General features: G+C 45.5%; 1 protein-coding gene across 3 annotated transcripts; it reads right to left on the bottom strand.

Annotated features, from left to right (window-relative positions):
- Window positions 1–912: 912 nt before the first annotated feature.
- Window positions 913–55,648, bottom strand: LOC121272483 (inositol-tetrakisphosphate 1-kinase-like). Of its 3 annotated transcripts, none has more exons than XM_041179081.1 (11): window positions 55,229–55,648; window positions 51,419–51,536; window positions 39,515–39,539; window positions 23,896–24,021; window positions 20,939–21,056; window positions 18,110–18,208; window positions 15,804–15,844; window positions 11,629–11,794; window positions 9,054–9,121; window positions 7,111–7,273; window positions 913–2,922 (listed from the first exon to the last, which is right to left on the bottom strand). In XM_041179081.1, the coding sequence occupies exons 4-11, from the start codon at window positions 23,977–23,979 to the stop codon at window positions 2,621–2,623; spliced, it is 1,041 nt and encodes a 346-aa protein (XP_041035015.1). In that variant the 5' UTR covers window positions 23,980–24,021; window positions 39,515–39,539; window positions 51,419–51,536; window positions 55,229–55,648; the 3' UTR covers window positions 913–2,620. The 3 variants fall into 3 exon arrangements, with proteins under 3 accessions (XP_041035015.1, XP_041035016.1, XP_041035014.1); XM_041179082.1 differs by lacking the exon at window positions 51,419–51,536 and adding an exon at window positions 24,296–24,348 and having other exon boundaries at window positions 55,229–55,329; XM_041179080.1 differs by lacking the exon at window positions 51,419–51,536.
- Between the last annotated feature and the right edge of the window lie 4,070 nt (window positions 55,649–59,718).

The following is a 59,718-nucleotide window of genomic DNA, read 5'->3' as shown; positions in this document are numbered from 1 at the left end:
GGGCAGGTTGTCTTATGAGGAAAGGCTGGACAGACTAGGTTTGTATCCACTGGAGTTTAGAAGAGTGAGGCGACTTGATTGAAACATATAAGATCCTGAGGATTCTTGACAAGGTGGATGTGGAGTGGATGTTTCCTCTTGAGGGAGAATCTGGAACTCGGGGTCACTGTTTAAAGATAAGGGGTCGCCCATTTAAGACATGAGGAGAATTTTTTTTCCCTCAAAGAGGGTTGTGAGTCTTTGGAACTCTCTTCCTCAAAAGCCAGTAGAAACAGAGTCTTTGAGTATTTTTAAGGAGGAGGTAGATAGATTCTTGATAAACAAGGGGTTGAAAGGTTATCAGGGGTAGGTGAGAGGTCACAATCAGGTCAGCCATGAATGGTGGAGCAGGCTCGAGGGGCCAAGTGGCCTACTCCTGCTCCTTGTTGGTATGTATCCCCAAAGGATCATCAGGCCTGGAAATGGGGCGAGGGGGAGAAAATCATCCTCTACATTAAAAGGAATAAAACAGATGTTTTATCTTGCTGCCTTACATTTTAGAAGGTTCTGGACAGCCTTTTCCAAAATGGGCCACCACTCGTCCGACTAACCTAGTTTACACAGTCAACGTGTTGTCATGGAAACCCAACAGAGCCTACAAGTTCTAAGCATCACCAAGGATTGATCCAGAGCTGGTTTTGGCAATTGTACAAAAGAGGGTAACAGCGTAAAACCGTACTAGCAAGATATCTTTCGTGAGTCGTGGACTTAAAGGAGGCCAGAAATGGTAGCCTCAATCCAAACCACCAAAAGCAACCCAGATTTCATTGCGTGAGTGACATTGCCATTCTCTGACTGTTAAATTAATATTCTCTTTCCTGATAACCCTTCCTGTCCTATTAATTATTACGGTGTTTATTTCTGTTTTTGGAACTTTAAGGTTTTTTTTTTAGCCATAATGATGGAAGTAGTTTGTATTCCCAAAGGTGCCTGAGGCGAGTTTCTCGCAGTCACTGGTACAGTTTGGTTCATCATCATCATTGCACAATGTGTTTACATAAACGTGTGAGGTAATAAATCCAGTTCGACAACTACCACGTGTCTCCATAAAGTTTTTGTGATTCAAACCGTTGCTCGGTAGTTCAGAACTCGAATATTGCTGAAAAGAGAGACCTGTTGCTGAAGCATTTTGGCTCGAACTCATCAGGACAAACACAAGAATTCCAAATTTCAAATGATCACAACAATTTATACTACAGGGGAAAGGGGTGCTGATTGGTTGGCATGTCGTCTCTTGATTGGCTGAGGTGTTGCCATGAAGAAAGCAATGGAGAACAATAAGCTTCCCAAGCTCCCAGGTAATTCAGTAGAGGTGCTAGACTTGAACATATTCCTTCTGTTTGCAGAGAACAGGTCTCTGCATATGAATGCGTGTCATTTCTAGCAAGTGTATATGAGCCACATTATGAACTTGACTGATTATCTTAAATTGGTTGTTGGTGTCGCTATTCATGCACTCAGGATTGTTCAAGTGCTGTCCAATCACGGAATCACATCTAACAGTAGACTTTTTGTTTTGGGTTTTGCAACTGCAGGCTGGTTGAGTACGGTCTGTACTCTGCCTATTACAAACAACCAAAGGAACATGCTGTTTGATTCAATCAGCCAATTGGTGGATCGCACAGCCTACCTACATGGTATCACGCTGGCACTGAAATTCATACACAATGTTGCTCAATTGTGTGGTAGGCAGAACGTTCTTGGACTAACAGCAGTATTCTGTTAGTAGGAAATACCACTCGCATAGCCACTGTATTGTAGCAGCATGAAACAGCTGGCTTAACCTGTTTTTTAAGCTTAGGAAGCATGGGCCCAGGCGCTTTAACATTAAGGTGACACTACCACAGAGGTATTTGCCCAAATTATCAGGTCCAAGACAACAGGTGCACTATCCAAATCTCTTTTGAAGTTAGGGTTGCCAAATCGGGTTGGGCGTAACCCTGGAGCAGCTGTCATGTGACCTCATATAGCTCCAGCTGCCCACCTCCACACTCCTGCCATTGGTCGTAGGTTTGAAAGGTGCTGTCGAAGGAGCCTTGACGAGTCGCTGCAGTGCATCTTGTAGATGGTACACACACCGCTGCTGCTACTGTGCATCGGTGGTGGAGGGAGTGAATGTTTAAGGAGGGGGATGGGGACTCTGCTGCAGGATAAAGCAAAAGACTTTACAGGAACCCTCACTGGAAGGGGGGCATTTACTGCAAACCACAGCCAATACCAGTACGTCTAAATTACCTCCATGATGGGCAATGACTCATTGACATGAAGAGGGAGAATTTCCTCTCTCAGTCTTTGGTAATTCTCTCCGTTAACCTGGTTGAAAAGGATGCCAGTACAATCAGCTAAATGGAACCGTAAATGTTACAACCAAGACTTTTTTTTGAAAAAGAACTTGAATTCCATTAATTCCAGTGCATGTGTATATAAAATGGGGTTAAAAACTGTCCAGTCACTTCACAAAACCATTAATTCTAGATTAAATATAATAAAATCTCTTTGAATAACTAATCTCTTAATTTCTTGAAAGTTCCGGTTTGAGTTTCCTTTCCTCCATTTGGGTTTTCTTATCGCAGGCGGGGGTTTATTCACAGTTGGACTGGTACAGGGTGGGGGATGGGACGGCAAAATCCCGGAAGCAATCAGAGTCCGATATCCGTTTCCCCACTGGAGGCTCCTCCGCTGTCCAGGCTTCTCTTGCTAGGCTGTTGCCGTGGTTGGAGGCGGAGGAGGGTGCACAGGCCTCCTGTGTGCCCGGGCGCCAGAAGTGAGGTCCTGGTGGCTTGGCCACCCAGCTCCTTCCGTCCGGATTTTTCTCCCGCTCGCGCAGGAGCGTCTCAATGTGGTTTAAGAGGGCGCTGAAGAATTCCGGAACGCCTTCATATCCTGTGGGAAGGACAGAGAGAGAGAGAGAGCAAGTTACCCCGAGAAACTGTTTGGCAAATAAAACAAGTGAGGGAGGAGGAGGCGGGGCTTAAGTTGGCCTCAGCGCCCCAGATTTGATGGTGGGTAGCGAGGGGTGGGGGATCAGCCCAACAACCAGATTTCGATTGCGGCACCATGACCCCTTGTGAGAAAGTGCATGTGTGGAGGTCAGGGGTCAAGCGAGGACAACATTGGACCTGGGTGTGATGCTCCTTATGGTGGAACAGCCTGACATACATTCAAGGCCCAGGCTCCTGAAGGGTTAATGAGCAATATTTGCATTCACATTGCGCCTCAAAGTCTTTCACACGGTGACTGATCTGAGATGCCATGGTTGCCAAATCTGCTCATAAGAACCTAAGAAATAGGAGGAAGAGGCTATTCAGCCCATCGAGCCTGCTCCACCATTCAATAAGATCACTGCTGATCTGAGTGTGGCCTTAACTCCACTTTCCTGCCCTACCCCCCCATTACCTTGACTCCCTTATCAATCAAAAATCTGTCTAACTCAATGACCCAGCCTCCACTGCTCCACGGGGAAGAGAATTCAAAAGACAGATGATCTTGGAGAAGAAATTCCTCCACATCCCCATCTTAATTGGGACACCCCTTATCTTTAAGCTGTACTCCCTGGTTCTAGATTCCCACCACAAGGGGAAGCAACCTCTCAGCATCAACCTTGTCAAGCCCCCCTCAGGATCTTATATGTTTCAATAAGGTCGCCTCTCATTCTTCCAAACTCCAATGAATATCAGCCTAACTTGCTCAACCTTTCCTCCATGAGACAAGCCCCTCCGGCAAATTCCTGGAGGTTTGGTCACATGACTTCCAATCCTCCCCCAACACTCCTTCCATTGGGTCATCCAACATGTCCATCCTCATGGAGCCCCACCTACTCATGGCCAATTGGAAAGCAAAGCCAATCCTCGCTATCTGGTTGGACGGTTCTTGAACGACCCTTTTCCGACAAAAAGAGAGAAAGAAAAACACACTTCGCTTTTAATGCTCCCGTCAGCTCTCTCACGAGTTGCTCAAAGAAACATCCAGGAGACTCCAGGTCAATCCTGGAGGGTTGGCAACCGCTATCCCATGAGGAGGCAGCATCAACGATCATCAACCTCCCCCCCCCACAATCATAAAATGGTTCGGACCATGGTCAATTCCTGACCTGGAGCAAGGACGGTGGTTGTGGGGTGGGCCGGAGGACTGTGTAAAACCTTTAGGAATAAGAAGAGGGAAGGAAAAGCTTGAGGTCGGAACAGGGCAGGGTTGGGCTGGAATGTGATTGCCCCCACAGTTCAACATCCACCATCGCCAACAAGACTCTCGCTGGTGCAGAACATTCACTGTGGCCGGACACTGGACCATATAGGGCTCACAGGAAGTAACTGTTGATGTGGCATCTTCAACATAATAAAACATCCCAAGGTGCCTCACTGGAGTCTTAACAAAGAAAGGTTAACGAGTTACAATGAGATATTAGGGCAGATCAAAAGCTTGATCAAAGAGTAGATTTTAAGTACCATCTTCAAGGAGGTGAGAGAGGTAGAGAGGTTTAGGGAGGGAATTCCAGAGCTTAGGGCCCAGGCAGCTGAAGACACGGACACCAATAGTTTTCTTTTTACCTTTTCACAGGGTGTGGGCATCGCTGGCTAGGCCAGCATTTATTTCCCATCCCTAATTGCCCCTTGAGAAGGTGGTGGTGAGCTGCCTTCTTGAGCCGCTGCAGTCCCTGTGGTGTAGGTACACCCACAGTGCTGTTAGGGAGGGAGTTCCAGGATTTTGACCCAGCGACACTGAAGGAACGGCCAATATATTTCCAAGTCAGGATGGTGAGTGACTCGGAGGGGATCTTGCAGGTGCTGGTGTTCATGTGCATCTGCTGCCCTTGTCCTTCTAGGTGATGGAGGTCGTGGGTTTGGAAGGTGCTGTCAAAGGAGCCTTGGTGAGCTGCTGCAATACATCTTGTAGATGGTACACACACTGCTGCTACTGTGCGTCGGTGGCGGAGGGAGTGAATGTTTAATGGGTGGAACGATTAAAGTCGGGGTGCACCAGAGGCCAGAATTGGAAGAGCGCCGAGATCTCGGAGGGCTCGGGGGCAGGAGGAGGTTACAGAGATAGGGAGGGAGGCTCTGGAGGGATTCGGAAACAAGGATGAGAATTTGAAAAATCACGGCATTGCTTAACCAGGGGCCAATGTGGATCAGCGAGCACAGGAGGGGGGTGATCGACTCGGTGCAAGTTAGGACACAAGCAGCAGAGTTTTGGATGAAGTCAAGTTTAAGAGGATGGAATGTGGGAGGTCAGCCAGGAGACCTGGGAGAAAGGGCAAAACCCGAGGACAGGATGAATTATGTCACTGTAAAGAAAATGTGACTCATGCTGTAAGGGGCGGGTTGGTTCCAAGTTTGCAATGAAGAATTAAATATTAAACCTTAAAAGGAAATAATTAATTCAACCGACCCCCTTAGATAAACACACACTTGCGGGCCAGCAGAAACTCTGTCATTCAGTTCATCTTTACCTCACCCTAAACTGATCGGTAAAAGCAGGGGTCGTAATGAAGACCCAAGGCTTCTTTAAACCAACCCCCCAAACACCTCGGAGGACAAGGTCAGTGGAGGCATCGCAACACCAGAATCTCCAAATCACACACCATCCTGACTTGGACACGTAGATCTGGAACGCGCTGCCTGAAAGGGCGGCGGAAGCAGATGCAATAGTAACTTTCACAAGGGGAACTGGATAAGTATTTGAAGGGGCAAAATTCTGTGGACGATGGGGAAAGAGCAGGCCGCGTGGGATTAATTGGTTTGCTCTTTCAAAGAGCCAACACAGGCATGATGGACCGAATGGTCGTCTTCTGTGCTGTATCATTGTGTGATGTCACCGTTCCTTTATCGCCGCTGAGCCAAATTCCTGGAAGTCCCACACCACAGGGACTGCAGCGGTTCAAGAAGGTGGCTCACCACCACCTTCTCAAGGGCAATTAGGGATGGGCAATAAATGCTGACCTTGCCAGTGATGATCACATCCTAGGAGTTATTTTTTTTTTATAAAGAACACTAGTTACAGGAAGTGACGGCTTACTTAGCTGGGCTAGGCTCTGGTACTGACTGGTACAGAAGACCTTTGACCTCATGTAATGAGAGTGGGAAGCCATTTTGTGTCAAGGATGTTTGACCTCAGATCCTGGAAATTACACCATTGTTTAAGTATTATTATCAATGTTACACTCACAGGTTACCTCGTTCAAACAGCAACAGACCTTAAAAGGGATAAAAGACAAGCCATAACCAATCCACAGGATGTGTCAAGTGTTTTAGCAATGAATTACTTTTGATGCTCAGATGAGGGCATAACGAGGTTCTACAAACAAGACGTGGCCAGTTTAATCCGAATTCGTTGAGGGATAGATACTGGACTGGATGACATCAAGAAGTTTCTCCCCCCCTGTTCTTCTGGAATAGATGCACCTGGAGATCTGTATCTATCCAGCAGAGCGTGTGCATGGGGCCTCTGTTTAATGTTCCATTTCAAGAGCAGTAGCGTGGTCTGAGTCAAAAAGTCGTGGGTTTAAGCCCCACCCTTCAAACTCAAAATCCAGGCTGACACTCTTAGTGAGGTACTGAGGGAGTTCTGCGCTGTCGGAGGTGCTATTTTTCAGATGAGGTATTAACCCGGGGCCCTATCTGCCTCCCAGGTGTTCGTAAAAGTTTCCTGGGCCACTATTTCAGGAGAGTTCTCCCTGGGGCCAGTTTTTACCCCTCAACAAACATCATTAAAACTGATTATTTAGTCATTATTGCACTGCTGTTTGTGGGATCTTGCTGTGTGCCAACTGGCTGCAACATTTTCTACATTACAACAGAGACTACACCTCAACAAAGTGTTTCATTGGCTGTAAAGTGCTTTGGGATGACCTGAGGTCATGAGAGGTGCTATATAAATGAAAAGTATCTTTTAAAATGTAGCGATCCCAAATCTTGCTCTGAGAAAGAGAGAGATCGTAAAACAACTTACATTTATATAGTGCCTTTAATTTAGTAAACCATTCCAAGAAGCATTATCAAACAAAATTCGATATCAAGCCACACATTAGGACAAACATACATCTCACAAACCATAACTCTACCACGCACCAACCTGGAAAGGCATTGACGTCAATCACTGCGAGCTTGCCAGTTTTATTGTCAACAATCACGTCCACCCCAAACAGCGACATTCCCAGAGACGCCTGAAGGCCTCGACTGATGAGCTTGATGATTCTGTCTGAAGGTCCACTCGGAAGGCTGACCCCCTCGTCCCTCTGTGGCAACAGAGCGAAACAAAGCAGAGAATGAGATCCAGCCCAGTACATCTCTCCACGTACTCATACTCATGTACACCAGTCACCTCCTGGACGCCACTTTCTATCTAACCTCCTTTTCTCTGTTTCACATTTCCCTTCTCCCTCTCTGGCTCACACTCATTCTCAGTTCTATACCTCAGCCTCTGTTTTTTCCCATATCTTGCCCATCCCTTCCATGTATATCAAATGTTCTCATTCCAACACATTTTTTTCATGTGCCCAAGACCCATGAGTGGGAGTTGAACCCATGACCTTCTGGCTCAAGGGTGGGGGTGGGGGTGCAGGAAGTGTTACTCATTAGGTCAACACCACCAGCAGAATGCAGCCTCCATCTATGAATCATTATCAGGAGGATTATTATTTCAGGATCATACAGCAGAGGAGGCCATTCTGCCCATTATGCCTTTGCTGGCTCTATGAAGGAGCTATCCAATTAGTCTCACTCCCCCTGTTCTTTCCCCATAGTCCTGCAAATACTTCCTTTTCAAAGTACTTATCCAATCCCCTCATGTGATTGAAAATTGCTATTGAATTTGCTTCCACCGCCCTTATAGGCAGCACATTCCAGACAATCATGGGAGTACCCTCAGTGCAAAGACTGAAATGGTTCAATGAGGAGGTTCACAGAATCCCAGAATGATTACAGCACAGAAGGAGGCCATTCAGCTTATCGTGTCTGTGCTGACCTTCTGAAGGAGCAATGCACCTAGTGCCCTCCCCCACCTTCTCCCCGTATTCTTCCTTTTAAGAAAATAGTCTAATTCCCTCTTGAAGCTTTGATTGAATCTGCCTCCATCACACTTTCAAGCAGCGCATTCCAGATCCTATCCACTTGCTGCATAAAAAGGTTTTCTCTCATATCTGCACTGCTTCTTTTGTCAATCACCTTCAATCTGTGGCTTTGGTTCTTGATCCTTCCACCAATGGGAACACTTTCTCCCTATCTACCCTGTCCAGACCCCTCATGATTTTGAACACCTCTATCAAATCTCCTTTCAACCTTCACTTCTCCGAGGAAAACAGTCCCAATTTCTCCAATCTGTCCATGAAACTGATGTTCCTCATCCCTGGAACCGTACTCGGACTCTTTTCTGCACTGTCTCTAAAGCATTCACATCCTTCCTAAAGTGTGGTGCCCACAATCCTCCAGTTGAGGCCAAACAAACATCTCAGGTTATTCAATATCTCCATAGCAAACAAATTTCTCCTCAAGTCTTCTCTGGCTCTTTTGCCAATTATCTTAGAGAGGGTAATAAAAATAGTCTGGCTGCCATCGTCCCTTACCAGAAAAACAATTTAAAGCAATGAAAATGGGGTGATTATAGTCGGAGATACAAAAGGGCATAATTGGAGGAATGCATAGATATTACAGATTTGTAGATGAGGAGAAATTTCTTCACCCAGAGAGTGGTGAGCCTGTGGAATTCACCGCCACAGAAAGTAGTTGAGGCCAAAACATTGTATGTTTTCGAGAAGGAGTTACATATAGCTCTTGGGGTGAAAGGGATCAAATGATGTGGGGAGAAAGCAGGAGCGGGCTATTGAGTTGGATGATCAGCCATGATCATAATGAATGGTGGAGCAGGTTCGAAGGGCTGAATGGCCTACTCCTGCTCCTAGTTTTTATGTTTCTATGTGTCTGTGTAATTGGTTGAAAGGGATTAGAGAGACAGGGAGGGGTCAAGCCATGGAGGGATTTGAAAACAAGAATGAGCACGGATCAAACGTGGGAACTTACCGCTGTTAAATGTGAGCAGGATTCTGGCTTTGAAACCTCGTGACTGTTAAAGAATATCGTTTTCCTGTCTGAAATACAAAGGCAGAATCCATCAAACTGTGGCACTCTCTCCCTCCCCCAGTATTTGTTTCTCCTCCTCTCTCCTGCACTTGCATTCATTTAGCCCCTTTAACATTCCAAGGTGCTTCACGGGAGTGTCAGACAGAACTCAAATACCGAGGAACATAAGAAAATATTAGAACGGGTGACCAAGTGCTTGGTCAAAGAGTCAGGTTTTAATGGGTGTCTGAATGGAGGAGTGGTAGAGAAGCAGATGGGTTTGAGGAGGGAATTCCAGAGTTTAGGGTCTAAACAGGCTGGTGTTCTCAGCTCCTTTCCAGAGCGAGGCATGGACAACTTATGCAAGGCAAGGAAAGTGGCTGAACAGCTTCCACCTTTACTGTCTCAGACAAAAATTGGGCATCTCCTGTCAGGACAGAGAGCCGAAACATGGAAGTAAACCAGTGTGTCGGGATCCCCAGCATGTGTCACTTCTTCAGTCAGCAGCGACTCCATTGGCTGGGTCATGTGAGCTGAATGAATGACGGTCACATTAATCCCATAGACATGGTCTCTGCTGAGCTTACTATCGGCACGAGACCAACAGGGTCGCCCACAGCTACAAGATAGGGACGTCTGGGAGACCTCAAGTTGACCAGGATCAGAACCGATGTGTGGGGAAGTCCTCGCTGCTGACTGGAGACAAGCAGTCAGGAAGGGCGTGAAAAAAACCAGAGAGGGAAAGAAATAACCAGGTGGCGGAAAAGAGAGCCCACTGGAAAGAAAATACATCAGTCGAGTTCGGGACAATGCTACTGATCTGTGCCAGCTGTGGAAGGGAATGCCACTCACAAATCACCCTCTAAAGCCACAACAGGCAAAGTGACACACACCCCGGGCACAGTCTATCGTCTCCCGACTTGGATATTGGTGCCTGCCTAGAGTCTAGACAGCTGAAGGTATGACCGCCAACGGCACAGCAATAGGGGGCCTATAATTAGCCAAAAAATGTGAGGCAGGAAAACAGTGAGAGGAAAAGTAACAAAACCCAAGCTCATTCAAATCATGGAATGATATAGGTGGATCATTTCAGTCCATCACGCCAAAGTGTTGGCTTTGAAAGAGCTACACAGTTAGTCTCATTCCCTTACTCATTCCACATCACTATACAATCTTTCCTTTTCAAGTATTTATCCAACTCTCTTTTGAAAGTTATTAGTTATTATTGAATCTACTTCCTCCGCCCTTTCAGGCACTGTGTTCCAGATCACAACTCTGTTTTAGAAAATGTTTCCCCATTTCAACTCTCGCTCTTTCTCCAATCTCGCTCTTTCTTAAATTGCCTTAAAGCTGTGTCCCTCTGCCACAGGGAACACTTCCTCCCTATTTACTCTATCAAGATCCTTCACGATTTTGAATACCTGTATCAAATTTCCTCTTAATCCTCTCTGCTCTAAGAAGAACATTCCCAGCTTCTTTCAGTCCCTCATCCCTGGAATTAAGGAGCTGGTTTAACATTGATACCCAACTCCCTCCTAACTCTTTTGACCTCTGCCTCTTCAGATCACCCTGGCGCAGTCCAAGGCAAACGGATGCATCAGAGTTTAGGAGCATAGGAAACAGGAGCAGGAGTAGGCCATTCGGCCCCTCAAGCCTGTTCTGCCGTTCAATTGGATCATCTAGATCTTCTACATCAATGCCATTTTCCCACACTATCCCCATATCCCTGGAAATCTTTAATTTCTAAGAATCTATCAATCTCTGTCTTGAACAAACTCATGACTGAGCTGCCACAGCCCTCCTGGGGTAGAGAATTCCAAAGATTCACCAGCCTCTTGGATGAAGAAGTTCCTCCTCACCTCAGTCCTAAATGGCCTGCCTTTTATTCTGAGGCTGGGTCCCCTGGTTCCAGACTAGCCAGGAGAAACATCCTTCCTACATCTACCCAGTCAACCCCAGTAAGAATTTTGTATGTCTCAACGAGTTCACCTCTCATCCTTCTAACCTCCAAAGAAGACAGGCCCAATCTTCTCAAGCTCAATATAACAATGCCTAACCAACTAACTAACTATTAGAATTGTGACCAAGTTCAACACTTAGAGGTGAGACAGTGGCATAGCAGTGACATCACTATACTAGAAATCCAGAGGCCAAGGCTCTGGGGACCTGGGTTCAAATCCCACCACGGCAGCTGTTGGAATTTAAATTCAATTAATAAAACCTGGAATTGAAAAACTCAGTAACATTGACCATGAAACTATCATTGATTGGGTTGTAAAAACCCATCTGGCTCACTAATGTCCTTTAGGGAAGGAAATCTGCTGGCTTACACGTGATTCCAGGCCCACTCTTAAGTGCCCTCTGAAATAGCCAAACAAGTCACTCAGTTCAAGAGCAATCAGGAGTGGGCAACAAATGCTGGCCTTGCCAGTGACGCCCACATGCCAGGAAGGAATAAATAAAAAGACACTTATCAAGGAATGCCAATAAGGCAGTATAATGCTGGACTGGTATTGAACCCAACAAACACACTAACCTGACTGGCCAACAGCAAAGTTTTTCAAAGATGGCCTCTTTACAACAAAATATGACTGGCCAACAACAAAGGCTTTATAAAGGACAGCGTTGTGGTTGATGAAGCTTTGCAGCACACAGGGAAGACTCACATCCCTCAGGCCATCTTCACTGAAGATAAGAGCCATCTGTGAAGAGAAGGAACAGGGTTACAAAATGAAGAACAGGCTTGACATTTCTATAGCACCTTCCAAGACCTCCCACCATGCTTTACAGTCAACAAAGTTCTTTTTGAAGTGCAGACACTCTTGTAACGTAGATAACGTAGCAGTCAATTTGTGCACAGCAAGATCCCACAAACAATAATGACTGGATTTTTTTTTTTAAAAAGTTGAAGGATAAATATTGGCCCAGGATGCTTCGAAAAACTCTTCTAAATAGTGGACACAGGATCTTTTAGATTCACCCAAGTATGCCCACGCAAATATGCAAGTGGGATTTCGGGTTTAACGTTTCATTCAAAAGACGGTTTCTCCGACAGTGCAGCACTCCCTCAGTACTGTACTGGGAGCATTAGTCTAGATTATGGGCTCATGGCCCTGGAGTGAAACTTGAACCCACAATTTCCCAACCCAGAGCTGGCAATGCTGCCCACTGAGCCACAGTTGACACTCTGGACATATAGCACAGAAGCAGGCCATTCGGCCCAACCACTCCATGCTAGTGTTTATGTTCCAATCTTCCCATCTTTCCTCATCTAAATCTACCATTGTAACCCTTAATTCCCTTCTCCCTCATCTCCTTGTCTAGTTTCCCCTTAAATGCATCTATACTATATCAACCACTCCCTGTGGGAGCAAGTTCCACATTTTCACCACTCTCTGGGTAAAGAAGTTTCTTCTGAATTCCCTATTGGATTTCTTGGGGACTATTTTATATTGACGGCCTCTAGTTCTGCTCTTCCCGACAAGAGGAATCATTCTCTCTGTATCCACGCTATCAAAACCTTTCTGGAGTTTAAAGACCGTGATTAGGTCACCCCTCAGCCTTCAGAGAAAAGAGACCCAGCCCGTTGATCCTTTCCTGATAATGCATACCCCTCATTTCTGGTATCGTCCTGTAAATTTTCTCTGCCCCCTCTCTAGTGTCTCCATATCCTTTTTATATTATGGCGACCAGAACAGCACACAATACTCTATAAGTGTGGTCTAATCAAGGTTCGATACAGGTTCAGCGTAACTTCCCTACTTTTCAAAGCTGTTACACCTCCACCATAAGTAACTACAACTGGGCACTGGGTATAGGCTGAAAGGGAGGACTCGTGGCGCAGTGGGTAGTATCCTTGCCTCTGGGCCAGAAGCTCTGGGTTCAAGTCCCACCTCAGGACTTGATGGATATGGAAAGTGTGTTCATAACATGGCCAAACAAGTTGATCATCAGCCTGTAAATCCTTCCAATACACCTGATGGAAGGTGGTAAGAGAGGGTGAGTTTCCTAGTCAACCATACTGCACAAGGCAATGGCAAACCACCGCAGTATTTTATCAAGCATAATCATGGACCAACCCAAAGGAAGTCCATGGTCACCAACGCCCTCTTAGGTCATGGTATCTGGAGGAGGAGGATAGACAGAAAAGGGGATGACAGCATCTTTTGTCATTGTAAGGATATTAGGAGTAAAATTGACAGGTTTTAGTGCCAACAAGCATTGTGTATTGTCACACAGACCCAGTTTAAATACAACTGCTGGTGCATCAAGGGAACTCAAAGACTATTAGAACTTGCAAAAGTAGCTCAGGTCAGATAAAGAAGTGCAAGAACCTGAAATGATGGGACAAGCAGAACTGGTAAAGAGATGGACTCTAATACGTACGGACATACAAATTAGGAGCATTAGGCCATTCGGCCCCTCGAGCCTGCTCTGCCATTCAAGAAGGTCATGGCTGATCTGGCTGTGACCTCATTGCCACTATCCTGCCTACCCCCGACACCCTTTGTTTCCCTCGTTAGTCGAGAATTTATCTACCCCGGCCTTAAAGATGTTCAATGACCCTGCCTCTACCGCTCGCTGGGGAACAGAGTTCCACACACTCATGACCATCCATCACTTTAACCGCCTGAGCTGTGAGCAAGAATGCTCATGTTCTGCCAATATGTCTAAACCTGATCAAGCAGAGTCAGAAAAGCAGACAGTATACGCAGTGCCAAGATGGGAAGGTGAAACTGGGAGAGTGCCAACACTGACAAGCTATAAATAAAAACAAGAAATTGCTGGAAATACTCAGCAGGCCAGGTCAGCATCTGCAGTAAGAAACAGGGTTAATGGTTCAGGTAGGGGATGCGCTTTCATCTGTTTATTTGTGCTGATCAAGGGTCACTCTGACTTGAAACAATAACTCCGTTTCTCTCCACAGGAGCTGCCCGGCCTGCTGCGTGCTTCCAGTAATTCCTGCTCTCACTTCAGATTTCCAGCGTCCATAAGTATTTTGCTTTTGAATGACTAAGTTTTGATGATTTGACTAAAAAAGGGGTTTAAGGACATGACGGCTTTGAGTTTTAGAGGTTGAGATGCCACGCTGGACGCTGGTGGGGGTAATGGGACAACTCTCTCTAGCGCCCTCCCACCCCCCACCCCGGGAAAGACGGGATTATTTTCTCTGTAAACCACTGAACTGGAACAATATTCATTTCGGTGTGACATGAAGAACTGTTGGATCCAGTCAGAATCTATTACACCACTCCTTCCCCCCGTGTGGATCTCTGTTCAGTCACGTCTCTGTGAAACTGGTGACTGAAAGCGTGTGTGACAATGTTAGAAACACAGGTCCCTTTAAGAGTAAACCAGGGCTAGCCTCAGAGCGAATTGAGAGCAGGTGATGCTCATTGAAGCCTGGAATTAAAGAGCTGGGTTTCCCCCTAAGTTGGGCTTGGCCTAAATAGCCAAGTGGTTATGGTACTGGGTTTGTAACCCTAAGATTAAGAGTTCAAATCTCACTATGAAACAATGTAACTTCATCTGAATAGGAACAGATGGAAATGGGTTTGTACTCGAAAGAGTTACACTGTTTAAAAGATTATCAAGAGTTCAAATCTCACAATGGCAAACTATGAAACATTGTCCCTAACATCAGAGAGTATTACACTCATCAGATGTTTCATCTTGATGATAAAACTGGTATTGGGGAATGAAACATATTCCCCCCAAGTTGGGGGTTGGTTCTGGGACCGGACCGGACCCGACCCAGAAGGGAAGAGTGGAAACTGGCATTTGTTCTGAACTATAGATTAACAATAAAACAGTTGTGATTCACAGAATGTCTTCAGCTGCCTGATTCGGTAAATAGATATCCACCTATTAAACAGTGTGCACAAATATGCCAATACTGCCCATTGGCATGGAGAGCAATGTTTCCTATGCCAAGCGAGGTTCCATGTGTGGGAAACACCTGTAACTGTATGTTTTCAGGCCTGTGTGCATTTCACCCCTGTCCCTTCTAAATCCCCGATTAGGCCTCAATCACGTTGAGGCCTGCGTCCAGTTCTGGGCAGCACGTTTTAGGGAGGCCTTAACGGCTGAGAGAGAGCAGGTGATGACTTACCGGAAGTGGGGGTAGTAGGGATGAGGCACTAGAGAAGTTGGGATTGTTCCCCTTATCAGAGAAGATTCAGGGGAGATTTAATAGAGATGTTCAAAATAGTGAAAGGACACAGTTTTAGGATAATAGACCTAAAAGTGCCAGGGGGAGATGAGGAGAATATGTTTTTTACACAGCGAGTTGTTGTAATCTGGAATGTACTGCCTGAAAGGGCGGTGGAAGCAGATTCGATACTAACTTTCAAAAGGAAATTGGATAAGTATTTGAAAGGGAAACATTTGAAAGGGAGAAAAATACTGGGGAAGAGCAGGGGTGGCAGTGGGACTAATTGGATTAGCTCCTTCAAAGTGCTGGCTCAGGCATGATGGGCTGAATGGCCTCAGCCTGTGTGTGTGTGTGTGATTTACTTTTGGACTTCCTCATTAAGCAGTGGACAGGGATATTATTGGGTTTAACCCTTAAATCACAAACAATTATCATTGATAAGATGCCAAAGGCACTCAGCTCTATTCTGCGCCATGCAAGATTAGAAATAATTCCACAACAAGTGCTTACTGCATCTAAACATGAATATAAATATGATATTTAAGATTGCTACTCACATCATGGGAGCTTGACCCCTGTGCAACCCTGGTTTTACAAACTGAAAAAGGAAGAAATCAAAAATTAAATTAAATTAAACCCATTCTCCAAGTAACGGGTCAAAATGGTTCAGAGTCCCTGGGGAAGGTAAGTCTGGAAGTCCAACAATGTGACGATGACTAATTTTTAGTGATGTTGGTTGAGGGATAAATATTGGCTCTCTGTACACAAAGGAGAATTACCCCCTGCTCTTCTTTGAATGGTGGCTGTGGGATCTTTTACCTCCACCTGAGGCCTTGTTTTAATGCCTCAACTGAAAGATGGCACCTCCAAGCACACACACTGGACTGGCATTCGCCTCACATCCCCATTCTGACACTTCGCTGTGTGCCCGCACTTTCCAGCAATGGTCACAGGGCAGCAATCAGGAGCAGGGATCCTGAATAGACACCACCCCCCACCCCAACCCAAACCACACCCGCCCCCTAGCCAGTGATACTGAGGCCAACTGGAGTAGCCCTTACTGTCTCATTGGCTGGAATCAGTTAGTTCAGGACAAGGTGGGACCATCCATGTGTATTTGGCTCAGGTAAACACTTGTCAAATGAGGTTTTATTAAACGTCCCTTTATTAAATGTCAATATTAATCAGCATTTTCTTTCCTTTCCTCCAGTGACCTACACCCTCAGCATGCAGACTGCAGCATGTTACACACGGGCTAACACAGAGCGTGTTACACACAGCCAGAACACATTCCACATACAGATAGAACACCGTCTGTGGCGCCTTCTCAGACAAGAACACAACAGTAGTTTCATAACATGAAAACTGAGAGAACAGCAGGCAGGGGTGATGAGAAAGAGAGAGAGGAAAGTGGGGGGGAGAGAGAGAAAGAGAGAGGGTGAGAGAGAAAAGAGGGAGGGAGAAAGAATGAAAAACATGCATTTCTATGACACCTTTCACAACCACCAGATGTTCGAAAGCACTACAGCCAATGAAGTACTTTTGTAGTGTAGTCACAGTTGCAGTGTAGGAAATGGACAGCAAATTTGTACACAGTAAGCTCCCACAAACAACTGATAATGACCAAATAATTGCTTTATCTTGATTGAAGGATAAATATTGACCAGAGCACCAGGGAGAACTCCCCTGTTCTTCAAAATAGTTTTCTGTCTACCTGAGAGGACTATTGTTTGACATCTAATCTGAATGACAGAACCTCTGGCAGTGCGACACTCCCTCGGTACTGCACTGGGAGTATCAGCCTAGATTTTGTGCTCAAGTCCTGCATGGGGCTTGAACCCATAGAGGCAGCAAGGCATCAGAGAGAGAGTGGGAGAGGGAAGGGTGAAAACAAGAGGGAGCAAGAGATGTTGAGAGAGAGGACAAGCAAGAGAGTGTGAGAGAGAGCAAGAGAGGGAGGGTGAGTGAGAGTGAGAGTGAGAGAGAGCAAGAGAAGGTTGACAAGAGAGGGAGGCAGAGAGCGAGTAACAGAATGAGAAAACAAGCAGAGTGAGAGAGAATGAGAAGGGCAGGATAAAGAGTGAAAAGGCAAAAAAAGACACACACTAGGTAATGAGAGCCACTGAAAGGCACAGACACAGATACACACGCACACACAGATGCTGACACACACACAGACACACACTGACACACACACACAGATGCTGACACAGACACTCACACTCACACTCACACTCACACTCACACTCACACTCACACTCACACACAGACAGACACTGACACTGACACACAGACACACACAGACACTGACACACAGACACACACAGACACTGACACACACAGACATTGATACTGACACAGACACTGACACACTGACACACAGACACTGACACACAGACACTGACACACAGACACTGACACACAGACACACACACTGACACACACACTGACACACACACTGACACACACACTGACACACACACTGACACACACACACACACTGACACACACACACACACACTGACACACACACACACACACAGACAGACACTGACACTGACACACAGACAGACACTGACACTGACACACAGACACTGACACTGACACACAGACACTGACACTGACACAGACACAGACATTGACACACACACAGACACAGACAAAGACACACACACAGACACAGACAAAGACACACACACAGACACAGACAATGACACACACACAGACACAGACATTGACACACACAGAGATTGATACTGACACAGACACAGGCACTGACACACAGACACTGACACACAGACACTGACACACAGACACTGACACACAGACACTGACACACAGACACTGACACACAGATACTCACTGAGTGGAAAGGTCAATTTTTGTTCTTTAATCAGGTGCAGGATCTCGCTCTGGTTTCCTGTCGCCAGTTCCAGATATGGAGGATTGCAGAACTGATTATCTAGGGTATAGAAAGTACTTTTTTTTTAAAAAAGGGAAATGAGAGAGAGAAATAAGGATCCTAACAGGAATGGCCGTACCAGAACTCCATTCACACCACTGTGAGCAACAACAGACAAACGGTCTTACCTGTAGCAGATGTCTGTGGGGAGGAGGGGAATAGTCTTTATTTAAGTATCTATAGTATTGGACTGCTTCATGAAGAGCATCACAGGCAGTTAAAGCAAAGATAACAAACAGGTTTCCAAAATGCCATGAGGTGGGAATACTGTTCTGGGGCAACTTGCTACTAAGAGGAATACATTACTCATTAACAGGTATTTCTGAGGCCAATAATATTCAGAAAAACATGATTCCATGCCAGAATTTAAGAACACAGAAATAGAGGCAGTAGATCATATGACCCATCGAGTCCGCTGCGCCATTCAGTACGATCTTGGCTGATCTTGGGCTTCAACCCCAATTTCCCACGTGCTCCCCATTTGCTTTAATTCCCTGAGCGAATAAAAATCTGTCTCTCCCAGCCTTGATTGTTCGACAATTGAGCATCTACAACCCTCTGGGGCAGAGAATTCCAAAGATTCTCAACCCTTTGAGTGAAGTAATTTCTCTTCATCTCAGTCCGAAATGATTGACCCCTTATCCTGACACGGTACCCCTGTGCTCTCTGACCCCCCCAGCCAGGGGGAAACAACCTCTCAGGATCTACCCTGTCAAACCCCTTCAGAATTTGGACGGCTCTAATCTGCCAGTTTGACTTTGCTTGGTCATTACTTTAAATTAAACGGAGTTATTAAAAGACACCTGGATCGATTTCCATTGCTTTGCCTCTGTATGGATGATGACTGCCTGAAGATAGGATTGGCAGCCTCAACGTTGGCATCGCCAACTCGGGTCAGGTGTATTCCTGGGAGGCTTCATTACATGAACCAGTACCTCCCAACTGCCCCCACCATTGGCTGCCCGTCCCCTCTATCCAAGCCTTCCCATGGTCCCTTTGGAAATCTTCATTGCCTGATTGGACGATTCTTGACAGTAGGTCAAAGAACCTTTTTTCCCAGCATTGCTAATATTTTCCTTAAATGAACATAAGAGTTCAAAGAAAACGGAATTTCTTGTTTACTGCGCCCAATGATATTTTTTCATCACAGCAGAGTCCTGGGGATTCACATTCAGTTCCTGAAGACTCCTGCAGCCAAGCCTGTGAGGATGGCAACCCCGTCTTCATGCCCCTTGAGCAGTGGCGATGCGGAGGGTGCCATTTTGAAAGCGGCCTAACGCTGGGTGTCCACCGCTCGGGCCCGCACTCAATCCCAGACTGCCTGCAGCTCCTGCAAGCTCCAGTTCACAGAATGGTTACAGCACAGAAGGAGGCTATTCAGCCCATCGTGCCCATGCTGGCTCTCTGCAAGAGCAACTCACCTAGTCCCTCTTACTCACCCCTCCCTCCCCCAACCCACCCCCAATCCCTGCAAATCTTTCTCTTCAGGGGCTGGTTTTATATTTCACTTTTGGTTGTCAGAAAACATTACAAAAATGATTTTAAATAATAATTTGCTAGCTGCCAAACTGCCCACAACTCTCGTCGAGGAATGGGTAAGCACTGTTGTCATGGGAGCAACAAGTCACGGCAGCCATTTTGTACTGGCACTACCACGCAAAGCAATTAATATGGGGAAGTGATGACTTAGTGATATTGTTGCTAGGCAATGCTCTGGGGACCTGGGTTTGAATCCCGCCACAGCAGATGGTGGAATTTTAATTCAATAAAAATCTGGAATTGTGACAAACCCATTTGGTTCACTAATGCCCTTTAGGGAAGGAAATCTGTCTGGCCTACATGTGACTCCAGACCCGCAGCAATGTGGTTGACTCTGAAGTGCCCTCTCAGTTGTACCAAACCGCTGCAAAGTCACAAGAAAGGAATGAAACTGGACGGACCACCCGGCATCGACCCAGGCACTGTGGGCGTACCTACACCAAATGGACTGCAGTGGTTCAGGAAGGCATCTCACCACCACTAGGGATGGGCAATAAATGCTGGCCCAACCAGCAAAGCCCACAACCCATGGATGAATAAAAAAAAATGCTTTTATGTTAGCCATGAACCATAAAGTATCTCATAGAAAATAGGAGCAGGAGCCCTCTTTGAGCCTACTCCACTACTCAATATGATCATGGCTGATCCTCTATCTCAACGCCATAGTCCTGCTCTCTCCCCATACTCTTGGGCTCCTTTAGTGTCTAGAAATCTATGTATTTCCTTCTTAAATATATTCAGTGACTTGGCCACCACAGCCTTCTGGGGGTATAGAGAACTGCAAGGGTTCACCACCCTCCAAGTGAAGAAATGTCTCCTCATCTCAGTCCTAAATTGCCTACCCCATATCCTGAGATTGTGACCCCTTGTTCTGGAACCCCCCAAGTCAGAGGAAACATCATCCCTGCATCTAGTCTATCCAGCACTGTCAGAATTTTATACATTTCAAGAGGGCCCTGAATACAGGCCTAGTCAACTCAATCTCTCCTCATATGACAATCCTGCCATCCCAGGAATCTCATCTCCTAGATGGAACAACAAACTCACCACTGCAGGAAGGCAAGGTCTCGGTTTAATGCCTCAATTTAACACTGGGACTTCTGACAAAGCTGCATTCCATTTAACGCTGCACCAGGGCCTTGAGCTCTGGAACCCACAACACAACAGTGCCCAAAATCAGAGGGAACCAACCTTGGTCCAAGGCCTGCAACTCCTGAATAAGTTTGTAGGATTGAAAACGATCAGAAAGTCTTCGCATCGCAGGCAAGGGATCCAAAATGATAGTCTGAGGGTGTGCTTCAACATAATCCTGGAATTAAAGGGTTAAAAATAAAACCAACAGTCACAAGAAAGAGCATTTCTATAGCACCTTTTGCAACCTCAGGACCTCCCTAAGTGCTTTACATTCAAAGTAGTGATTAAGTGTAGTCACTGTTGTAATGTAGGAAAAGCGGCAGCCAATTTGCGCACAGCAAGCTCCCACACACAGCAATAACCAGATCATCCCTTTTTAAAAAAATACTGTTTGTTGAGGGATAAATGGTGGCCCCAGGAAGAATTCCCCTGGTCATCTATGAGGAAATGTCATTGTTGAGCTGAATTCCACTCTCAGCGCCATGTCTTAAACCGGTGCGTACAGACGAGTGACAGAACAGATGAATCGGATGAAGGTAAAATGGGTTTAGAAATTATTGGTCCAGCTCCTCGAGGCACCATTTAACTGCCCACAATTCATAGGATATACAGGATAGAAACAGGCCATTTGGCCCAACTGATCCATGCTGGTGTTGATGCTCCACATGAGTCTCTGCCCATCTCACTTCATCTCACCCTATCAACATATCCTTCTATCCCTCTCGCCCTCATCTACTTATCCAGATTCCCCCTAAATGTGTCAACGTTATTTGCCTCACCCACTCCCTTGAGGTACAAATTTCACATTCTCACCGCTCTCTGGGTAAAGAGGTTTCTCCTTTTAATTAATGGCTCTCTGGGATTGCATGAGGCAAGGTGGATGTGGGTCTGGGGTAGTAACTGGAAGAGACCTAGAATCCTTTAAGTGGAAGGAGAGATTTAATGTAATAGTTTACAGGTTAACCTCCCCACTCAACCCTACCAGACTAACCACAATGATGGTCAGTGGTGGACATCGCAATTAAGGAAATTAATCGAAACCATGTGACAGCTAAACTGAGATCCCTTGTTGCCAAGAATGGGAACCATTCCACACCTTTCCCATTCCTTACCCTGATGGTTTTTCTTCTTGATTCATGGGACGTGGGCATCGCTAGCAAGGTCAGCATTTATTGCCCTTCCCTAATTGCCCTTGAGAAGGTGGTGATCAGCCACCATCTTGAAGCTGAGAGGCAAGTTAAGCCACTGCAGAGTCAACCACATTGCTGTGGGGTTGCCAACTGTGATTAAATGTATTCCTGGAAGTTTCGTCACACAACTTGCCCCATGCTCCAACCGATAGGCGGTCAACACGTCCATCCTTCCTACCGCCTTCCTACGCCAATTGGAAAGCAAAAAGACTCATTACCCAACTGGATAATGCTTGAACGTCAGCCCAACACCCCTCCACCCCTCCACCCCCCCAACCCCCCACCCCCCACTTCATTTTCAATATCTGGTAAAAGGAAATTTTCAAAGAAAATGAAAATAATAAACAAACATTTTTCAATGTCCCGATGATTTTTCTCCAGTGTCCTGGAGATTGATCTTCAATTCCTGGAGACTTCAGCCTGAAGGCCTAGCTGTGTAAAGACCCAGCAGTCACATGTAGGCCAGACCAGATATGGGTGGCAGATTTCATTCCCTAAAAGGCATTCGAGAACATGATGGGTTTTTAGAACAATCCAGTTGCTTGTATGGTCAATTACTGGCACCAGCATTTTATCGCAGGTTGACTTCATTAATTGGATTTAAATCCCACCCCCCCGCCCCCCCCACCTCCCCCCACCAGCTGCCATGGTGGGATTTGAACTCACGTAACACAAAGACTGTTCTACCTTACACCCACTCAGAAATATAGAGGGGGAACTTTAGCTATTGTGGAGGGGCTGGAGAAGCTGGGATTGTTCTCCCTAGAACAGAGAAGGTGAAGCGAAATTTGATAGGGGGTGTTTAAAATCACAGGCGGACTTGATAGAGTGAATGAGGTGAAACTGGGTTCCGTTGGCAGAAGGGTCGGTAATGAGGTGTACACAGATTTACAGTGACTAGCAGAAGAACCAGAGATGACATGAGGATTTTTTTTTTTGGTTTTTATGCAGTGAGCTGTTAGGATCTGGAATGTGCTGTCTGAAAGGGTGACAAAAGCAAATTCACCTTTCAAAGGAGAACTCAATAAATAACTTATATTTATATAACACCTTTAATGTAATGAAACGTCCCAAGGCACTTCACAGGAGCACTATAAAACAAAGTATGACACCGAGCCACATGAGGAGATATCAGGTCAGATGACCAAAAGCTTAGTCAAAGAGATAGACTTTAACAAGTGTCCTAAAGGAGGTAAGTGAGGTAGAGAGATGAAGAGGTTTAGGGAGGGGATTCCAGAGCTTGGGGCCCAGGCAGCTGAAGGCACTGCCACCAATGGTGAAGCGATTAAAACCAGGTCTGCTCGAGAAGCCAGAATTAAAGGAACACAGAGATCTCGGAAGGCTGTGGGGCTGGAGAAGATTACAGAGATAGGGAGGGGCAAGGCCATGGAAGGATTTGAAAACAAAGGTGAGAATTTTAAAATCAAGACTTTGCTTGACCAGGAGCCTGTAGGTCAGCGAGCACAGGGGTGAGAGGGGAACGGCACTTGGTGCAAATTAAGAGAGAGAGGCAGCAGATTTTTGAATGACCTCATGTTTACAGCAGGTAGAATGTGGGAGACCAGCCAGGCGTAAGTTGGTATAGTCGAGCCAAGAGGTAATGAAAGCATGAGTGAGGGTTTCAGCAGCAGATGAGCTGAGGCAGGGGCAAAGTTGTGGAGGTGGAAATAGGGGGTCTTAGTGATGGGGGGAATATCTTAACAGTGCTGTGGCAAAAGAGCAGGGGTGAGTGAGTCTGGCTCTTTCCAAGAGCCGGCAGAGTAGTGAAGGACCAAATGTACTCCTCCTGTCCTGTATGATTCTTGGTGTCAATGACTTGCTTACCTGAAATTTCTGGATGAGCTGCTGCGACTGTGCGTCCTTCTGATCTGCCTCCAGCATCAAATCTGAAAGTTTGTGAATGATCATATCAAAGGGTCCCTGATCTTCGATCGATTTGGTAAGATCGATCTACAAAACAACAGCCAGGAATAATTAACAATTTTATAAGCAAATCCAGAGCAAAGTTGCATTGACTGCATCAAATCCTATAATGGAATGCTGTCACCAAAAGAGTTCAGATTTGTGCTCAATACGCTTTCCCTTAACAATTCTTAACTCTGTTTACAGCCCAAGTCTGTGCAGAACTAAATCCCACTCCCATATGTGGGGAAACTCTCCCAGGACCTCTAACACAGCACCTGCAAGAGAATACAAGCCTATAACCAAACAGGACTATCCTTACCTCCAGCTCCTAATCTCCCTGTCGTGCCTTCAACTGCAGCAATTTCATCAACACTTGAAGCAAAGGAGATTGAGAAGAGAGTTGGTAGAGCTGTGCAAGATTATGACAGATTTATAGACAAAGAAAAGTTGTTCCCATTTGCTGATGGTACAAAGGTTACGGGGCACAGTTCTAGTGCTGGGGCCTCAACTATTTACAATCTATAATAATGACTTGGTTGATTTAGGGGGAGAAGGTGACATAGTGCTAATGTCATTGGACTAGTAATCCAGAGGCCCAGCCTAATGCTCTGGGTACATGGGTTCAAATCCCATTACAGTGACTGTGAAACTATTATCAATTGTAAAAACTGGCTCACTAATGTCCTTTGAGGAAGGAAATCTGCTACCCTTACCTGCTCTGGCCTACATGTGAGTCCAGACACACAGCAATGTAGTTGACTCTTAACTGCCCTTGAAATGGCCTAGTAGGACACAAAGGCAATTAGGGAACAAATGCTAGTCTTGCCAGCAACACTACATCCCATGAAAGAATCATCCTTTTTAAAAATGAAGGGACCAATTATATGGTTGCGAAACTTACTCTACAAAAGACTAGGTTGTAAAGAGGATATCAGGAGTCTGCAAAAGCATATAGAAGGGTTAAGTGACTGGGCAAAAATTTGGTAGATGGGGTATAATGTGGGAAAATGTGAGCTTGTCAACTTTGGCAGGAAGAATAGAGAAGCAGCATATTATCTAAATGGAGAGAGATCACAGAATCAAGGGTACAGAGGGATCTGGGTGTCCTGGCACATGGATCATTAGAAGTTAGTATGCAGGTACAGCAAGTGATTAGAAAGGCAAATGGAATGTTATCGTTTATTGCTGAGGGTTCGGAAAAGTAGGGAAATATTGCTACAGTTGTATAGGGTGTTGGTAGACCACATCTGGAGTACTGTGCACAGTATTGGTCTCTTTACTTAAGGAAATATATTATTGCATGAGAAATAGTTCAAAGAAGACCATAAGACCATAAGTCATAGGAGCAGAAATTAGGCCTTTCAGCCCATCGAGTCTGCTCCGCCATTCAATCATGGCTGATAAGTTTCTCAACCCCATTCTCCCGCCTTCTGCCCGTAACCTTTGATCGCCTTGCCAGTCAAGAACCTATCTATCTCGGTCTTAAATACACTCAATGACCTGGCCTCCACAGCCTTCTGTGGCAATGAATTCCATAGATTCACCACTCTTTGGCTAAAGAAGTTTCTCCTCATCTCTGTTCTAAAAGGTCTTCCCTTTACTCTGAGGATGTGCCCTTGGGTCCTAGTCTCTCCTACTAATGGAAACATCTTCCCCACGTCCACTCTATCCAGGCTTTTCAGTATTCTGTAAGTTTCAATCAGATCCCCCCTCATCCTTCTAAACTCCATCGAGTATAGACCCAGAGTCCTCAAACGTTCCTCATATGTTAGCCTTTCATTCCTGGGATCATTCTCGTGAACCTCCTCTGGACCCTCCCCAGGGCCAGCACATCCTTCCTGAGATACGGGACCCAAAATTGCTCACAATATTCTAAATGTGGTCTGACCAGAGCCTTATAAAGCCTCAGCAGCACATCCTTGCTTTTACATTCCAGTCCTCTTGAAATAAATGCCAACATTGCATTTGCCTTCCTAACTACCAACTCAACCTGCAAGTTGACCTTAAGAGAATCCTGGACTAGGACTTCCAAGTCCCTTTGCACTCCAGATTTCTGAATTCTCTCCTCATTTAGAAAATAGTCTATGCCTCTATTCTTCCTACCAAAGTGCATGACCTCAACTTCCCCACATTGTATTCCATCTTCCACTTCTTTGCCCATTCTCCTAACCTGTCCAAATCCTTCTGCAGCCTCCCCGCCTCCTCAATACTACCTGTCCCTCCACCTATCTTTGTATCATCTGCAAACTTAGCCAGGATGTCCTCAGTTCCTTCATCTAGATCATTAATGTATAAAGTGAAATGTTGTGGTTCCAACACTGACCCTGCAGAACTCCACTAGTCACTGGCCGCCATCCTGAGAAGGACTCCCTTATCCCCACTCTCTGCCTCCTGCCAGACAGCCAATCTTCTATCCATGCTAATACCTTGCCTCTAACACCATGGGCTCTTATCTTACTGAGCAGCCTCCTATGCGGCACCTTGTCAAAGGCCTTCTGGAAGTCCAAGTAGATAACATCCATTGGCTCTCCTTTGTCTAACCTACTTGTTACCTCCTCAAAGAATTCTAACAGATTTGTCAGGCATGACCTCCCTTTGATGAAACCATGCTGACTTTGCCCTATTTTACCATGCACTTCCAAGTATTCTGAAATCTCATCCTTAATAATGGACTCTAAAATCTTATCAACGACCGAGGTCAGGCTAATCGGCCTGTAATTTCCCGTCTTTTGCCTCACTCCCTTCTTAAACAGGGGGGTTACATTAGCGATTTTCCAGTCCTCTGAGACCCTCCCTGACTCCAGTGATTCCTGAAAGATCACCACTAACGCCTCCACTATCTCTTCAGCTATCTCCTTCAGAACTCTGGGGTGTAATCTATCTGGTCCAGGTGATTTATCCACCTTCAGACCTTTCAGTTTTCCTAGCACCTTCTCCTTGGTAATGGCCACCATACTCACCTCTGCCCCCCGACTCTCTTGAACTTTGGGGATGTTACTCATGTCTTCCACCGTGAAGACTGATGCAAAGTACCTATCCAGTTCCTCTGCCATTTCTTTGTTCCCCACTACTACTTCTCCAGCGTCATTTTCCAGCGGCCCAATGTCCATTTTCACCTCTCTTTTACCCTTTGTATATCTAAAAAAACTCTTGCAATCTTCTTTTATATTACTGGTTAGTTTACCCTCATATTTAATCTTCTCCCTCCTTATTTCTTTTTTAGTTGTCCTCTGTTGGTCTTTGTAGGCTTCCCAATCCCCTGGTTTCCCACTGCTCTTCGCCGCATTGTATGCTTTCTCTTTAGCTTTTATGCTGTCCGAGTCCCCTTGTCAGCCATGGTTGCCTCGTCCTCCCTTTAGTATGCTTCTTCTTCCTAGGGATGAATTTTTGCTGTGTTTCCCAAATTACTCCCAGAAACTCCTGCCATTGCTGTTCCACTGTCTTTCCTGCTAGGCTCATCTCCCAGTCAATCCTGGCCAGCTCCTCCCTCATTCAACTGTAATACCGTTACATCTGATTCCAGCTTTTTCCTCTCAAATTGCAGGGTAAATTCTATCATATTATGGTCACTTCCTCCTAAGGGCTCCTTCACCTTAAGCTCCCTTATCAAATCTGCCTCATTACACATCACTAAATCTAGAATGGCCTGTTCCCTAGTGGGCCCCACCACAAGCTGCTCCAAAAAGCCATCTCGTAGACATTCCACAAATTCCCTTTCTTGGGATCCACTACCAACCTGATTTTCCCAGGCTACCTGCACATTGAAATCCCCCATGATCACTGTAACCTTGCCTTTCTTACACGCCTTTTCTATCTCCTGGTGTATCTTGTGCCCCACATCCTGACTACTGTTCGGAGGCCTGTACATAACTCCCATTATGGTTTTTTTACCTTTGCGGTTCCTCAGCTCTACCCACACAGATTCTACATCATCTGACCCCACGTCATTTCTTGCTATCGATTTAATTTCAGTTTTTACTAACAAAGCAACCCCACCCCCTCTGCCAACCTGCCTATCGATAGGATGTATATCCTTGGATATTTAGCTCCCAGTCCTGATCCCCTTGCAGCCATGTCTCCGTGATGCCCACCACATCATACCTGCCAATTTCAATCTGCGCCACAAGCTCATTTACCTTATTTTGTATACTGCGTGCATTCAGATACAACACCTCAGTCCTGTATTTCCTGTCCCCTTTCTCATTGTTGTCCCTTTATCTGATGTGCTTGAAGTTAGATTCCTAGCCCTTTCCAAACACTCTGTCCTATTTTGTGTTCTGGGGACTTTAATAGCCTCTCCTTGGCTCTCCTTTTCAGTCTTTTCATAATTTTCCATGAAGTTGAATCCACCCCCCCACACGCTAACCTGCTGCTTTGTTTCCCATTAGTCATACTTCTTGAAGTTTTACCCTTCCCTCCCCTCACTTTCTAGTTTAAAGTCCTGTTGACCACCCTATTCACCCTTCTCGCTAGAACATTGGTCCCAGATTGGTTCAGGTGGAGACCATCCCAACGGTACAGATCCCTCCTGTTCCAATACTGATGCCAGTGCCCCACGAAATGGAACTCCTCTTTCCTGCACCACTCCTTTAGCCACGTGTTTACTTCCCTTATTCTCGCGTCCCTATGCCAATTTGCACATGGCTCAGGCAGTAATCCGGAGATTATAAACCTTGAGGACCTGTTCTTTAATTTAGTTCCTAGTTCCTGATAATCCCCAAACAGGTCCTCTTTCCTAGCCTTACCTATGTTATTTGTCCCGACGTGGACAACAACAACTGGATCCACCCCCTACCTCTCCAATATCCTTTCAAACCAGTCAGAGATGTCCCTCACCCTGGCACTGGGCAGGCAACATACCATGCGGGACTCTCGATCCTGCTTACAAAGGAAGCTATCAATTCCCCCAATTATAGAATCCCCTACAACTACCACTTGTCTTTTTGCTCCCCCTCATGAATGGCCTCCTGTGCCACGGTGCTGTGGTCAGCTGGCTCATCCTCCCTACAGCCCTGTTCCTCATCCACACAGGGAGCAAGTACCTCGTACCTGTTGGATAAGGTCAAGAGCTGAGGCTCCTCTGTTTCTGAACACAGGATCCCTCTACCTGCCTCACTTGCAGTCACACCCTGCTGACCCTGACCACTGACCGGACTGAGGTACTTAATCTACCGATGTGACCGCATCCTGATACAAAGTGTCCAGGTAGCTCCCCTCCTCCCGGATGTGCCACAGTGTCCGGAGCTCGGACTCCAGCTCATCAATTCTGAGCCGGAATTCCTCCAGCAACCAACACTTGCTGCAGATGTGGTCACTGCGGCTCGCAATGGGATCTGCCAGCTCCCACATCATACAGCTACAGTACATCACCTACCCAGCCATCTCGTCTTAGATAATTAGTTTATTAATTAGTTTTGCAGTGTTTTTTATTCAAATTTGGTGCACATTTCCTACCAACCAATCAGGTCACAGCTTTTCTGTGATGTCACTTTTTCAGTTTTGGGCTGAACAGCAACGAGAAGGTTGTACTCAACTAATTCCAGGGAATTTCCTTGTAAAAACTGCTTCTGGAACCAGTCCAAAGTTAACAACTCCAGACTTGGCCAAGTGCTTCATAAAATACAAACAGAAATCAATCTATCCAAACAATTGGTTAACAAAAATCATTCATGAGGTTAGCGTTATCATTGGTATTGATTATATCCGCTACAGGTTTATTCAGGAGTAAAGGCAGGGTATGCAGTAGCACAGTGGTTATGTTGCTGGACTATTAATTTGGACAGCTGTGTTATCTAGAGACTTTAGTTCAAATCCCACCACGGCAGCTGAGGGAATTTAAATTTAATTCACTAAATAAATCTGGAATGAAAAGCTTGTCTCAGTAATGGTGACTGCATAATTATTGGTTGGTGCAAAAACCCATCTGGTTCACTAATGCCTCTTTAGGGGACGAAATCTGCTGCACTTACCCAGTCTGACCTACATGTGACTCCAGACCCAAAGCGATGTGGTTGACTCTTAACTGCCCTCTGAAATAGCACTCTCTTGCCCTCCTGGGGCGAGAGGGGTTTTTATGAGGAAAGGTTGGGCCTATACTCATGGTCATTTAGAAGGATGAGAGGTCAGCTTATTGAAACATATAAGACCCTGCGGGTCTTTGACAGTGTGGGTGCCAAGAGAATATTTTGTTTTATGGGAGAGACTATAACCAGGGGGCACAATTTAAAAATAAGGAACCTCTCATTTAAGATGGACTCATAGACATTCTGCCCATCATGTCCATGCCAGTCAACAAAGATCTGATTACACTAATCCCATTTTCCCAGCGTTTGGCCCACAGCCCACAGAGATGAGGAGAATTTTTTTCTCCCAGTGGGTCATTAACCTGTGGAATTCTCTTCCCCAGAGAGCAGTGGAGGCTGGGTCACTGAATATTTTTAAGGCCGAGGTAGAGAGATTCTTGATCGACGAGTGGGTCACAGGTTATAGGGGGTGAAGAGGAAAGTGGCGTTGAGGCCACAATCAGATCAGCCATGATCTAATCAAATGGCGGAGCAGGCTCAAGAAGCCAAATGTTTTATTCCTGCTCCTAATTCGTATATTCGTATTTTCATGTGTATGTTGAAGGTTTTGGGCAAAAGATGCAAGAGGAATAGTAATAAGCTGGAATTCGCTGCCTATGAGAGTGGTGGAGGTGGAGACGATGAATGATTTCAAAATAAAATTGGATGGGTGCTGAAGGGGAATAAACTTGCAGAGCTATGGGGGATAGAGCGGCTGGATTGCTCAACAGAGAGCCGGCATGGACTTGATGGGCCGAATGGCCTCCTTCCATGCTGTAATGACTCTATGACTTATTGATGTGGCTATTGAGATGATTGTGTGCCCCACATTGTGTTGTACATTGTTTGATCGCTTTTATTTTACATAGATTGGGCTCAACAAAAGCAAAACTGAAATTCTAGTTTTCAACACAAACTGGGCTTGGGAAAGCAGAGACCCCAAAGCTGCAGCTTCTCGGTTTCTGACTGAGGTCTGGCTCTTTACACCTACACATATGTACAAATCCTCGGTGCAAGGCACTGAATAACAGAAGGACAAAATCATCCAGCATAAAGTTAGGAGAAAAGGAAGGCAAGAGGGTGCCCATGAGCAAGAAAGAGGGAGGGTGAGAGAGCACGGAAGGGTGTGAGAGAGAGATCGATCAGGAGGGCGAGAGAGTGCTATTTCAGAGGACAGTTAAGAGTCAACCACGTTGCTTTGGGTCTGGAGTCACATGTAGGTCAGACTGGGTAAGTACAGCAGATTTCCCTCCCTAAAGAGGCATTAGTGAACCAGATGGGTTTTTACACCAACCAATAATTATGCAGTCACCATTACTGAGATGAGCTTTTCATTCCAGATTTATTTAGTGAATTAAATTTAAATTCCCTCAGCTGCTGTAGTGGGATTTGAACTCAAGTATCTAGATAACACAGCTGTCAAGATTACTAGTCCAGTAACATAACCACTGTGCCACAGTTTCCCCACCTTTATACCTGAATAAACCTGTAGCTGATGTAATCAATACCAATGATAACGCTAACCTCATGAATAACTTTTGTTAACCAATTGTTTGGATAGATCAATTTCTGTTTGTATTTTATGAATCACTCGGCCAAGTCTGGAGTTGTTAACTTTGGACTGGTTCCAGAAGCAGTTTGTTCAAAGCTCAGAATCATCACTTTGATATCAATCAGCTCACTTAGCCATTGCCGAATTAGTTCATAGTGCATTAAACCGCACCCAGGGCAAAAGAAGGATCACTAAGAAATGTTCTTGTGAAGATTTGTCCTGTAATAACCCTGTGATCCAACTCGTTAACAGCACCGTCTCTTTCTTTTCCCCATCCCAGCACAGGCACAATGGGCTGAATGGCCTCCTTCTGAGCTGTGTCATTCTAGAATTCTGAAGACCACATTGTGTGCTGGGATACAGCAGAGGCAGGAACCTTCACAAAAAGTACCTGGATATGCAGTTGAAGTGCTGTGACCTACAAGGCTACACGCCAACAGCTGGAAAGTGGGATTAGGCCAAGTGTCCTGCATGAGCACGATGGGCTGAATGGCCTCCCTCCAAGTTGTAAACTTCTGACTTCAATGCATCTCAGTTGAGAAGAGAAGGTTGAGAGGGGATTTGACCTAGGTATTCAAAATCACGAGGGGTCTGGACAGTGTAGATAAGGAGAAACTGGTCCCATTGGTTGAAGGATCAAGAACCAGAGGGCCCAGATTTAAGGTGATTGAAAAAAGCAGCATCAGCGACATGAGGAAAAACCATTTTCACGCAGCGAGTGGTTAGGGTCTGGAATGCGCTGCCTCACAGTGTGGTGGAGGCAGGTTCGATGGAGACTTTCAAAAGGGAATTGGATCAGTGCCTGAAGGGAAAATATTTGCAGGGCTATGGATAAATGGTGCGGGAGTGGATCCAGCTGATTTGGTCTTGCAGAGAGCTAGCACAGAAACAATGCACTGAGCGGCCTCCTTCTGTGCTGCAGTCATACTGTGGTTCTGAGAGGCCAGGCAGTCTCTGATGTCTAGGCCGATCTTCACGGCCTCTCCTGCGGTTTCCACACCCCGGCAGGGCTAACTGGACAGAAACCAGGCCTGAGGAACGTCAAACCTTATCTCAAGGGGACTATGGCTTGTTGTACAACTCCATCTTAGACTATTGTTACAATCCTTGGCCAGATCCCAGGATGCCAGGGGGAGAGCCAGTTAGGGAACAATAACATTTTGTTTAAAGTAGATAAAAATAAGGAACCTCTCATTTAAGATGGACTCATAGACATTCTGCCCATCATGTCCATGCCAGTCAACAAAGATCTGATTACACTAATCCCATTTTCCCAGCGTTTGGCCCACAGCCCACAGAGATGAGGAGAATTTTTTTCTCCCAGTGGGTCATTAGTCTGTGGAATTCTCTTCCCCAGGGAGCAGTGGAGGCTGGGTCACTGAATATTTTTAAAGCCGAGGTAGAGAGATTCTTGATCGACGAGGGGTTCACAGGTTATCGGGGGTGAAGAGGAAAGTGGAGTTGAGGCCACAATCAGATCAGCCGTGATCTTATCAAATGGCGGAGATTCAAGGTACCTGCTTTTGGAATAAAGCCACAAGATTCAATGGGCTTTGAACAAATGAAAATGAACTTTACTATACAAGTTCAGAAAGATAAAACAATTTACAATATGTATCTTATGCTCTGATATTCAGATTAAGTAGGAGATACGTGAGCCAAGCACACCACACAACAGGGTAAATGACAGGTGCAACCCCAGAGTCCATGGATTTCTCAAGAACCTACCCTGACGTCAGTCATATAATCTCGTTGAAACTCTGCCTCACAAGGGATTCCCAGCTTCACCTTCAAAGACCTCTCCTTGGAATTCTCTCCAAAACTTGCTCCCACTCGGATGGGCTTTAACAATGACCCACCTCGCAGGGTTTCAATCTCGCCTGCTGAGATCCCTCCTCCCTGGATTCCTGACTACACTCAACACTAACTCACACGCACACTTTCAGATCTATAGCCATGCCAAGCAGAACACCACCGGCTCCAAAAGGGTACCTTTGCCCCAACGGCCCTCTTTACTTAGTATGTCCCCCGCAGCTCTTTCTTTAACTTAACTTAACTGGGCCCTGTTCCTGTTCCTGTCCCTGTGACACTTGCAGTCTGACTTCCCGAAACTGACTGCTCAAGGAGCACTGTCCACTGGCACTTGAACTGTTCTGGTGACCCATCAAAACACTCCCAGAGGGCCCCACCCTTGTTACTAGGTAGCAGCCAATGTAACAAGCATTGATACATCCTGTGCCTGAAATATTACAATCTCCGCAGACTGTTAATTTAGCACCCAGGGACACAATGGTCAATGATTTCATGACACTATCTAATCCCATCCTTAAGGGGGAATTGAACTTGGATCATTTCTGTTAGAGGTGCCATCATTTGGGTGACATTAAGCCAAGGGCCTCCCAAGTAGTTGTAAAAGATCTATTTTAGACGCTCGTTCAAAGAAGAGCAAGTTCTCCCTGCTGCCCTGCCAATATTTATCCCACAACCAACACCTAAGGACAGGTTATCTAGTCATTTACCTCATTCCTGTTTATGGGATCTTGCAGTGCACAAATTAGCAGGGTTTTTTTTATTGTTCAAGTAAGATTGGGCATTCTGCATCATTACTGGCATAAATTCTTAACAAAGCCTCACCCACAGGTTCCCCAAAAGTGGTCAGTTATGTGGAAAGAGGGAATAAATTCTCACTTTCCATAGACGATGCTTCTCCGGGGTTGAAGCACTATTAACAGGATAGAATACAGGGAGATCTGATCTCTGCTGAATGTCATGAAGAACTAACAGGACACTAGTGGGATTCGCAGCTCACCCAAGTCAAATAGCCAGAAATCGTAAATTATAGTTACATGAATTTTTCTGTTTAGTCAGTTTCATTATTCTGACCCACACTAATGTTCTTCCTGTTGTGTATCTCCGGTTTTTAAAAAATTAATTCACGAGATGTGGACCTTGCTGTCAAGGCCAGCATTTGTTGCCCATCCCTAATTGCCCCTTGAGAAGGTAGTGGCGAGCTGCCTGCTTGAACCACTGCAGTCCGTGTGGTGTAGGTACACCCACAGTGCTGTTGGGGAGGGAATTCCAGGATTTTGACCCAGCGACAGTGAAGGTACGGTGATATATTTCCAAGTCAGAATGATCTATGGCTTGGAGGGCAACTTGTAGGTGGTGGTGTTCTCATGCATCTTCTAACCTTGTGCTTCTAAGTGGTAGAGATCGCAGGTTTGGAAGGTGCTGTTGAAGGAGCCTTGGTGAGTTGCTGCAGTGCATCTTGTAGATGGTACACACACTGCTGCCACTGTGCGTCGGTGGTGGAGGGAGTGAATGTTTGTGGATAGGTTGCCGATCAAACGGCTGCTTTGCCCTGGATGGTGTTGAGCTTCTTGAGTGTTGTGGGAGCTGCACTCATCCAGGGAAGCGGAGAGTATGCCATCACACGCTTGACTTGTGCCTAATGGATGGTGGACAGGCTTTGGGGAGTTAGGAGGTGAGTTATTCACTGCAGAATTCTCAGCCTCTGACTTGCTCTTATAGCCACAGTATTTATATGGCTAGTCCAGTTCAGTTTCTGGTCAATGGTAACTCCCCCAGGATGTTGATAGTGGGGGATTTAGTGATCGTAATGCTATTGAATGTCAAAGGTTAGATTACCACTTGTTGGAGATGGTCCTTGACTGGCACTTGTGTGGCGCAAATGTTACTTGCCACTTATCAGCCCAAACCTGAATATTGTCCAGGTCTTGTTGCATTTGGACATGGGCTGCTTCAGCATCTGAGGAGCTGTGAATGGTGCTGAACATGGCGCAATCATCAGCGAACCTCTCCACTTCTGACCTTATGATGGAAGGAAGGTCATTGATGAAGCAGCTGAAGATGGTTGGGCTGAGGACACTACCCTGAGGAACTCCTGCAGTGAAGTTCTGGAGCTGAGATGATTGAGCTCCAACCATCTTCCTTTGTGCTCGGTATGACTGTAACCAGCGGAGATTTTCCCCCGTGATTCCCATTGGCTTCAGTTTTGCCAGGGCTCCTTGATGCCACACTCGGTCAAATGCTGCCTTGATGTCAAGGGCAGTCACTCTCACCTCAAGGAGTTCAGCTCTTTTTCCATGTTTGAACCAAGGCTGTAATGAGATCAGGAGCTGAGAGGTCCTGCCAGAACCCAAACTGAGCGTCAGTGAGCAGGTTATAGCTAAGCAAGCTGACCTGAAAGTGCTTGTGGCTGAGATAAGAAAAGCACCTTTCACACCTTCAGATGCCAAGTGGCACCGTGATCCTCTACTCCACTGGTCTTCCAGGACAATGGTCCAAGCAAGATGCCTAGTCACACAGAGGCCGTGTGGAACTTAATCCCTCACCATCACCCCCCCACCCCCACCCACCAAACTGTGACCCACTGCCATATTCAGCCTTAAGCCCTTGATGGATCAACCACCCTCTTCACCTCCACCCATCCACCCTCACAAGCTGCTTTGCACTTACCACTAAAAGCTGCCAAGTGACCTGGTCTAGATCACTTCCTCACTCACCATAGAAGGGAAAGAGAGCAAAAGAGACAGCCAGAGAGAGAGCAAGAGCAGGCGAGGGGGAGCAAGAGCGAGAGCGGGGGCGAGGGTGAGGGCGAGGGAGACCGCGGGCAAGAGTGTGAGAGAGAGCCAGAGAGAGAGAACAAGCAAAACGAGAGAGTGTGCAAGAGAGCGACAGTCAGAGAGAGTGTGAGGGAGAGAGAATGAGCAAGAGAGCAAGTGAGCAATAGAGAGAGAGAACCAGCAAAACGAGAGAGAGCGAGAGAATGAGAAAGCAAGGACGAGAGAGAGAAAGAGAGAGAGAATGAAAGAAACAAGAACAAAGAGAGAGAAGCTGAATAGAGAAGGAAGACAAGGGAGGGTCACAACAGGAAGCAGAAAAGGAGATAAAGAGAGAGAGCAGTGACAACAGAACATTGTAATAGTTTACACTTCAATTGACGTCATTCACTGTGAAACAGTTTGGAACACCCAAGGCTCACAAAAATTGCATTAGAAATGAAAGCTCTTCCTTTAAATCACCTCAGCACCCTGTCAGACCTCAAACGTCAGGAGACAAAAGGAGCCAACCTGAGCTGCAGGTGTGGGGGACGTGAAGAGAATTCGGCAGCAGCTTGTCATGGCAGGGACAAATAAACCCGAATGACACCTTCCACCCTCTTGCCTGGTGGAGCAGTGAACCAGCTGATACTGTGTCCTCTGTGCCTGACACCAGCACAATGCCTGGATGAAGGGAGGCACTGCAGCACAGAAAATATCAACAATTTTTAAAAATGGCAGAAATACCAGCTCCTTCAGCATCAGATTCTGAGGGAGCTCAGCAGGGCAGATGCCGAGGATGTTTCCCCTTGTGGAGAAACCTAAAACTAGGGGGCACAGTTTAAAAATAAGGGCTCTCCCGTTTAAGACAGAGATGAGGAGGAATGTCTTCGCTCGGAGGGTCATTAGTCTGTGGAATTCTCTTCCCCAGAGAGCAGTGGAGCATTGAATGTATTCAAGGCTCAGTTAGGCAGAGTTTTTATTAGCAAGGGGGCCAAGAGTTATGGGGAACAGGCAGGAAAATGGAGTTGAGGCCACAGTCATAGGAACGGCCTACTCCTGTTCCCATTTCTCACGATCTGGTAAAGAGGCTTCATTATAGCATCCAGAGATAAGCGTTCAGCACCCAATTTGCCTGGCATAGCCCAGTTCCATTTATTTGGTGAGCCTGTGACTTTAAAAGGGACAAGCCAAAATTAACAGCTTAAAAGATGGGTGGTTAAACCAAAGCCTAGTCAGCCCTCTCAAGTGGATGTAAAAGCTCCCTTAGCTTTTACTCAAAGTTCTCCCACAGTGTCCTAGCTCAATAGTCATCCCTCAACCAATGTTACTCAAAAAAAAGCAGATCACCTGGTCATTTATCTCATTGCTGTCGGTGGGAGTTTGCTGTGCGCAAATTGGCTGTTGCGTTCCCAGCGATTACGCTTGGGGGGAAAAAAAAACATTTTGGGACTTCCTGAAATTGTGAAAGGTGCTACCTAAATGCAGGTTGTTTCCCTAACATCGACAGTCTCGCCCAGATTCCAGAATGACCTGGAACAATGCCACCAGAGTCTGCTGCCAGCCAGTCTGATCCAAAACATTATCCCCTCTTTTCAGAAGCCGATTCGCCTGTTGCACAAGTCAGTGTTTAACCTTTGCACAAAAATTGTACATCGAGAAGGATAAATTGTGAATGTTAACTTAAAGTAAGGCAGGATAACAAGGCCAGGGGTTACAAATAAGAACTAAACAATCCAGCACATGGCAAGCCACATATTGGAGTAATATAAAATCTACCACACAGAAACAGGCTCAACTGGTTGATGCTTCCCACTAGTCTCCTCCCACTCCTCTTTATCTTACCCCATCAGCGTATTCACCCATTCCCTTTTCACAATCAGTTGCACTCACTTTCAACCACCTACAGTTAAAAAACATGTTTGATTTTGATATTGTGCATTATTGAACCAGTGAAAAGATTTATGAGGATAATACCCAAACTGAGAGGTTAGGCCTATCAGGAAAGGCTGAACAGGCTAGGGCTCTTTTCTCCAGAAAAGAGAAGGCTGAGGGGTGATCTGATAGAAGTCTTTAAGGTTAAGAAAGGGCTTGATAGAGTCGGCATAGAGATGAAGGCTCTACTTGTGGGGGGGACCAAAACCAGGGGCAATAAATGCAAAATGATGGTGTGTGTTATAGTTGAATCGGGGAGTCCAAGTTGCTGTGGTAACATGCACTTTTACATGCATGTTGCAGCCTGGAGCTATGGATAGTGATGGTAGAGGCTCCAACTTTCTTTCCATCACCCAGCTGACCAGGAATCTCTCCCACTCTTTCAACTTGCCATTGGCGTGTGTTGGAAGGATTTGCAGGTTGATATTCAACCTGTTTGGCTGCGTTGTGAATACACCTTCCTTGACCAACAGGAACTGGGGTTTGAACCTGGAGCTCCTGGCTCAGGCAGGTACACTACCCACTGCAGCGCAAGATCTCCTACAAATGCAAGATAATCAGCAATAAATCCAATCGGGAATTCAGGAGAAACTTCTTTATCCAGAGAGTGGTGAGAACTCATTCCCACAAATAGTGTAGATGCATTTATGGGGAAGCTAGGGATAACGGAATGAAAGGCTATGCTGATGGGATGAGATTAAGGGGAATGGAAGGAGATTTGTGTGGAGAATGAACACTAATATTGACCAAATGGACCAAATGGTCTGAAATACTTCATAATTTTCCAAATACCCTTTCCTGTATTAGTGAGAAACGTACACATCCCATTGTCAAATATCTTGTCAAATTAGAGTAGACCATATCTGTCAAGCCACATTCTGCATTAACCCTGAGACAGTTGAGTCCTGAGTTGCTATCAATGCCAGGAACTCCAATTGGCCAAAAGGTAAAATGCAAAAAAAAAACACTCAGCAGGTCAGGCAGCATCTAAGGGGCGATGGAAGGTACAGTTAATGTTCTGGGTCGATAACCTTTAGCCAGGAACTAAACAACAATGAAAGGTCATTAGCCTGTAACATTAACATGACCTTTCATTCCCACTCTCCCTCCCTCCCCCTGCCCCGTGCCACACACACACACACACACACACACCACCAGCCCCCCCTGGAGATCCCTTCCTAACAGCATGGTGGGTGGACCCAGACTAGATAGATTGCAGCAGTTCAGAAAGGCAGCTCACCACCACCTTCTCAAGGGCAATTAGGGATGGGCAACAAATGTTAGCCATGCCAGTGATACCCAAAGCCCATGAATTAATAAAAAAATTACAGCAGAGTAAATCTTCACCATGGAAACTAGCTACAGCCTTTGGGAAAGAGAAGCAGTTTCACCAGGGATAAAAGGTACAAGAAACAGCCGTCACTCACCTGAATGACTTCGATTCCTCTTGTCCTATGGAACAAAAGAAAAATCTGCATTAAACTTTTAGCCAATTTATCATGACTGAAGTGAAGCAGTAACTCATGTCATTCATTAACTGACCTTTTGGCTACACATAAGCGCAAATGCATATGACACATAGCTCAAATTTGCAACATACCCAGCATATTACAGAGAACTCGCTGACACTATATCTTAAGGCAGACTAGCTTCACCCCAATCAACTTAGTAGTTTAACAAGTTAGGTGTCAGTCTAGGCTTCGTACCAGCACTCTCACCTCTATGGCAGAAGGACATGGGCTCGCACCCCACTCTAAATTCATGAGCACATAATCCAGATGAACACCTCCGTGTTGCACTGAGGGAATGCTGCACTGTCAGAAGTGCCATTTTTTGAATGAGATGTCAAACCCCAGAGGAAAGATCCCACAAGACTACTTGATGTAGGGCAGGGGAGTTCTCCCTGATGACCTGGACAATATTTCTCTCTCAACCAATATCACTAAAACATTTACTGTTGGTCATTAACCACATTGCTGTTTGTGGGAGTTTGCTGCGTGCAAATTGACAGCCGTGTTTCCTACATTACAACAGCCAATGAACTTCAAAAGCACTTCAATGGCTGTAAAGCACTTTGGGGCATCTTGAGGTTGTGAAAGGTGCTATATAAATACAAGTTCCTACTTCTTTGTAAACTCAGAAAGATACCAATTCAATTTTCCTGTCAGTACAGGGTTAGATATACTAAGTCAATGGGATAGTAACAAGGCTCTTCCTTATCCAAATGGGTGACTCTTGACCGTCAGTCAAACAACCTTTCCCCTGCCATCTGCAATTTTTTGTAACTAATAAGCAGGAGCGTTCAAAACATTTTATGTTAACGCCAATAACAGTTCTCCCAGATGTTGCTCAGAGCATTGCCCAGGAGATTGAACTTCAGTCTCAGGAGGCTCAAGGCTTTTATATTATGGATCCAAAAAGAAAGCAGAGCAGATTCACCTCTTGCATGTACATTAAGGGGCACAGTAATCGAGAGGCTAGGGCAGGGAGCTAGCAACATGGAAGTTGTGGGTTCAAATCCCACCAAGGCAAATTGAGGAACTGTGAGCAGGGATCAGAAATAATGACCACAGAAGTTTCTAGATTATTAAAAACCCAACTGGTTCATCAATGTTCTTCAGGGACTGCCCAAAATATCCCAGTTTTGGATGGATCATGTGACCTTTGGTCATACTTAACAGCAACAAGAACCTGAGTTTATTTAACGCTTTCAATGTAGGAAAGCATCGCAAGATTGTCATCAATAGAAGCATTTTTGACATGGAGCCGCAGGAGAGATATCAGGACAGGTGCCCAAAGGTTTGGGCGAGGGAGGAGGAAAGGTTCAGGGATGGAATTCCAGAGCTTAGGGGTCAGGCAGATAAAGACCAATGGTGGGGTGAATAAAATTGGGGATCCGCAAAGGGGCGAATTGGAGGGGCGCAGATATCTCAGCGGGTTGCCATGTTGGAGGAGGTTACAGAGATAGGGAGGAGTGAGACCACGGAGGGAATTCTCTATAAACAAAACAATCAAATGAGGGCCTCGACCCACTTCAGAACAAGTCTGAAAACTATGAAGAGAATCTTTGCAGCTCCTCCTAGTCACTCCTACATATTACAGAGCTCTTGCTGGGTTTCCCTAGAAATCCTACTGGGCGTTGGACCACCAGTGATCAAACTCCACAGCCAGGGTTTTGAGAGTGGCAGGGTTTCCCTTCCTGCCATCCGAAGAGTCAGGAGGGAACACATTGCCCTCCAATACTGTCTGCCCCGCAGTGGTTGGACACTCCAGCGAGCGTTAATTGGCTGGAAGCAGGACTTCCACCATTCACTCAAGAGGAAGCCCCGCCTCAAGAGACCTGCCGGCCAATCTGGTTGGCCAGCAGCTCTCTGGTCCCTAAAGCGCCAGAACCTGCAGTGGACAGGACTGGGGCTGCATGGAGTCCCCAGGGCCCAAGTCCCCGGAATCCCAGGAAGAGGTAAGTTTTGGGGGTCTCAGGTAGGGGAGGCCTGGGAGAGTAGGCAGAGGAAGTTTGGGGTGTCGGTGGAGACACCGGCAGAGGAGGGAGGTCCTGCAGTTACCAGACTTTAAGGAGAGGGCATCACATGTTAAAAGGGGGATGCTGATGGAGGTGCCCTTCCTGCCCGAGGCCTGAATCCGATTATTTTCGGATCTCCCCCATACCCTAGAACTGCTTCCACCAGCCTAAAAACTGAGGCTGCCTAATCATGTGATGATTTTTCTAACTCCCCTGTTACCACTTCTTTAATAATGAACTCCAGCATTTTCCTGGCAACTGATGTCAGGCTAACTGGCTATGGTCCCTGGAGTTCTCTCTCTCCCTTTTTTGTTGAATAGCGTTGTTACATTTATTCCCTCCAATCCACCCGGACCATTCCAGAATCTGGAGAATTTTGGAAGATCACAATAAGCGCATCCACTAACTCTTCAGCAACCTGCTTTAGAAGCTTAGGATGCAAAGCCATCAGATCGAGGGGGCTTGCTGACTTTCAGCCTCTCTCCCTTTTGATATACTTGTAGAAACTCTTATGATCTGTTTTTATATTGCTGGCTAGTTTGCTCTCAGGAGGTCTTGTGATGCAGTGGTAGCATCCGTAATCTCTGGGCCAGAAGATCTGGGTTCGAGTCCCACTTCAGGACTTGATAGGCATGGAAGGTGTGTTCATAACATGGTCAAACTAGCTGATTATCAGCCTGTCAATCCTTCCAATATTCCGGATAAGATTGGGGGTGTCTCCTGGTCAGTCATACTGCAGAAGGCAACAGCAAACCGCTGCAGTACTTTGCCAAGCATAATCATGGACCAAACCAATGGAAGTCCAAGGTCACCACTGCCATCTTAAGGCATGGCAATGATTCCTGGGATGAAGAATTGGAGCTATGAGGATAGATTGGAGAGGTTGGGACTGTATTACTTGGAGAAAAGGCTGAAAGTTAAGTAGTGAGCAACTGTTCCCACTCAACAGAATATCAAAAACCAGAGGGCACAGCTTCAAAATAATTTGCAAAAGGAGTAAATGTGATGCGAGGAAAATTGTTTTCACCCAGAGAGTGGTTGGAGTCCGGAACAAACTTCCTGAAAGGGTGGTGGAGGCAGATTCGATCGAGGTATTCAATTATTGGATTGTTAGCTGAAAAGAATGAATGTGTTAGGTTACCAGGATAAGGCAGGGGAGTGGGACTAGGTGGAATTCTCTTTCAAAGAGCCAGTGCAGACTCAATGGGCCAAATGGCCTTTTCCTGCACTGTAAAGATACTGTGATACTGTAGTATCTAGAGGAGGAGGGGGGGGGGTTTACTCTCATGTTATTTTCTCTCGATTTCTTCATCAACTTTTTGATAATGCTTTACTGACATCTAAACCTCTTCCTGTTGTCAAGATTACTACTCTTGCGGCAATTTTACAGCCTCTTTTGTTTTAGTCTAATAATATCACCAACCTCTTTAGTTAGTCATGAATGGATCTCTCTTCCAGTGGAGGTATTATTTCTCAAAGGAATGCAAGACATGCTATTAAGTCTAGCAAACCTCCCATGGCTTTGCCTGTGGTAAGTTTGATGGTTTAGAAGAGTAGGACATTAAGGAACATGCAAGATGTTATTCTGCTGCACCCTTCCCTATCTCTGTAACCTCGTCCAGCTCTACAACCTGAGATCTCTACATTCCTCCAAGTCTCACCTCTTGGGCATCTCCGGTTTCCATCAATCCAACACTAGCAGCCATGTCTTCAGCTGCCTGGACCTCAAGCTCTCAAATTCCTTCCCTAAACCTCTCATACTCTCTGTCGCTCCTAGAAGCCATTGCTAACTACCTCGTTGACGAAGCTTTTGGTCACCTGTCCTAATATCTCCTTATGTGGCTTGTCGGGTTGCCAACTGTGATTAAATGTATTCCTGGAGGTTGTATCACATGACTTGCCCCCACAATCCAGCCATTAGTTGGCCAACACATCCATCCTTGTGACGCACTGCTTTCTTATACCAAACGGAAAGCAAAAAGACTCATTACCCAATTGGATGATGCTTGACTTCAGCCGAACTGCCTTTTACCCCCATTTTCAAAGAAAATGACAAAATAAAAGTATTTTTCAATGTCCCGATGATTTTTCTCCAGGGTTGCACAGAGCAGCGTCCTGGAGATTGATCTTCAATTCCTGGAGACACCAGGCCAACCCTGGAGGGTTGGCAACCCACATGGCTCAGTGTCGAATTTTGTCTGCTGACACCCCTGTAAAGCAACTTGGGGGATGTTTTGCTACATAAAAAGGCACTAAATAAATGCAAGTTGCTGCTGCTAAGGCAAAGGTGGTGTCCAGTATGACATGTCCCTTTAAGGCCTCTTGGTGTAAATGTCCTGTGGTTAGGGGTCAGTTGTTCAGAGAACAATAAAGATGGCTGAAGCAGGAAGTAAAATAAAGATGCCAGTGTTGTGATTAAGTACATTCTTCTAAGGTACCTTTATTACAGCAAATGACAACACTTAAGGTTAACACTAGCTGCTGCGAGTATCAACCCTTGCTCCCTATTGAGCTGAGAAATGGTGCATTGAGAAATAATTGCACCAGGAGCTGACAGACAACCTAGAGCCTAGTTCAAAGTCAACACCTTTGGAAAAGGAGGAAAATACAAGTGGTAGCAGTGTATTACAGTTCATTCAGGCACTCTGTGTTGCTGTGGCAACATGTATTTTTACATGCATGTTGTAGTCTGAAGCTATAGATAGTGATGGTAAAGGCTCCAACTACCATCACACGGCTGACCAGGAATCTCAGCCACTCTTACCACCCACCATTGGCGTGTGTTGGAAGGATTTGTAGGTTGATATTCAACCTGTTTGGCTGTATCATGAACACACCTTCCTTGGCCATCAAGTCCTGGAGTGGGACTCGAACCCAGAGCTTCTGGCTCAGAGGTAGGGGTGCTAACCCACTGTGCCACAGGATCTCCACTGGATAAAAGGAGGGGCATAATTTTCAAAATGAAAAGTAGAAACTGAAGGCAACCCAAATACAATGTTTAATTTTGCAAAATATCCTTCCCAATTTGATCTCCATTTTGTAGTTCCTAAAGGTTGTGTGTCTTGAAAGGGTGATTGCACCACGTGCATTTATATAGCACCTTCCACAACCTCTGAAATGCTTTACAGCCCAATTAAGTACTTTTCAAGTGTCGTCACTGTTGTAATGAAGGAAACATGGCAGTCAATTAGTGCAAGGCAAGCTCCCACAAACTGTAACAGCTTGTATTTATATAGCACCTTTAACATAACACAGCATCCCAACACATTTCACAGGTGTGATATATAGCACAATTTGACAATTGTTTTAAGGGGCGTTTTGAAGGAGGAGGGAGAGTAGAGAGGGGCAGAGAGGTTTCAGAAGGGAGTTTCAGAGATTAGGGCCCAGGCAGCTGAAGACACGGCTGCCAATTGTAAAGCAATTAAAATTGGAGGTGCTCATGAGGACAGAGTTAGATGAGTGCGGAGATCTTGGAACATTGTAAGGTTGGAGATTATAGAGATAGGGAGGCAGTGAGGCTATGGAGGGATTTGAAAACAAGGAAGAGAATTTTAAAATTGAAGTGTTGCTTATACCAGGAGCCAATCAGCACAGGGGCGATGGCTAATGAGTAATGTGGTAATGACCAAGATAGTCTGTTTTAACGATGTTGGTTAAAGGATAAATATTGGTCAGGACACTAGAGGAGAATTCCCTGCTGTCCTAAGAAATTGTGCCATGGGATCTTTGATATTCACTGAAGAGTTGGTTTAACATCTCATCCCAAAGATGGCACATCTGACGTTCTGACAGCGTTCTCTCAGCACCACATTGAAAGTGTCAACCTAGCTGGAGTGGGACTTGAACCCAGAACCTTCCTAGAGGCGAGCACAATGCCATTGTGTCCCAGCAATACAGTGCGGTGGAGTCAGGGTGATGGTGTAGTTGTACTGTCACTGAACTAATATTCCAGAGACTCAGGGTAATGCTCTGGGGATCCAGGCTAAAATCCCACCATGATAGATGGTGAAATTTAAATTCAATTAAAAGTCTGATGATGACTGTGAAACCATTGCTGATTGTTGTAAAAACCCATCTGGTTCACTAATGCCCTTTAGGGAAGTAAAGCTGCCATCCTTATCTGGTCTGGCCTATATGTGACTCCAGACCCACAGCAACGTGGTGGACTCTTAAATGCCCTCTGAACAAGGGCAATTAGGGATGGACAATAAATGCTGGTCTAGCCAGTGGCACCCACATCCCATGAATGGATTTTTAAAAAAAGTCATCTTAATTTTGGAATTCACATGGATGGGTCATCCCTGTTCGAATGAATTACTGATCAGGTAAAACCTTTATAGGTTCCGGAGGACTATCAAAATCTGACGGCTCACAATTGTAAGATATTCAGTCGAGTCATGCCCTTGAGGCACTGGCTATGATATGTGGGTGCTAGCAGCCTCCCAAGTACCAATAATATATTAAGTATGATCATTTTCCCCTCACAGCTCTCCCGGGCCCAGTGGTTGCTCATGGCTTCTCTTGCTTGGAGAATTATGTTGAGCTTCAATGGAGGACAGAATATCCCAGCAGTAAGGAAAACCCTCTGTTGAAAACCTTCAGTTCTGATGAACATGGCGGTGGCCCCATTATCACAGCCCAGCAACAGAGATTGGCTGTCCCAATTAGGAATTTCTTAATGGATTCAACAGAACGGACAAGAGAACATTACAAAAGAAATTGCAGTAATGTTATTAGATAATCCCAGAGCAGAAGAAGAGGGATGTGAATAGGGCGGGAAAGAGAGGATTTGGGGGGCTCTTCCATCATGATGTTCATGTACAAACTACACGAGACCTCCAAAATATTGACCATTAGCTGATCCTATTCTTTGGGTGTCACCAGACACCAACGTGTGAAAAAAGCATACTTATTCACGAATATTTTAATGTTAAGGAAGTTATGTTAAACTTGTATAGAACACTGGTTCAGCCTCAACTTGAGTATTGGGCCCAGTTCTGGAAAAGATGTGAAGGCATTAGAGAGAGTGTAGAAAAAAGTTCACGGTCCCAGGGATGAGGAACTTCAGTTACATAGATAGAATACAGAACTTATCCTTGGAGAAGAGAGAGGAGATTTAATAGAGTTATTCAAAATAATGAGGGCTCTGGACAGAGTAGGAAGGGGGAGACTGTTCCCACTGATGGAAGGACCGAGAACCAGAGGGCCCAGATCTAAAGTAACTGGAAAAGAAGCAATAGCAATGTGAGGAAAAACTTTTATCAAGCAATGAGTGGCTAGAATCTGGAATGCACTGCCTGAGAGTGCAGTGGAGGCAGATTCAATCATGACTTTCAAAAGGGAATTGGATTATTATCTGAAAAGGAAGAATGTGCAGGGCTAGAAGGAGAAGGCAGGAGAATAGCACTAAGTGAATTGCTCTTTTGGAGAGCCAGTATAGACATAATGGACCAAATGGCCTCTTTCTGTGCTATAACAGTTCTGTGATCTTTTAAATCTTCTAATTCACTGCACTAAGCGGCTGACACAAGTTGCGAAAAACTTGTAAGCACCAATACCCACCCCCACCCCCACCCCCACCCACCCCCCCCCCCCCCCCCCCCCCCCCCCCACCCACCACCCCCCCCCCCCAACTGCTGAACAACAACTCGCATTTCTATGGCACCTTTAACATAGGAAAAGGTACAAGGTGCTTCACAGGAGCATTATCAGACAAATTTTATCTCATATTAGGGCAGATGACCAAAAGCTTGTTCGAAGAGGTAGGTTCTAAGGAGTGCCTTGAAGGAGGAGAGAGAGGTAGAGTTGGAGAGACTTAGGGAGGGAATTCCTGAGCTTAGGGTCCAGGCAGCTAAAGGCGCGATCGCCAAAGGTGGAGCGATTAAAATCAGGAATGTGCAGGAGCCCAGAATTAGAGGCGTGCAGGGATCTCAGAGGATTGCAGAGCTTGAGAGAATCGCAGAGATGGGCAAGGGTGAAACTATGGAAGGGTATGAAAACAAGGATGAGAATTTTAAAATTAATACGTTGCTTAACCAGAAACCAGCAAGCACAGGGGTGGTGGGTGAATGGGACTTAGTGCGTGTTCAGGCACATGCAGCAGAGTTCTGGATGAGTTCAAGTGAATGGAGAGTGAATGATGTAAGACTGGCCAGGAGCAATACAACAGTCAAGTCTGGAGGTAACGAGGGCATGGATGAGGCTTTCAGGATTCAATGAGGAGTTAGGCAATGTGATTGGTATTTGGGTGAAAATGAAAAGAACAGCCCAAAAAAATCTCTTCAGACACAGCCCGCATTGGGAAGGAGTGAATAAGGAGAACAAAATGTATAATTGTACAGCTGGATGACTTCAGTTTGCTTGTTACAGCAGCAAGCTGCATGTACATGGCCAGAAATAAGGCAGAATACCAGGTAGGCCATGTGGGCCAACATCAGTAAGCACAGGTGCCAACATATTGTACAACATATAGAAAAGCATTTTGCCATAATTCAAGGCACAAAGACACTTGTGGGGCTTGATACGAAAGAACATAGGATCAGGAGGAGGCCATTTAGTTCCTCGAACCTATCCCACCGTTCATTTAGATCATGGCTGATGTGTGATCTTACTCCATTTTTGCCCCATATCCCTTAATACCTTTGGATAACAAAAAATCTATCAATTTCAGATATAAAATTAATTGATCTAGCATCAATTGTCATTTTTGGAAGAGAGTTCCAAACTTCTACCACTCTTTGCATGAACAGCTGTTTCCTAATATCACTCCTGAAAGGTCTGGCTCTAACTTGTAGATTGTGCCCACTAGTCCTAGACTCCTCAACCAGCAGAAATAGTTGCTCTCTATTTAACCAACATGTTCCCCTTAATATCTTGAAAACTTCAATCAAACCATTCCTCCATCTTCTACATTCCAAAGAATACATTTCTAGTTTGCGTAATTTCACCTTGTAACTTAACCCTTTGAGTCCAGACATCATTCTAGCAAATCTATGCTGCATTCCATCAAAGGCCAATATATTCTTCCTAAATTGTGATGTCCAGAACTGCTCGCAGTGACTCCAGGTATGGACTAACCAGGGCTTTGTATAGCTGAAGTATGACTTCTAACTGCTAATAGGATCATAAGAACATAAGAACTAGGAGCAGGGGCAGGCAATTCAGCCCCTTGAGCCTGCCCCGCCATTCAATACGATCATGGCTGATCTCATTTTGGCCTCGACTCCAAGTTCCCGCCCTCTTCCCATAACCTTTCAACCCGTTACTAATTAAAAATCTGTTTATCTCCTCCTTAAATTTATTCAGTGTCCCGGCATCCACTGCACTCTGAGGTAGTGAATTCCACAGATTTACGACCCTTTGAGAAAAGTAATTCCTCCTCATCTCTGATTTAAACCTACCACCCCTTAGCCTAAAACTACGGCCTCTCATTCTAGAATGCCCCAGAAGGGGAAACATCCATTCTATGTCTACTTTGTCTATCCCCTTTAGCATCTTATATACGTCAATTAGAGCTCCTCTCATCCTTCTAAACTCTCGCGAGTATAGGCCTAAACTGCTCAATCTCTCCTCATAAGACAAGCCCTGCATCTCTAGAATCAATCTAGTGAACCTCCTCTGAACCGTCTCCAATGCAACTACATCCTTCCTCAAGTAAGGGGACCAGAACTGTGCACAATACTCCAGGTGTGGTCTCACCAATGCCTTGTACAGTTGCAACAACACTTCCCTATTTTTATCCCCTATTCCTTTAGTAATAAATGCCAAAATTCCATTTGCCTTCCTTATTACCAGCTGTATCTGCATACTAGCTTTCAGCGATTCATGCACGAGGACACCCAAATCCCTCTGCACTGAAGCATTCTGAAGTTTCTCTCCATTTAAATAATAAATCGCCTTTTTATTCTTTCAACCAAAATGGATAACCTCACCCTTATCCACGTTAAACTCCATCTGCCAAATTTTGGCCCATTCACCTAACCTGTCCATATCCATTTGTAAATTTCTTATTTCTTTGTTGCAACTTACTTTCCCACCTATTTTGGTGTCATCTGCAAATTTAGCTATAGTACCTTCTATCCCTGAATCCAAATCATTAATATAGATTGTAAGTAGTTGGGGCCCAAGGACTGAACCCTGTGGCACCCCACTAGTTACAGCTTGTCATCCAGAAAAAGACCCATTTATCCTGACTCTCTGCTTTCCATTGGTTAGCCAATCCTCTATCCAAGCTAATATATTACCCCTAACGCCATGTGATCTTATCTTGTGTATTAATCTTTTGTGCGGCACCTTATCAAAGGCCTTCTGGAAATCCAGATATACTACATCTACAGGATCCCCATTATCCACTTTGCTTGTCAAAGAACTCTAGCAAATTAGTCAAACATGATTTACTCTTCATAAAACCATGCTGACTCTAATGGATTGCATTTTGACTTTCCAAATGCCCCATTACTACTTCCTTAATAATGGATTCCAACAATTTCCCAACGACAGACGTCAAACTAACTGGTGTACAGTTTCCTACTTTCTGCCACCCCCCCCCCCCCCCCCCCCCGCTTTTTGAATAAGGGTATTATACTAGCATTTTTCCAATCCACTGGAACCTTTCCAGAATCCAGGGAATTTTGGAATATTATAGCCAATGCATCCACTATCTTCACTGCCACTTCCTTTAAGATCCTGGGATGTAGGCCATCAGATCCTGGGTTTTTTTTCACCCTTTAATCCCAATAGTTTGCTCAGTACTTTATCTCTGGTGATGGTGATTGTTCTAAGTTCCTCCTTCTCTATACCCTCTGCACTATCTGTTACTTTTGGGGTGGTACTAGTGTCCTCCACTGTGAAAACTGAGGCAAAATATTGATTAAGCGTCTCTGCCATTTCTGCGTTCCCCACTATTAACTCCCCAGTCTCATCCTCCAAGGGACCAACATTCACTTTAGCTACTCTCTTTCCTTTTATATACTTGTAGAAGCTTTTGCTATCAGTTTTTACATTTTGCAATAGTTTTCTTTCACAATTTACCTTTGCTCTTTTTATTTTTTTTTTCAGTAATCCTTTGATGATCTTTAAAAGATTCCCAATCTTCCAGCCTGCCACTGACCTTTGTGATTGGGTATGCCTTAGTTTTTGCCTTTATGTTATCTTTAACTTCCTTGCTTAGCCACAGATGCTTTTTCCCCCTCTTAACATCTCTCTTCCTCTTTAGAGTATATTTTAGTTGGGAGGAATTGAATATCTCCTTAAATGTCTGCCACTGTTCATCAACTGTCCTACTTTGTAGTCTTACTACCCAGTCCACTAGGGCCAAATCTGCCCTCATGCCTATGTAGTGCCCTTTGTTTAACTCCAGAGCACTAGTGTGGGACTCAAGTTTCTTGCTCTCAAACTAAACTTGAAATTCTAGCATGCTATGATCGCTCTTCCCTAGAGGATCCTTCACTATGAGATCATTAATTAATCCCATCTCATTACACAAAACCAAATCCAGAATAACCTGCTCCCTGGTTGGTTTCACAACATATTGCTCCAAGAAACAATCTCTAATACACTCTATGAACTCTCCCTTGAGGCTACCCTTGCCAATTTGATTCAAGCTAGTTGGTGAAGTCGAAACAAAGGCACAGCGCTTTTCTTTATTAAGAGTGTTTATTGACTTATTCAGTCTCACAGCTGTCCTCTCAATCTAGTGTCCCAGCTATCCCCTATTTATACTCGTTTGAGCAAGTGAATAAAGCAAATTAACAGCCCCTTAAAAGGGCACTATAACTAAAAACAAAAACTTATCAAAATTAACTTAAAGTACCATTTTGGGGCTGATTATGCAGTCCAGCCCCTGTGGTGGCCATCAGTCACAAAAGGCCTCTAGCGTACTGGTGGACACTGTACACTCCTTCTCCAGGGACACCCAAGCACGAACGTAGCTGCAGAAGAGAGGCAGACAGTTGGGTCGAATGACTCTCTCAACTGCCCACTGCCTGGGCCAGTTAATGGCATCTCCTATTTATATGTGCTCAAAGGCAAGTAGTGCCCATCACCTGTTCTTCTAACCTTAACAATGCAATTGGCAAGACAATAACAATAACCTCTTGTACTTCAAGTCTCTAGGTATAAAGGTCAGCATTCCATTGGCCTTTCTGATTATTTTCTGTACCCACTCATGATATTTTAATGATCTCTGTACTTGGACTCCCAAGTTTCTTCATATACTTTTCAATATACTTTGATCTATATGTGTTAGGTCCAAGCGACTAGCAGTGTTCAGAACAAAAGAGAAATTAAACAGTGAACGTTCAAGTCAGCTACTCTAACAAAATTGAAATGCAGAAATGGTCCAGAATTTCCCAGCAGGATTACTTTTCCCTCTCATACCCTGTGCCACTGACTGTCTCTGGCACAAGGTTCCAAGGACACAAGTCTAGTTAGAATCAGCAGAAAATTTGTCTGCGGGTCTATCCTTGTTTCAATCTGTATCGATTGTGTGTGCAGCACTGTCGCCTGAGTGAGGACATAAATACGATCATACAAATTAGGTGCAGGAGTAGCCCAAAGTCATGGGAAGATGGTGGTGTAGTGGTAATGTCACCAGACAAATAACCCAGAGGCCCAGGCTAATGCTCTGGGGACATGGGTTCAAATCCCACCACAGCAGCTGGTGGGATTTAAATGAATGATTGTGGAATTGAAAGCTAGTCCTCAGTGATGGTGACCATCAAACTACCATCAATAGTCGTAAAAACCCCACCTGGTTCACTAATACCCCTTTTAGGGAAGGAAATCTGCCATTCTTACCTGCTCTGGCCTACATGTGACTCCGGAACCACAGAAACGTGGTTGACTCTTAACTGCCCTCTGAAATGGCCTGGTGAGCCATTCAGTTCAAGGGCAATTAGGGATGGGCAACAAATGCCACCAATGCCCACATCCCACCAAAGAATACATTTTTAAAAACCCACTCCAATGACGTCAGCGCAAATTGTTGCGAGTGCACTGCACCGTTGGAGGTGTTGCTTTTTCAACTAAAAAAAAAAATCGGTGCTACATTAAACTGAGCCTGCCCTCTCAGGTGGATACATGGGTAAAAAGTGCCACAGTACTCTTTGAAAAGGAGCAGGGAATTCCCTGTGGAGTCCTGGTCCAGGACCTATGTTTCATCAAATATCAACAAATCAAGGGTCTGTGCTTTTGTTAACAGAGCCAGGGAGAGTGGCTAGGTTATGCTGCAGTTTACCATTTCCGATCCCAATTCAGTTCGCAATGGGTGATAATTCACAATGGGAGTAAGGAATCAAGAGAGGGAACGTGTGCTATGTGGACTGCTGTGTTAATTAAGCAAGAGGTTGAGGGATTAATGCGTGTTTAGGATCTGGAATGAGCTGCCTATTAGGGTGATTCCATCACAGCCTTCAAAAGAGAATTGGATAAATATTCAAAGGAGAAAGATTCGCAGGGGGTGGAACTAATGGGAATCGCTCCTTGAAAGAACCAGCGCAGACTCAATGGCTGAATGGCCTTCCTCTTCGCTGTACTATCAAATGATTACTTTTGAAGTGGCCTAGCCAACAATGCTCTCATATCCCATGAAGAATAAAAAGGTGATCAATAGTTGCAAGGAGTCCCTGGGGAGTGGGTTAACTTTGTATTGTATCAATGGGTGGTGGGGGGGGGGTGGTAATTACTATTGTAATGTCGGTAAGAGTAAAGGTCTGACATTATCAATAGTTCGAAGGAGTCCCTGCAGAGGGATCAAGGGTCGCAGACAAGTGGAAACACCATTGCCTGCGAGTTCCCCTCCAAATCTCTCACCATCCTGACTTGGAACTATATCGCCGTTCCTTCACTGTCGCTGGGTCAAAATCCTGGAACTCCCTCCCTAACAGCACTGTGGGTGTACCTACAACACATGGACTGCAGCAGCTCAAGAAGGCAGCTCACCACCACCTTCTCAAGGGGCAATTAGGGATGGACAATGAATGCTGGCCTAGCCAACAATGCCCTCATATCCCACGAAGAATAAAAAGGTGGTCAATAGTTGCAGGGAGTCCCTAGGGGGTGGGTTAACTTTGTATTCTATCACTGGCTGTTGGGGCAGGATCCCTCTCACACAAAAGACTTTGAAGAGCAGTCAGGTGGGCACCTACTTAGACAGAGCCCGTACAGAACTGAAACCTTCCAATCTGGCTTTGCGATCAGTGGAAATGACAAGCAGCATTAACTCTTGCCAATTTAATCTCTTATTGGTCGGGTTTTTGAAACTGTCAATAAGTTTCACAGCTCATGGTAAACTCAACCTCCTGGAACAAAAGGAGGGCTGCATTGTCCAATTGATTCAACACACAAAAGAAAGACTGAACTGTTTGAGAAATAAGAAAAACCTCTATTTGGCAGCAACGATTGTGCAAGCACCTACTTCAGCAGGTTTCCTGTGTTAACTAGGATGTGGCTGTATGAAGTCATCCACAGCAAGTGCTTATCAATGCAGCCTTTAAGTAATGAGCTGGTTTCTACCATAAATGCATCAGCATTTATAGGGGGTCCCCGGGCAGTGTGTCAGTATTTAATGGGGGTCCCCGGGGAGTATGTCAGTATTTACAAGAGACCCCCAGGGAGTGTGTCAGCATTTACAGGGTGTCCTCAGAGAGTGTGTCAGTATTTACAGAGTGTCCCCGGGGAGTGTGCCAGTATTTACAGGGGGTCACGGGGAGTGTGTCAGTATATAAAGGGGTCCCCGGGGAGTGTGTCAGTATTTACAGGGGGCCCTCGGGGAGTGTGCCAGTGTTTACAGGGGGTCCCCGGGGAGTGTGTCAGTATTTAATGGGGGTCCCCGGGGAGTGTGTCAGTATTTACAGGGCGTCCCCGGGGAGTGTGTCAGTATTTACAGGGCGTCCCCGGGGAGTGTGTCAGTATTTACAGGGGGGTCCCCGGGGAGTGTGTCAGTATCTACAGGGGGGTCCCCGGGGAGTGTGTCAGTATTTACTGGGGGTCCCCGGGGAGTGTGTCAGTATTTACAGGGGGGTCCCCGGGGAGTGTGTCAGTATTTAGAGGGGGTCCCCGGGGAGTGTGTCAGTATTTACAGGGGGTACCCGGGGAGTGTGTCAGTATTTACAGGGGGTCCTTGAGGAGTGTATCTGTATTTATAGGGGTCTCTGGGGAGTGTGTCAGTATTTACAGGGGTCCCTGGGGAGTGTGTCAGTATTTACAGGGGTCCCTGGGGAGTGTGTCAGTATTTACAGGAGGCCCCCAGGGAGGGCGTCCATATTTACAGGAGGCCCCTGGGGAGTGCGCCAGTGTTTACAGGTGGACCTGGGGTGCTGTGCCAGTATTCACAGGTGGACCTGGGGTGCTGTGCCAGTATCTACAGGCGGATCTGGGGTGCTGTGCCAGTATTGACAGGCGGATCTGGGGGAGTGTGTCAGTATTTACTGGGGGATTGTGTCAGTAATTACAGGGTCAGGGATGTGGGGTTCCCCAGGACTGTCAGTGGGGTCCTCAGGAGTGTGTCAGTCCAGTGCTTACAAGATGCTCCCTAACCTACAACCCATCCGCAAAGACAGAAGAGTTCTTAAAGCTCTGAATCTCCAGGGAAGAAATGAAAACAGATCCCACCCATTCTTACCGACAGAGATCAGCGAAGACCAGAAAATTCAGCTTCCTCCTTTTCTTATCGCTCAGGCAGAATCCCACTCGTTTTGCTTTGAGCCATGTTTGCATGATTCAACACTTCTGGCTACAAGCGGTAAACGTCTTCCCTTGGGGTGAGATCTTTTAGCAGCAAGTTAGTTGCACCTTGATTGATATAAAAGCTGTGAAGAGGGAGGGAGGGGCGGGCGCTCAGTCATTCCAGCGCATGTTAATCATAATTGATCAATTTCACCTCTCCCATTCTTAATAAAAAAGGGCCAAAGTCTGATTGCTTCCCCACTCCGTCAATATCTTTCCTCCTCCGGAGGGACCCAACGAGCAGCAGGTCCCAGGAATACTCTGCTTCCCAACTCATTCTCTGGCTCCCAGTCTCGGCGCCGCCCCCTTGGTGTGTTTCACCAAATCGTTACAATCCCCCAGTGTTGCAACATTGAAAACCACAAGCCACGCCTTCCTGCGTGGGCGCAGGCATAAGCCCCGCCCCCTTCAAGGTATTTGAAAAAGGGCTGAATTTATATAGCGCCTTTCACGACCATTGGGCACTTTTGCAATTATGAAGTGCTATTTGAAAGTTCCCTCACTGTTGCAATGTAACAAACACAGCAGTCAATTTGTGCACAGCAAGCTCCCACAAGCAGCAATGTGATAATGTCCAGACATCCTGTTTTTGTGACCTTGCCCACGGGATAATTATTGGCTAGGACGCTGCGGAGAACTCCCCTGCTCTTCTTTAAAATGGTGGCCATGGGATCGTTTACATCCACGCTAGGGCACACAGGGCCTCGGCATCTCATCCGAAAGTTAGCACCTCCAACAATGCAGCACTCCCTGGAGTGTTAGTCTAGACTTTTGTGCTCAGGCCATAAACTTCTGCCTTGGAGGTGAGAGTGCTCCCCATTGAGCCACTGCTGACACATTTAATCATTGGTATTGGACACTCTGTAGCTGTCAATCAATCTGAAGGGTGGGAGGAATAATGGAAACAAGAGGTGGATTGAGGAAGTGGGAGTTTTGCTGCCGTTGAATCTGAAAAATCCTCCTAATTTATTTATGGTCCGAATGCCTGATTGGCTGACAGGCTACCTTATTATCCAATGGGTGGTATAAGATTAATCCAGGAAGTGGAATCATGCCCGGTATTCTTAAATGTATTTGACTGCTTATAAATACAATCCAAAGTGAGCACCACCACCTGCAAGCTCCCCTCCAAGTCACACACCATCCTGACTTGTGCAACTGTTCCTTCACCGTCGCTGGGTCAATAACTTAGAACTCCTTCCCTAACAGCACTGTGGGTGTAACTACACCAGATGGACTGCAGCGGTTCAAGGCGGTGCCTTGTCAAGGGCAATTAGGGATGGGCAATAAATGCTGGGCTAGTCAGAGACACCCACAACCCACGAACAAATAAAAAGAAAACTTCATGAACTATCTTCGTACTGGTGTCAGCTGCAGCTCAGTAGGTAGTACTCATCTCTGAAACAGAGGGCTGTGGGCTCAAATCCTACTTCAGTATAATATTGTAGTAATTGTAGCTACAGTCATTACATTCCTTATAGCTACAATTACAAATATCTAGGTTGACACGCTGTACTGTAATGTTGGAGGTGCCATCTTTCACGCAAGACAATAAATTGTTTCAGGTGCATGTAAGAAGTTCCTTGGCACGGTTTTGAGGAGGAGATGAGTTTTCTTCCAGTTCCTTGCCAATATTTAATCATAGGATCACTGAAATTTACCACAGATAAGGGAGCCATTCAGCCCATCATGTCTGCACTGGCTAATAACATCTCTTCAGTCTAATTCAGTTGTTGCTCCATAGCTATGTAGATTATGACACTTCAAGTGCCTATCCAAGTATGTTTCAAACAATATTAATCAACATCATTCAAATAGATCATCCAGTCATTATCACAGATTTTTGCAATGCACAAATTGGCTGCTGCATTTCTGCATTACAAGTGACTACACTTTATAAGCATTGTGATTGGTTGTAAAGGGCTTTAGGACGTCCTGAGGTTCTGAAAGGCGCTATATAAATGCATGCTATGGATGTAAAATGGAAGAAAGTGGGGTATATTTGGAAAATGGTCCACATGCTCACCCAGACACCTGGGTTTTCTAGTTCAGAACCTGTTGGGTAATATGAGAGGGGTTAGAAGGTCCAAATTCTGGGATGTGCTCACTTGGTCAATCTCAGATATGAGCCTGAAGGGGAAGTCAAAATTAGCCTCAGTAGCCTTGAGGATCTGGGTATAAAGAAAAATCTGCCTCTCCTTATTGCTATTCAGTAAACCTGGCTGGAAAGCAAACATACGGACATCAAGTCAAGAAGGCGGAATTAGATTTCAGCTACGAAGGTTTTGGTGGTTGAATAGCCCTTTGCCCTATCTAGGTTAACAAATGAGGAATGACCACTTGGGTGAGCACGTGTAGCATGGGCCATGAAACAATAACTTGAAGGGACAGCCTGCACCTTAAGGAGACACGGTGAAAAATTTGGAGATGGAGGAGGAGGAAAAAAAAACTGGATGGTTACCCTGCCTGTTGTACACTGGGTAACGATCTGTTTTGAACAAGTTTGAGGGCCTTAAGGATGGGTCCCATTCTGCCCAGATGAGTAAGGGGCCGTGCAAACTGAGCAACTGCACAGGGGCCTGAGTCAATCTGAGGGCCCCACCCCCAACCCAGTAATAACTTAAGGGTTTGAGATTTTCTGCTGTAAATCAATCTGAAACTTTGGACCAAACGTTGGGCAACCAGCAGTGACAATCTAAACAGTTAATCCTAAAACCCATTGACCAAAAGGGCAGTCATCGAGTTTATCTAATTAAGGACTCTTACAGAGATCTCTGAATAAACTGAATCAAAAAGTGTGATGTCAAGATTCAGTCAAGACCGTTCCTGTGGTCTTTAAATCTCTAATTTTGATTCATAGCCAGAAACTCAGATGCAATACCTTCTCTACCCCCTCCTGCATCTCTAGTGGCCCCCAACAATGGATTCTTGGGCCCCCCCCTCCTATTTCTCATCTACATCCTGCCCCTCGGCAACATCATCCGAAAGCACGTCAGCTTCTACATAAATGCTGATGACACCCAGTTCTACCTCACCATTACCTCTCTTGACCCTTTCACTGTCTCTCAATGACCAGACTGCTCACCACACATACAGTACTGGATGAATAGAAATTTTGGGAGGACCGAAGCCATTCTCTTTTGTCCCTATTGCTACAAACATTGATCCCCAGCTGACTCCATTTCTCTCCCCAGCAACTGTCTCAGACTGAACCAGATTATTCACAACCTTGGTCTCACATCTGACCCTAAGATGAGCTTCCGACCACACATCCACCCTATCACTGAAACCACCCATTTCTACATGGGTAACATTGCTCAATTCCACCTGTCCCAGTTCATCTGCTGCTGAAGCCCTCACCTGTACCTTTGTTACCTATCGATGGGACTATTAGAACACACCCAAAGCCGACCTCTTGCTTTCTACTCTCCATGAACTTGAGGTCATCCAAAGCTCTGCTGCCAATGTCTCAACATGCAGCGAATTCCATTCACCCATTCCCCCTGTGCTCGCTGGCCTACAATGTCTCCTAGTCAAGCAAAGCCCTGATTTTAAAATTTTTATCCTGCATGGCCTCCCCTCTCCCTAATCTCTTCCAGCCCCACAACCCTCATATCTGCGTCCCCCTTATTCTGATGGTCTTGATCATCCCCAACCAATAATCACTCCACTATTGGTGGCTGTGCTTTCAGCTGTCTGGTTCTAGGATCTGGAATTTCCTCACTAAATCTGTTTCTTGACCTCTCTCTCCTCCTTTAAGACGGTCCCTAAAACCTACCTCTTTAACCAAGCTTTTGGTCATCTGACCCAATATCTCCTTATGCTGCTCGGTGTCAAAACTTTCTTTACAACCCTCCTGCGAAGTATCCTGGGGTATAGTATTATGATAAAGGCATTATATAAATACAAGTGGCTGCTATTGCCAATTCCATACATTACAACAGTGACTACTCTTTAGTACATAATTGTCTGTGAAGTGCTTTGGAATGTCCTGAGGCTATGAAAGGCGCTATAGAAATACAAGTGTTTATTTTCTTTTTGTAACACAGCGACCGCCTGTAAGTCTTGGCTCTGCCTGGAAGTTCATTTATCTGCAACCAGTTTTTGCTGTTTAATTGAAATTTATTCCATCTTGGCTCTATTTAAGAATAAAGTATAACATCTGGAAACAATCAGGGGCCCAGAGTGTGGAAAACAATGATGGGGTCACTGAGCACGATCAGCTCAGTTTCCTTCATAACCCACCAGTAATATTTGTTTATTTGTCGCCATAGAAACTGCCAATTTTGTTTTCCAAAATAAGTCAAGGAGATCTCAACCACCACTCATTTATAAATATACTAGTATACAGATCTGTATTATTGAGTTCACAAACAGCAACAGGTC

The sequence above is a fragment of the Carcharodon carcharias genome, chromosome 34 (genome assembly GCF_017639515.1).
Source record: "Carcharodon carcharias isolate sCarCar2 chromosome 34, sCarCar2.pri, whole genome shotgun sequence".
Lineage (NCBI taxonomy): Eukaryota > Metazoa > Chordata > Chondrichthyes > Lamniformes > Lamnidae > Carcharodon > Carcharodon carcharias.
The sequence above is the reverse complement of the archived record's forward strand: the minus strand, read 5'-3'. Positions and strand labels throughout refer to the sequence as shown.

Excerpts from the sequence above, each read along its gene's own strand:
- LOC121272483 (XM_041179080.1), bottom strand. The coding sequence starts at position 55,323 with ATGCAAACATGGCTCAAAGCAAAACGAGTGGGATTCTGCCTGAGCGAT. Across the intron at positions 21,057-23,895 it reads AGCTCATCCAGAAATTTCAG|GATTATGTTGAAGCACACCC; the intron begins GTAAGCAAGTCA and ends CTTTAATTCCAG. Across the intron at positions 9,122-11,628 it reads CTTTGCTGTTGGCCAGTCAG|ACAGGAAAACGATATTCTTT; the intron begins GTTAGTGTGTTT and ends TTTGTATTTCAG.